Source organism: Bidens hawaiensis, unplaced genomic scaffold (genome assembly GCF_021521415.1).
Source record: "Bidens hawaiensis isolate Kalapana, Puna unplaced genomic scaffold, B.hawaiensis_p1.1 tig00004599_1, whole genome shotgun sequence".
NCBI classification, from domain to species: Eukaryota; Viridiplantae; Streptophyta; class Magnoliopsida; order Asterales; family Asteraceae; genus Bidens; species Bidens hawaiensis.
This window is the reverse complement of record NW_027491280.1, coordinates 143,276-198,903: the sequence shown is the minus strand read 5'-3', so window position 1 is coordinate 198,903 and position 55,628 is coordinate 143,276. Positions and strand designations below refer to the sequence as shown.

Here is a 55,628-nt window from a genome sequence, read left to right as displayed (position 1 = left end):
AGACCACCTCCTTTTCAACAACACTAGTTTGCAAGTTATGGTGAAGAGAAAACAAATCACGAATTAGAAAAGGCATAGATCAGGGAAATATTGCACCAAAGAGAGATCATGCCAAACCAAAAAAATCAACCTGCCAGAGTTGAGAACATATATGTTCGGCTGTTCCCGAATAACAACTCCAAACAATGGTACCCATCTGATTGATATTAAAGTAAGTTGGAGTTATACAAAAACACGCAAAATAATCCACTCACAAAAGAGCCGGGTCAGTCACTTATCACAAAACAAGCTGTTGCAAAGCAGTCGCATAATAACTTCTGATCACATAAGAACATAATGATTTACTTAAAAATGCCAAAGAATGGAAAAGAAAGTTAACACTACAACCAAATGAAGTTAGTCGGTTTACTTTTTTAATTAGAGTTTCAAGTACAACTTCTAAGGTTGAACAACCAAGAAAGAACCATTCTACTCAACCGTGTCAACAAATATTAAAACAACAAGGTGACAGATTGTGAAAGAAATTACAAGGCAAGTGAGGTGGTCAAAGATCTACCTATAAAGTGGATCACTAATAACATATATTGTATTTTAACTGTAAACAACTATCAAAAGTTTAAACAAAGCATTAGGGATATATACTATTGACAAGAATTGGTCGGTATTGAATACCAAGGCATAGGGGGAGACAACCGTTGACGTTTATTAAAGTATTAATCCATGTGGGATCGATGCAAATATTAATGTTATTATTATTATTATCATCAAAGTCTACTCTTAGTAATTCCTATCCAAAATTTAAATAAAAAATTCAAATATTTCTTCAACTCCTAAGACCAAGTGTTGTGGTCTTCACCCGCATTCCACGTAGACAAGATAGGCGTCAACTACCACAACATCATCAAACACTGACGAAGCATGGGTTTAGTCACGGGGTAACCGAAGTTTCGGACCCAAAACATTTTCGGGTCAATGATTTAATTGATTCGCGTAAGTGATTCGATTCGGGTCGGATCAAACAATATGACATCTATATATCTAATTTTTTCATATATTCAAACAAATGTTTTTACAATAAAAAAAAAACAAGATAACTTTTTAACCAGCAAAAGACCTAAAATATTCATAATAATGTGAGAGGAAATGTGAGTAGGGATGAACAAATTCGATATTGGTACCAAAGATTTGAGTTTCGTTACCGGTACGGTACCGGTATTTCCTGAATTTTACCTTCATTACCAGTACCTAACCGAATATTTCAGTACCGGTACAAAAAGTTTGCGATTTTCGGGATCGTGATTTTTGGTACCGGTACGGTACCGATCTCACCCTAAGGGTGAGTACTTAGAAGAAGAATTGCAAAGAACGAAAATATTTATAAAAACAAATATTTTGCTATTCGACTGCTATTTTGTAACATTTGTTTATAAAAACTACGAAGTTTTATAAAAAAATCAAACGATGGGGTAAGATATATAAAAAAAGAAAATCAGTGGTGACCGTTAGCTCTTTAGAAAAATACATCGCGGGTGACCGCGCTTAAAACCTATAAAAATTTTTCCGGAAAATCGTAAAATTTACCCTATTAACCGAAAAATAAAAGTGACCAGGGCCACCCTGGGTTCCTAAGAAGTTGCGCCCCTGCCACCAAGAAACCACGCGCCACACCCCTAAGGCAAAGCAATGGCGCTTGTCTCACCCCACCATCATTACATATTTTGACTAGCTTTTACTAGTCCAACCATCACCATTACCATGATTAGCTAAGCCCCCCCTCATTACACTTTGTTGGGAAAATAATGGTTTAAACTTTAATCAACTTAAATATTTTGATAATGACACAATCAGGACCGTGTGACATAAAATAGAATTAGTTCATCATTGATAGCTAAATGTCACACACATGTCCCTTAACACTTGATTGATCATCATTAGTCACAATTAAGCAACAAAACACTTAATCAAGACTACACACTCAAGATCAAGATTAGTTAATCAAAACTACGAAGTGTTGAATGAGACGTCTATATCAATAGAAAGACGAATAAATCACAAGACTAATCTATTAAAGATTAATTAACAACTTAGTCAAAATATGTTGCTAGTTTTTATAAACTTAGAATAAGTTAATAAATTTATATATAAACACACTTGTTTAAACATATATAATATTTGAAGGTTAAATATAATTTAAATGACTTATTCCACCTCGAGTATGTCTTTCATTCAAACCATGCATTAGACAATCAACCTACATCAAATGGGAAAGTCAAAACTCTTAGAATGCAAAGGTTGAAGCTTTGGATGAAGATTAAAAAGTATGTTTAATTAATCAAATTGGTGAAACACTTGTGTTGTGTTATATGGTGAAGTTGGAAGTGATAGGGATACTCTTCACAGGTGTTGGTCAATTCAAAGAAATTAAAAATGAAGACAATGACCACACATAACGCTCACATTGTCAAATCCAATATGAAGGATTGGGCATCGACGCTCGCTTGGAGAGCCCGTCGGGTGCCCAGTCCATATCCTTGCATCTCACTTGCTTCTTGGGTACAAATAGAAGACTTTTTTAAACTAATTCTTCAACCCCCTTTCTCTACAACATTTACATACACACTTTAAGGTCTCTTTCATTATTCAAGTTTAATCAAGCTTCAATTATCAAGAAAAGAGATAAAAGTTTATAGCAAATGAAAGAGCTTTTCTAAGCTATCATTCAACCGTGTCACACCCTCAAAATCCACTAACGGAGTTTTACCGTCAGAGGGTGTGAACTAACAGGATCGGAATCATTAGTTATAATCAAACATCATATTCAAAGTTTTTAAACCATAAATATTAAAGTTTAATGAATGCGGAAGCGTAAATCATAAGCCAAGTGTTGCGTCACGTAGGACGACTTAAAACCAAATTAATAAAACTTTAAAAGCAAGTTTTCAAAACGATAGTGTTCAATGAAATGCATGTCTCTATACCGCGCGCTCGCCTCGGCTACCTGAGAATAACATACTAAAAGTGTCAACACAGGGTTGGTGAGTTCACATATATAAATAAAGGAAAACGTTTACGTTTAAGTGTTTGCGTTTGCGTTGCCAGATAATGTTAAGTCAATTATATATCAATAGGTAGCTAGCCTATAAAACAAGTATTACTAAGTGTTCGACACCGAAGCTGACTGTTTATCATATGCCTTGCCACCATGTCAACCACGACCATGGTAATGTGTTAGCCAAGATTACACCCACTCGACCTCCAGTCGAGTTTAGAGTTGGGTGGAGTTTGTCAAACCCAGTAGTACTACTCAACAGTGACTCGCTATTATACAAATACTAAATGGTTCGATGTTATGAGGGACTCTAGTTGGTTTGTTTGCCGCTTAGCCTTACAAGTGATATATAACTAATAACAAAATCTAAAGCGTTTGGAGTATGTTATCTCCCCCAAATAAAAAGCGTTTAAAAGAGTAAAAAAGGAACGTGAAACTCACTGTTTGCGAAGATAACCAAAAGATCCGAGAAAAGGTGTGCGTCACAGAAAACCTCACTAGTGTTCTAAAAAAAACGAGATTTTCTAAGTATTTAAACTACGAGTGAGTCCCTAGACTCGACACATACAACTTATGCATGAGATGCGTTTCGTGTTTCGTTTGTGAAATAAGTGTGACTCGACAAACACGTTGGTGATACGTTACATGTGTGAACAAATACTTAAGTGTCAAGTATCAACATTGTACATTACTAGCAATTATTCCCCACAAGGGCAATTTAGTCAAAAACATAGCAATTATCTATCAACAAGCACGTTTCATGTATTTTCACATAGCTCAGCAGCTAGTTTTATCAAGACAGATTTCTACTTGGAAAGATTACTCTATTAAACAGATCATAACATATCAATTAATTCACCAAAAATCGTCACAAAAGAACACATGAGTTAGGTTTCCAGAACTATTTTTATTGTATTTTTATTCCACATAGTTTTCTCACAATGATCAAAACATTACAGTAAACTCACAGCAGTCAAAATCATGCGCAACAGAATGTTATTTGTTATTCCAGTTAAATGGTAATTTCAATCAATGCAAGACCAATTAGGTTAGCTTCTTAACTCAAAATGTTAACTTCCAGAAGTGGAACAAACCCATTTGGTCTTGTAGTTTATGAGATATGATAATTTCAAAACAGCCTAACAGCAGACCCCACAATTCAGACTTGCACTACAGTTTTGTAAAATAATAAAAGTTAACTTTTACACGTCCAAAAATTACAAATTTGAACTCTTTAGAAACTAGACTCAACCTAGTACACTGTAGTATTAATAATTTCAACCAATTACTACATTAACATCCAGTTACAGTCGTCTAAACATCAATTCAATGATCTGTCCAGTACCAGTTAACATCAAAACTCAACATAACAACAATCTATGAACCATAACTCATGCATATATCACTCTAGACACAAGATTTACCAACCATGCATATCAATTTCACGTTACACACATAGTTAGGGTTTTACTTGAAAGTTCAATTTCAAAGAACAAGTAATTAACAAGCAACAATAACTCAACTAGTTATCAATTCACTAGCAATTTATCATCAAACATACAATCAAACCCCAACTCATCTTAATCATCACTTTCAAGAATTAGTGTTTTGATTAACCCATTCAATATCAAAATTAAACACATAGAATGCACAGAGAAGTTGTTAATTACCTATCTAGCACCTTAATTCCTTTGATGAAGCTTGGAAAAATACTTGTATGTGTGTGTTCTTGCTTTCGGCCGTCCAAAGGGAGAGGGAGAGGGGAGCCGATCGATTAAGGGGGAGGGGAGGGAGTTTAGGGTTTTTATTAATATTATAATATTAAGTATGTTTCACAAAGGCCCCTCTACTTTTAGTTACTCAATTTCTAGTGTAAACAATAACTCTTGTCTCTTGTGTTTAGTATTACACATAACTTATCAAGTAACATATAGATTAACACATAATTATCAAGTATTTGTTGTTTTGATATTTGTCGTTTGTTCACCAATGGTTTGAGTCGAATCGTGTGCGTTTCGGTGCAATCCCGAAAGACTACATGTGTAGTGATTGTCAAGCGTCATTTAAAACCCTAGTTTAAATGTAATGAGATGTGCGTTATAGATCAAGTGATCTTAAGTTTGAATTGACTGAGTTTGGATTAACGGAGTTAACCTGAAATTGACGAGTGTCATAAACCGTCTTACTTGTAATTTGAGAGGTCAACACTAGAGGTTACTCTAGTGTTTTGGCAAGTGAGGAATCATCAAATTGTTGATAATTTGATAGGAGAACACATATATTATCTTGATATAGTGTTGTTTTGTATTGAGTCGGAAATTATATCTTAATATAAAGTTAATTAGTTGTTAGGTAAGGACTCACTATCTTGACATAATGAGATTAAAAAGAATTGTAAAGCTAAGTACTTGGTGCGCTTGGTGAAAAAGGTTATCAATTCCTTTGAAGATCAGTGAGCTATTTCTATCAGTGCTCCCTACCAATTTAAGGAGGCGACTGGTGAAGAAAACTCTCGATCGATGGATCAAGGAGTGGAGATAGATTGAAATTAGTTAATATTCACTTAAACCTCTGTAAGTCATGTTGTGTCATCTCTAACCCTTAAACTCTTTACTTATTTGTGTTTATTTTATAGATTGTGACAAGAGTTTAACAACGTCATTAGCTCACTAAAATCAGATTATAATAAAAGAAAAACTACATCCCCGACCAACCCAAAATCTAGTTTTCTACACATGTGTTTTGGGTTGGTTAGATACAACCCACTACCTATGTGACGCTTTAAAAATCAAACCACAACACATAATCTAATAACCTGACTTTAATTTTATGTAACATGTATCATTAAATATTTGTCACACAAGGAAGGATGCCAATTACAGCATCTCCAATGCATTGGTCCATTGGAGGTTTGGTCAAGACCGAGATGATGACGATGATGATGATGATGGTAAGTAATAATAATTTTTAATGTGATTTGAGAAGGTTTGAAATTAGATGTGAAGCTGATGTGACAGGTTGTGAACGTTTAAAAAGGATACGTGTTGGAGACTTTCATTAGACAAAAACAGAAGCACATGAGCTGTTCAAAAGAATAAAATATATACCAACATACTTAAAGACTCCAGTTCATTAACTAGTTTCCCATAAGCAGCAGCGCCAGATCAAGATGGCTCCATTCTTCCATTAAAATCATTAAACATTTAACGTTTGGAATCAAAATAATTTTATTAGTTAGGTCGGTGGAAACAGTCTCACTGTAACAAAACCATTTCCATTAATAAATCTAATCAACAAGTGAATGTGAATGATCTTGATTTCCATGATTAATTTTGTTCAAGTACTGGACCGAGTCTATGATCATATTGACCAAGTTTAATAATTAGTTATTTGTGTCATTTTGAAAATTTCCCATCATAAACTTGGATAAAGTTTTGTGGAGTTAAGATGATAAGATCACTAGTAGAATATCATGGCAGGATCCACCACTTCCATGATTAATCATATTAGTTGTCTGTCCTTCATGAATCATGATCAACAATTCAACATTAAGGACCATCATCTCTCGCCTTTAACTATTGATTGGGACTACAATTTATTGATACCTAGAAGGTTTAACTATTTGATACTAAATTGTCAAATTCATACATGCGATGGATGCTGTTGTCTCGTTTCCCAAGTGTCATCACGATACAAATTTGTGGTTTTAAAACTGGAATTAAAAAATTACTGAATCAATGTGAATAGTGAAAAAGGTGATAAGACTTTCTTAAGGGAGTATGCAAACAGTTCTTGTGTAAAAATAAGATTTCATGGTATAAATAGTTTGATATATATGTGTGTTCTCACTGCTATATAAATGAGTATCACCACTAGACCTTTTCGTCAGAAATTTGCAGATAAAAGTTGTCGGTGATACTCGGTGTGGGTGATTTGGTTTCTGAAAGATTGGCAAAGGATACTGCTGATGGTTAAATTAAAGATGGGTTACCCACAGGTCATCTTTGGTACGGCCGAAACTCTTCTCCAGTGAACCAACGGCAAAAATAACCATGTTCGTCTGTTAAAACTTTCGCCAATTCCCTTTCTTATCCTATACATTACGAAAACAACCCCTTTGACATCGATTTGACAACCCGTGAATTAGAGTAAAAAAAACAGCATACGAAACATGGCAAACAGGACAATGACATGGGACACAAGTATGAACCGAGGGCCTCAAATCACGGGTTGTAAACAAAAGTTTTTAATAATCACTTTCAGAAACACATTATATTAAATCCTTTTGTCTCCCTATGTTGCCCAAAAATGGAATTGCACACAACAATTGAAATAGAAATTGAGGAACAAGATTTAATGAAACAAGAATTTGATTGACAATGATATTGTAGTTGTTGATGACGTTGACCGGCCCTCATATATCCATCAAACTGAAGGGTTAGAACGACATTCAAACATTTGTATATGATCAACACATTAAAACTTCGTAGTACGTTATCAAGTTTGATCTGTTACAAACTGGATCCTAAACTTTATATAGATACCAAATACATAATAAACATTGTTTCTAATAATTACACTACCACTACGACACATAGGCTTTTTAAATCCAGCAATGAATGGGATTAACTTCACACCCTAGCTATTAGACAACACAAAACTGCTTTGGATCCATAGATTCGCAACCATAAGGTTAATCCTCTTTGAAGTATATGAATATATATGGCCAACATTCTATGGTCCATAAGTTCCGAGGATAAAAATGTCAATGAATTTATGAAGTATATCGATTCTTAATCGGACAATATTGATTTTCGATAGGTTAAAGTTAAAATGCTATTGAGTCGATGCAATTAGACATGCACCAGTACAAGCTACAAAATCCATCATAAAGTTACAAAGAAGACAATATATCATATTAGGTGCCATATTTATTTCATTAGATATTATAACTATAGTACAAGGCCAGCAAAACCTAAACAAGTCATAACCTTAGCCACAAAAACCAGTACAATAGACTAGTCCCAAAAACAATATATCCTTAAGGATACAAAAACTTATGGCACACCATAATACTTTATACTACTATATATGTATAACCTTTTTGTTGGATGAGGAACAAGCAAAACCAATAGCTAGCTGTGAAGCATGAACCATCAAGGCTTATGTGTATCTTTATGTCTCACAGAGAACCTGTTGAGCAAAGCAAGTGCATTGCTGGTGCTTTGTGAAACAGAACTCATCTTTTTATTAATAGCATCCTTTAGTTGTCCATTCATAGAACTATCAGAGAACCCCCCAAGACAAGTGTTTTGGTTAGTAAGTGCAGAACTGACCCATGTTTGGGCATTGTTCATGTGCCAAACAAAATTCTGGCCCTTATATTGAGCCATCTTCCTGAGCTCCTGAACGGACTGTGTTAGACTAGCGACACAGCTACTCATGCTATTGACACAGTCCTTCAGGGCTCGGGACTCCCTTGGCTTTATATTTGCGGTTCCAGCCAGTTTGGAAACATATGCTGCCGCTGACTTGGCAGTGTTCAGGCTGACCGTTATGGCGGCTTTGGCTAGCTGCTGATCATTTTGTTGGATCGAACCGGCATAATTCGAGAGATAGTTGACGCAGAGAGCGGGGAACCGGGTAGTTTTGCATGAGGCTTTAACAAAGTCTAGAGGGGTAGGGTTGGTAATGGCACAAGTGGTGTATTGGAAGTTGATTAGAAGAATTAGCAAGTAAAACAGAAGTTTATCCATGGTTAAGAATTATTAAGAGAGATTTTGGAATATTAATTATATGAAAAAAAATTAAAGTGGAGTTGGATTTGGATGAAGAAAGTGAGGAGTTGAGGGGTTTATATACTTGGTAAAAAGTTGTTACTTTAAACCATTAGAAGTGTGCAATTCAATTAAAGTTTGTAGACATTAAAAAAATACATGAAGTTAAAGCAGGCGGTAGCCACATGCTATATTTTTAATATCTATCTTATGATGACAAGAAGGAAATCACCAAGAAGGAATGAGGCAAGTGTTCAGTTAATACCAGTCAACAGTGTCGTAGAACTCGTTCGGCGCTAGTCAGACAGTGGAGTAAAGACGCACTAGCGATTAATCGGATTGGCTCTCAAATATATATATATATATATATATATATATATATATATATATCGATGGGGGTATTGGATCATTTCAGAAGTTTTTTACAGCGAGAAGTGCGAGAAGTGAAAGTATAACTCCATTAATCCCTAATTTCACTCCATTTCTTATGTGTAGGTGTGTTGTGTAGGTGTGTATGTAGGTGCGTATGTACGTGTGTAGGTACGTATGTTTGTATATGTGTATGTATGTTTGTATGTGTGTAGGTACATAGGTTTTAATGTGGCTCGGTACATTTGTATGTGTATAGGTAGGTTTGAATGTGTATTAAGACATAAATACAACCAACCTACATACATGTAAGTAACATCATAAGCAAGAGAGTGAAAAATTAGGGATTAATGGAGTTACACATTCACTTCTCGCACTTCTCGCAAGATCCATCCCCGATGGATGGGTATATATATATATATAAATATATATATATATATATATATATATATATATATAAAAATATATATATAGGATCAGGATCATGAGAGAACTTTTTTGAAATTGAGAACCATGAGAACCATTTTGGACCACAAAAACCCAAAATAAAAAAAAAACACAAAAATGAAAAAAGTAAAAAAAACCAAAATTCTTATTTTAACATCCCGGTTTCATAAAAAAAACTCAGTTTAGCCAAATTATATACACATATGTATAATATATACATATATGTACATTTACATGATTTTTTTATACACATGTGTATAATTTAAGATAAATGACACTGTACATATGTTTATATTACGTAACTAAAGATTAAATAAAATTATACATATGTGTATAATACGACGGTTTTTTATTTTTTTTTAATGAAACCGGAATGAAATATTAAAACTTGGTTTTTTTACTTTTTTAATATTTTTGTTTTTTTTTGTTTTATGATTTTTTAAATATTTTTTTAAAGGTGTTTTTAGTGGTCCAAAATGATTCTCAAAGTTCTCAATTTGCAAAGGGTTCTCTCAGGATCCTTACCATATATATATATATATATATATATATATATATATATATATATATATATATATGTATATATATAGGGGATGGTTATCCTAAAAATAAGTAGTTTCCTAGGAAGACTAGAAATAAATAATTGCCATTGGATCATGTCAATCAATGGTTGAGATTTAAAATTACCAACAACCATCATAATTTCCTAGAATTACTCTTTCACCATTATAACCGACATAGTTTAATAGAATTGTTCTTTCACCATATGTTGTAATTCCACATGTCAAAATTTATTGGTTCTTACCATCATAGAAAACTCCTTATTTTTACTTGAACCTTTCTCTCTCTCTCTCTCTCTCTCTCTCTCTCTCTCTATATATATATATATATATATATATATATATATATATATATATATATATATATATATATATATATATATATATATATATATGGGTAAGGATCCTAAGAGAACCTTTTGCAAATTGAGAACTTTTAGAACCATTTTGGACCACTAAAAACACCTTTAAAAAAATATTTAAAAAAATCATAAAACAAAAAATAATAAAAATTTTAAAAAATTAAAAAAACCAAAATTCTTATATTTCATTTCCGTTTCATTAAAAAAATAAAAATAATAAAAAAAGAATGTCGTATTATACACATATGTATAATTTTATATAATCTTTAGTTACGTAATATACACATATGTACATTATCATTTATTTTAAATTATACACATGTGTAAAAAAACATGTAAATATACATATATGTATATATTATACATATGTGTATATAATTTAGCTAAACCGAGTTTTTTTATGAAACCGGAATGATAAAATAAGAATTTTGGTTTTTATACTTTTTTGATTTTTGTGTTTTTTTTATTTTATGATTTTTTTTTATTTTATGATTTTTTTTATTTTTGGGTTTTTTGTGGTCTAAAATGATTTTCATAGTTCTCAATTTCAAAAAGGCTCTCTCATGATCCTGATCATATATATATATATATACACACACTTAATTTTATATATAAAATTTTTTATTTTGATTGATATTTACCAAATATCGATTAATCGGTGAGGTATCGACTATCAAATAATTAATGATCATTTAAAATCTAAGCGCGATTTTTACAACCATGTCAGTCAACGAGCCTAACAATAAATGAAATTAGTAAAAGAAATTAAATAAAGAGCGACACTTGTTTAAACAGCTGGTTCATTGACAACTGTATAAGAAGTTTAGGTTAAGCAATAGACATTTTACTATTTTAGAATTAATTAATGATCGAAAGCAAGGGTTTGCAAACTAGTATATACCCACGGTTTATTGACTTTTCTTGAAATGAACAACCTTTTCAAGTGGGAGATATAATAGTAGTCCTAGTTCGTGCTTAAAACTTACAGGTTTAAAAGAAAGAAATAATCAAAAATAGCTAATTTAACTAAGAAAAATAATCAAATAACTTTGACTTTATAAATTCACTGATCAACAGATCTCTATCTGACATGAAACATTTCTATTTGCACAACAAATTGGACTACTTTCGAGCAACATATCGAACATAACGCAAAATCCTTGGGCGTGTGCAACAGATTCAACCGGGTGCATCATATATAATATTCATCAATGACATCACAACAAGTCCATGTAAGGCGCAACAAATTCAACACGCATTTTAAAAAGAATTGAATTTAGAATTTAAAATGTTATATACGTAGTATAAAAATAATTAATATGCAAATGTTTCTATAATATAAAAATAATTAGTATACAAAAACAAATATATTACAACTCATATTCATATTGAATTTAATTGAATTTAACAAGAATAAGAAAATGACTACGGACAAATCGACACTTATGAAATACAAGCATGACTTATAAGTTATAAGGATAACAAAAAATGTAATAATTTTGAGATTTTAAATTTACAAAATTAACCAAAATGTAAACATATTATAGACTCACCCAATTTTAGATTTATTACTCAATGATCCGTTAATATTGAGCTACGCATGTATTTATTATATCAGAAAAACGGCTTTCTAGAAATGTTTGCCTAGAAGATATATATAATAGATTAGTTTCAAAAAATGAAATTACCACCATATATAGTGCAATCTTAGGATATTGTATCTTAATTATTAAATTAAGTATTTTCTAAAGACTATTGACATTTTTTTATTATATTTTCTCTTTCTTATATATATATATATGTAACCTGCCACAACCGGACGAGCTTGAAAACACATATATCTAGTGACATATAAAAACAATTGAGCACCAAAAATTAATTTCCAAACCGTAAAAAAAAATTAGTTTCGCCCAACAATATGTGTAGGCCACGCTGGCTTTGAGCTTTCAAGCTTTGGCAACCAAGTGACCAACCAACTTCGATCCTATCTAGTTCTCATCATGAGTAGAGAACGAGCTGCCTAGCCTCCAGCTCATGATCACTAACCACACTAGGTTAAGTGATTGAAATGTTTGATATGATACACAATTACACATAGAGGGAGATGGCATAAAAACATTAAAAAAAGTAAAAGGGTGTAATTAGTTGAAAGTTGGCATTCTTTAGACTTTATAGGGCCGGGTTAATAAAGGGTCAGGCTAAGCGTACGCCCCTGTTCCATAACTCATATCCCTCATTAGCTTTGAATATAGGGAGAGGAGTCGAAGAAACATTATAGTCATGCTACTTCTGTCTTCCGGCCATATGATCGACTTCACGATACCAACAAGAGCCTTCAGATTGGATCAGATAGTGTACCTCTGATACCACTTTGTTAGATCAGATCATACAAATAAGGTTTTGATAATGATTAAAGAGGCTTGTATGATGTTAATTTTACGGACCATGTTCACAAGTTAGTGAATATGGAAGGACATAAGTTGACAAGTTAGTTTAGTTTACTAATTGTAATAAGATTATTATCGTAATGTCTTGGTCACCAAATGAGGGTTAGTTTATAAATATAAGGTTTGATAATAGGCTTTAGATGTGTGATTTATAGAGAATTATTGTGAAGAGTTTTTGAGCCATGAGTATTCTCTTACAATAATAAAGTGTTTGAACTACCCTAAACCTTAACTTGTATGTTAGGGTTTAGAGAGTTTTGATAAAGAATAAGAAAGAGAGAACATATGAGAGATTGAGTTTATTCAATAGGAAACAAGGCTTTAAATAGTCAAATAACCAATGTACATAACCGTGAAAAGCTAAACAACTTTAATAGAAACTGACGAAACAAACTTAAAACGATAAGTAGTTGAAGAATCGGTCATAACCAGGACTAAGACTTCTTATTCAAAATAAAACACGTGGCCCAATTTTTGAATTAGCCCACTAACAGTAGAGGGTTGCCTCAGATAACCTTTGAGAGGGTATGGCTACTAATGCTTTCCTTTTCTTTGTCACAAATCCAAACTCATCGCATAGCTCAAACTCGTCATCTTTAGGCAAGTTCCACTCAAAAGAATGCAGAAGTGAAGCTAATATATATGTTAACATCTTGCCACCAAGAAGGATTCCAGGACATATCCTTCTTCCTAATCCAAACGGCAAAAACTTCACATTATTTCCATTGTAATCCCATTTGCCGCTTAAAAACCTCTCGGGCTTAAACTCCATAGGGTTAGTCCAGTTGTTGGGATCCCGGTGGATTGCCCATACATTAATATACACGATTGTGTTTTTCGGGATTGTGTAGACTCCCACCTTGCAAGATTCAGCCGGGCATCTCTGGAGTAGAAGAGGAAGCGGAGGGTGTAATCTGAATGTCTCCTTGATCACTGCATCCAAATATGACAATTTGTGCAAATCGGATTCTTCAACAATATTATTCATACCAATAACCTCGGTTAACTCATCTTGAGCCTTTCTCATTACACTTGGATTATTCAACATCTCTGCCATCACCCATTCCACCATTGTTGATGTTGTGTCTGTAGCAGCAACTATGACCTCCTGTTGAGAGAATTCGAAAGATCTCAAAACTCAGTTGGTGAAGAATTAAACAGAGAAAGAGATCACAATGAAAATTTAATGCTAAAGGTAACCAACTTAGTATCAAATTAACGAAATAATGATACTGATAAAACGACTTCAAAAGTTAAATAGAAAACTGATAAATCTAATAATAATAATAATAATAATAATAATAACTATAATAAACAACAAACTACGTAAGACATGTTTTGTTAAAGTTTCTATATTTAGTTAACTTGTGTTAGACAGAACAAGTATAATTGAAAAAAATACCATCAATAGAGCCTTAATTTGGGTTAAGTTCAATGATGTTGGAGCGTCTTTCTGGTCTTTAAGCTCTAATAAGATTTGAAGAAAATCCATCCTTCCATCTTCTTCAACCACCCCATCGAGTTTGCTAGAGTTATCTTTGATTCTTTTTTCTATAAGGTTGTCAAATACAGGATCAACATATTCGAGTTGCCTCCGCATATCTCGTTGCCTTTTTTGTAGATCAAACCGCGCTAACCATGGAAGAAAATCCGAGATATTTGGTGATCCTAGTAACTCAATGATCTTAAATTCAACTTCACGGAATCCATCTCCAAACCCTTCATCAGAGTTGCTACAACCCCATAACATGCTTGTCACAACATTAAGCTCCGTGTCGAAAGCTATCTTATTAATATCAACCTTTTCCCCTATTCTAGTATAAACTTCATTCACTGTCTTTCTCACTTCATGTGTTCTAAAACTCTGAGAAGCGTTTAGATTTGTGTTGTTCATCACATGGCTCACTAAAAGCTTACGCATGTTACGCCAGTTTGTTTTATTGTCAGTCCATGCGACATCAAGCCCGCCATAAGTGAGCAATGTGGCTGTTATTGGAGTGCTCCGGTTTGCAAAGATGTGGTCCAAATCACGTGCCACCACCTTTACTAGGTCCATGGAGTTCACCACAACATGAAGCTTACTTCCGAGCTGAAGACTAAAACTGGGTCCATATTTGTGAGCCATCTCGGTAAATATTTCGTGTAAGTTGGACCCGAGAAACGGGAGGTAGCCTACAATTGGTAAGCCGTAAGGACCTGGCGGCAAGGAAGTTGCAGCCTTTGTTGTATAGAACAACAACCATTTGTACCAAAAAAAATACTAGTGCCGGAACAACAATGGTGAGAATTGTGCGAGCAAGACCGTCTCGCTCGTTGTCGACTTCCCACCACCATGACCAGTAGGTGATCATTTTGTGATAAATGTTGTATACAAGTATTTCTATCATTTTTGTTGCAAATTAATGATATGTTATATGCGGTTTGCTTGTTATATATATAGTTGCTTAAGGCCTTGAACTTTCGACTTGCTTATGGCAATAAACGTTAAATTAAGTATAATTATCTTGAAATCAAAGAAGCCTTGTCCTAAATCAAAACATGCTTTTGCCAAAAGGTCAAATTTGGTATGGATGAAGGATCATCTGCTATTAAAATATGTTGGGTATGGATTATTATAATATTATTCTCTGTCTTTTTTTTCGACAATTAGATAACTTATTAATTTATTAAATAAAAAGAGTATAACAGTAAACTATTGAGTAATTTCTTTACTTAATTCATCATTTAATTTTATGTATGTCTACTGATTATCAATTATCTTTGGGGATCTAGACATATTTGTACTTGGTTTGAGTGTTTTATATTTTATCTTGTGCTATAACGTCTTATAATAGATTTTATTATCTCATATAAATGTTTTCAGATTCTTTAAGACGAACTTGTTTGTCTTTTCAGAGTAAATCATCTTACTTTAGAATTTTTTAAAGGTTCAATGTATTCACCTTTCTATTCGGTTGGTGGCTCGTTTATAAAAACCTCTGTTTATTAGATGCTTAATCAACCTATAACTAAAATAGGTTTATAAAAATATATGGATCTTAGTTGGATCTTACTGCAAACCATACTGGCCTGGTTTTATCGTTTCAACCCACGTTTATAAATTTCAGATTAGTTATTAGGTTTAACACTTAATTTTCATTAAAAAAATAATATATAGCTTTAGAGGGGCCATACGATGTTTATATGATCCGTATAATCATCAGTTTGACTATTTGATCAGAAACATGTTTATACGACGTGTCTTAAATTTTAGACGAACAATATTAATTAGACGGGAGATATTATAATTAGATGCACCACCAATTGATTAGATGAACCATCCAAATGACTTATACCCACATGAATTTTGAGTTAAACGAGCATGTGAATATTAGATGGTCTGTCTAATCATCTTCACAAAACTGATTATGTTAGAAACCATCTTTAACATAATTTTACCTAGGTTTGATCGAGAATAGCTTAAATCTTTGCTTAAACGTAAGGAAATGAACTTAAACAAGTCGTTAAATGTATTTACCTTAATCCCAAGCGTAAAAACAACCGAGGAATGACTTTTTATTACTTCTAATACTACTGGAACACTTAGGGCTGTAAACGAACCGAACGATGTCTTGTTCATGTACATTTTCTTGGCTTTAAACTTTTTCACGAGCGATTCATGAATGATAACCGAACGAAGAATCTTGTTCGTGCTCGTTCCTTAAGGTATTTAATTTGTTCAAGAGCCCAAACGAACATGAAGTATTTAGAAAAAAACAACATTTTTAATCCAAAATATTAGACATAATCACCTTAATCTACCAATTAGCAAGCTCACGATTTTCGGCCATTATTATCGTTATATGAGAAGTTAGATCTAAACAACACCGCAAGTTAAAAATATCTAGATTGGAGACGGATTTTGAGATAGAAAACCCTAGATCGGAAATGATTGGTCCTCAATTCGTCACAACAGCAGAGCAGGGTAATGTTGGAGTTTGACGAATCTGGAGGCTCGAGAAGCATCGATAAGTTGGAGACGTATTTTGAAGTGAATCAAATGTTGCATGTGGTGGTTGTGGGGGGGGGGGGTCCTTGGTTGCGGTGATTGGTGAATGGCCACAAGAGAAAGTTGATGTGGATGAAGGCGTGAGACCCACATTAATTTAATTGTATCTATATATTAATAATCTTTCTTATATTATATTTATTTATTAATTATAAAAACATATAGAAATTACATTAATGCCAATATTTAATTGAGTTTTTGAATGACAGTTAGTCAAAAGGACGAAAATCAAACAAACATGTCATATAATGACACCGCTTGCAAGTAAACTTTTTAAATGATTTGATCCATAAATCGCATATACATGTGTTTGAAGGACAAAATTTGTAATATGAAAATTAAGTGGTATAACTGAGACAAACTGAAAGCTATGCAGTTAATGTCCAAAAATAGCGGATATCGGTCAATGACCGATATCTGAGATATCGGTTATTGCGGTGGGATGGTATATATATATATATATAACACCAAAAGTTATCTAATAATAATACTAAGTCTTAATACAAAAATCATAAAAGTCAATAGTTCAAAACACAAAGTAACAATATTTTTAATTTAAGACATGATTTAGTCACTTAATCGAAAGCCATAAATATATAAGTATCAGCAGCGGCTGAAGTAACGGGTATCGGAGATGAGCATCAGCAGCGGCTGAAGAAACGGGTATCAGAGATGGGCATCAACAGCGATTGAGGTATTTTTAGGTCAATAAGCTGATCGTTCAATAATAATCATAATGAAATTGGGCTATGGGCATACAGTTTGGGGCAAAAAAAAGTAAAAAATTGGGTCAAAAATATTAAACTGATAATCTCACCGCTATTTCCGATATATCGGTGGCGAAATATCGGCGAAATAGCGGTAAATAGCGCCGCAAATATCGGAACCGCTATTTGGACCGATATTTCGACCGCTATTTTACCGCCGGACCGATAACCGCTATAGCACCGCTATTGATAGCATAGACTGAAAGTTATATAACCTAAGGGGGTGGGGGTGGTTGTTTTTTCATCACTTGCAACACCCAATGATGGTACGCCACCACATTCTATCACTTGTGATGGAATTTAGTGGGGGTGGTGGTAGTGTGATGGGTTTTGGTATACATACATACATATATATATATATATGGGATGGTTCAAAAGAGAAATTAAATTACTGCGAGAAATGAATATGGGCCACTAGTTTTATTTTATGTTTTAAAAGCTTTAAGAGTAATTAAGAAACTATAAATGCATCTCTCTCTTCAGTTAACATATATATTAAATTAATATAATTAATTAAATTACTATAATTGAAAAATATTAAGAATTCATTTATTTTCTATCCAAATTTTTATCCTACACAAGTACAATTTATCCTACACAAGTACAATTTATTCATACATTAAAATTTCTTTCTATACAAATTTCTTCCAACTCAATATATAAATATCCATCAACATGTAGTTATATTGTGATAAATAATATAAAAAACTATTTTACATGCGTTAGCATTAAATATCAACAAAAAATATAACAAAAAAATATATATAGCCTACACTTTTTCTGGGAATAAGAAAACATATAACATACACACAAAATTCATCATCAATAAAATATACACGCACACGAAAACATATAACCTACACATGAAAACTTTATCCTACACAAATACAATTTACTCATACATTAAAAAAATATTTCTATTTAAAACCAATTTCTTCCAACTCAACTTATCAATATCCATCAACACGTAGTTACATTGTGATGAATAATACAAAAACCTATCTTACATATGTTTGCATTAAATATGAAATATACAACCTACACAATAACATATAACACACACTTGTTCTAAGAATTAGAAAACATAACATACACACGAAAAACATATAACATACACACGTGTAGGATATGTGTATATTTGTGTAGTTTATATAATTGTTGATAACGAATTTAATATGTAAGTTGTATGTTTTTTTTGTATATTGTACGTTTTTATTGCTCAAAACAAGTGTAGGTTATATAATTTTGTGTAGGTTGTATATGTTTATATTTAATGGACACATTTGTATGACATTTTTTTATTATTTATGAAAACTAAATTAGGGTTTTTATCTTTTTAATTATTTTAGTTAAATTATGTAGATATATTACTTATAGAGAGATTTATTATGGTTATATTAGTTGTATTAATTAGAGAGAGAATGTGCATTTATTGTTACATTTATATCTTTTTCATTTATATTTAAAACTTTTAAAACCTAAAATAAAACTAATGGCTCATATTCATTTCTTGCATATATATATAGGTTTTTGGGTGAGTGAAATTAGTGCATTTAGGGTGTATATATATATATATATATATATATATATATATATATATATATATATATATATATATGGGAATGTTATACTAAAAATAAGTAGTTTTCTAGGAAGACTAGGAATAAATCATATCCATTGGATCATGTTAATCAATGGTTGATATTTAAATTACCAAAAGCCGAAATAGTTTCCTATAATTACTTTTTCACCACTATAACCGACATAGTTTCTTAGAATTGTTCTTTCACCATATGTTGTAATGCCACTTGTCAAAAATCTATTGGTTCTTACCATTATTAGGAAACTCTTTCTTTTTATTTGAACTCTTTTATATATATATATATATAGACAAAATGGCAAAACTCGTCCTTTATGTTTGCACGTTTTTTCAATGGTAGTCCTTTAGCAAACTTAATGTCAGAGAACATACTTAATGTTTCAAATTCCTATCAGGTTACGTCCTTTTGGCACTAACCCAGTTAAAATTTTCCGTTAAATCTGATCATGTGCAAGACACATGAGGGTAATATTGTAAATTTACATATTTATTTAATAATTAAAACTAAAACTAAAATTACATTTATACCATCTCCTCTCGCTCTCTCTCCATTATCTTTATGTACTCTCTTTCTCTAAACAAATCTCAGCCACTCTCTCTTTCTCTAACAAATCTCAGCCCCTTTTCTTAGAACACAGTCACAAATACCCATGAAATGTTTCTAGAAGATCCTCAAAACAAAAATTCTTCAATTAAAAGGATTCCGATGTTTGCATTTTAATTTCAAATTAAAAATCCCATCACAGAAAGAGAGGATTTTTAAACTTCAAATAGAAATCCGGCCAAACCCATATAAAAGTGTATATGAAATTTGGGTTAGGGTTTCATCATGCACAGGAAAAGACAGACACCAATACCACATATGAACTCTCCGTATGTGACAACCGAAGGTAGTCGACGGAGGGACTATTGGAGATGGTAGCTAGCAACTTCACACCCAAAACCCTACCACGCGAATTTCCAGTGGCAAGATCAAAATCCACAAGCAAAGATCCAACCCAGAAACCAGATCTAACTTCACCTCGATTTGAGGGAAATCGTAAATTAGGGTTTTGTTTTTTTTTTTAAAGTTTTGTTGTTTAAGGTTTGTTGAATAGAGGAGGGGAGACAACAATTGTCTTGACGATGGCGGCCGTTGTGGTGGTGGTGGTGACGACGGTCGGTGAAGAGAAATGGATACGACAGACGTTGGTCGTTTGTGGTGATAGTGAGATAGTCGATGGTGAGAGGGAAGAGAAGAAGAAAAGAGACGGGAAGTATTTTATATATATAATTACTTAAAATATATGTGTATAAAATACCATTAAATAAAATAGTGAAATGACTGATATACCCTCATCTCTCTTGTACATGATCAGATTTAACGAAACATTTTAACTGGGTTAGTGCCAAAGGACGTAACCTGATAGTGATTTGAAACATCAAGTATGTTCTCTGACATTAAGTTTGCTAAATGACTACCATTGAAAAAACGTGTAAACATAAAAAAAGAGTTTTGTCATTTTGTCATATATACATATATATATAGAGAGAGAGAGAGAGTGAAAGAATTGAGCACGTGATCACCATCACGTTAACCCACCCATCACTCGTGATGAAAGGGGTAGCGGCGGTGTTTCATTTGCGATCACTCGTGATGGGAGCCCCATCATGGACCTCCCTCACCCCCTAATTGAGACAAATTGAAAGTTGAATAACCTAATTAAAAAATTTTGAAACTTGTAATCTATTTTATAGTGTTTTGGCTAATGATAAGTGCTTTAATTATTACGACACATACTAGTTGCATCATTTGTCAGTAAATTTATATTCTCTTGTCTCTTTCTCGAATGTTGATGACATTAAGTTTATTTTGTATTTTACTTATGTGGTTTGAAAATGATGAGCTTTTATTTTCCAATGGTTGAATAATTTTTTTTACTAACTCAATTCCAAATAGCGGGTCAAGGTTAAGGTTATATGTGTAAGGTAAGATATTGTACAGCCGTACAGGGCCCACATTCTAGGGGGGCCGAAAAGAAGCACTAGGTCAACATAGACCAGTAACATAAAGATATAGTATAATAGTAGTACTAATTTGAATTTCATGTTAAGGGTGGCCAATAAGTCACTAATAAGTAACAATCTTCCGTTAGCTTGTTAATCAAGTAATCATTTAACCCAAATGACGAATACTCCTTTGACCCTTATATCGGCAAGAATCATTAAATCAAGGGCACCAACTCTAGATAACTGATTAGATGATTAGCCAATTAAATTAACCCATCGACCTTACATAGAGTCAGTTAGGAAAAAGAGGGGGGGAGGTTTCGGTTTTGGGTATCAAGTGTCTCAAACAAGTCATTATATCCGATCTAATATATTATGTACCATTAATACGAATGGTTGAAATAAGCGGAAAAAATAGTTTTTGAACTTGTAACACTTTATAACAACTGATTACTTACTTATTAGGTATCGATATGAAGTTCACACTTTTTACACCACTATAGTTCGCATTGGCTCGCTTTGACAATTATTGATGGTAGGTTTCTTGTTCTTCATAGGTGTACATAAAAACCGGTTCAAAACTTGTCAACCGGAAATCAAACCGGACCGGTTTGTTCAATAACCGATTTTTGCCAAACCGGTTCCTAAACCAAACCAAACAAGCGGTTCGTATTGTGGTTTGGGTAAAACTGAACCGAACTAGTCCTGATTGAGTAATTCTTTGCTTAAGCCGGTTTCTAAACCGAACTGGTTTGGGTCAAACTTGTTTCAAACATGTAAAAACCAAACCGGTTCGGTTTGTAAAAAAACTGGTTTTGTACACCTCTATTTCATCATTGTAAGCTTTTTCAGAACAGACCTCCTTTAATAACTTTTTCTTTTTAACGTTAACCCACGACCCACTTCTCAATTTTTATACGGTCTGACACTGGCCCATAGCCCCATATTGTTTTGCGGCGGATCATGGACCAACTTGTATGGCCCATATTTGGTTAATGTTGCTAAGTGGTTATCACCATTAAGGGGCTGTTTATTTACATCTGAATGGAACCATTCAGATGTAAACATCTTATTCATTCAGACTTCAGACTGTTTGGTTTCAAACAGAAAAATATCTGAATGGTTAAAATTAGGTCTGAATCATTCAGACTTATTGTTGTTGCTGAATGGAACAGAGGTTCATTCAGATCTAAATGAACCAAACAACCCCTAAGTGAATTTATGAATTATTAACTTGCAGATGTAAACATCTGATTCATTCAGACTTTGGACTGTTTGGTTCCAAACAGAAAAACATCTGAATGGTTAAATTAGGGGGCTGTTTGTTTACATCTGAATGGAACCATTCAGATGTAAACATCTGATTCATTCAGACTTCAGACTGTTTGGTTCCAAACAGAAAAACATCTGAATGGCTAAAATTATGTCTGAATCATTCAGACTTACTGTTGTTGCTGAATGAGACAGATGCTCATTCAGATCTGAATAAACCAAACAGCCCCTAGGTCTGAATCATTCAGACTTATTGTTGTTGCTGAATGGAACAGAGTTTCATTCATATCTAAATGAACCAAACAGCCCCTAAATGAATTTATGAATTTATTAACTTGTATGGCCCATATTCCACTATGCCCCAAAGTGAATTTAGTAACTTCAAATCAAGATTCCACTCGTCCAATATATGTTTGAGAGAATATGTTTGTTACTTGGTATATAGATGGATTTTTTTTTACTCGTTTTCTAGACCATGTCGCTTTGAGAGAGAATATCGACCCAATTTTAGTATTCAACTCAGAAGTTGTGGTGAACTCCATGGACCTAGTAAAGGTTGTGGCTCATGACATGGACCGGACCTTTGCTAACGGCCGCAAAGCTCCAATAGCAGCGTCATTGATCACTTATGGTGGTTCGAAGATCCTGTGGAGCAACAAGAAACTATGGCGTAACATGTGAGCTTTTAGTTAGCCTTGTGATGAGTAACACAAATCTAAACGCTTCTCAGAGTTGGGACTTGACTCTTCAATGAGGTTGATCTTAGCCTCATAAACACGGGAAGCAATTAGTTTATATGAGTCGTTGTTTGAGGAGCTGTTGTGAAGTGATATTAACACAACCCAAGCATTAATAGAATCAGACAATTAGATGGATAAACAGAAGGCTTACAATCTGATATAAACCAAACCGTACACAATCATGAATAATCAAGAATTACAAGAGGAGATGAGAAATTAGGCTAAAATCTAAGATGAGAGAAGAACCACTATTTACTAAACATTCATCATATTCGTTATCCCCTTCTCTGGTTCTCGCCTCTTTTATATCACACGCGTTTCACCGAGCCCCAATTCCATTCATTCTGTGTTGGGCCTTGAACCGGGCTAGTTGGCTGGGCTTGATGGTTTGGGCCTATAAGATTTATAACAGGAGCGAACTCGTGTTACATATAACTTTGTTCGTCAGCTCAAAGTGTTTGCATGCCGAACGAATCACAAAACATATATCTTATCATAAGATTCATTGCAGCTAAAGGAATTAGAGTGTATTATAAAGAAGATAGAAACCCTGAGTCATTGTACATCTCAGATGTTACAAAGTATGATGTCTAGTAATTTTAGGTTGTCAATGTTGTTTACACAAGTCCAAAATGTAAATTTATATGTTTCAAGACAATTATTGCTTTTTTTGAATTGTAATCAGACTGAAATGCATGCAAAATTTTATTTATCGACTTTACATGATTTTATCATGTATAGGTTCAATAAATTTTCATTTTGTTAGTTATATATTTAGTCACGCTACATATTATACATTTATCGTATGCATATCTTATTATTTCGTTGGTCATTTGTTTTGATGGAGCGAAGTCCACTTAAAATCGTTTGTCGTTATTTTTTAGGTGCCGAGTGGTTACAAGTACTGAGATGTTAGATTGATATGTATTCAAGAAGAAAAGTCATCGATAAATTTATGAATAATGAAAATAGTTTAATACGTAGTCTGGGGTTAGGTTGGCATTCATGAGCCTTCATGAGCCGTAGCCCACAGATTTAAACGGCTATATAATTTCTTATTTATTTTTGTTCAAAGTTTATTGGCTTTTGTAAGTTTTTTTTCATTAGATTGATTTACTCACCATGTCAGGGTAAATCAATTTAATTTCGATACTTAAGTTTATTTTTATGGTTTCATGCGAACGTTTATGTGACTATGAGACCCGAATTTATTTTTTTTAATAATTTTTAGTACTAAAAGGAATGACTGATACATATAAGTTCTTCATGTTTTGTTTTATTTATTATTAGAAAATGATATATAATATTCGGAACCTGTTTTTATATTAATAAATTGTATTGTGGTACTTGGATTATGGTACTCCTGGGTTTGGGTGGCGGCACAGCTTATTGCCCATTTACCTGCCTTTCTGTTGTAATTGGATCCATTTTTTTACCAACAATAAATATAACTGCGAAAAAAAATATATTTTCAAACTTAGATAAATTATTGTGATGGTTTTTCTTCTCGTAGTGCTTGGATTCACATCATTAATTTCGTCAAGACATCGATAGATTTGTTTTCCTGTCATCAGTTATACTCTTATGGTGCAATTGGTCTTCTGGAGTCTTGACAATGGCATGGGACGATTGTTAAGGTTCGGGATCCTCGAGGTCTTAGATTCAAAACCTATCTTAAGGGGGTTTTTTCATAGTGGTGGGGTTTCCTCCTTAATGGTGTTCCTGAGTGAGTCATTGGTATAGACGGTTGACATCTCGTTTTAGGAAAGCATACTCATGTATTGGGTGTAGTTTCAATCGTTGTAACAAAAAATTTATACTCTTATGGTCTCAAGAAAAAATCATATTTGTTTTTCTTCTATATGAGAAAGCTATTTTGAATTTGTAAATAGCCATACTTCAAAGTATAATGCCGTAAGCTAGTGGCAAGTCCATGGTCCTAACTCCTAACTTAACCATAAACATAGAACAGACAGCTAACATATCATTTATCAGTACTTGGATACAACATTCATCTAAAAATGATCACCTACTGGTCATGGTGGTGGGAAGTCGACAGCGAGCTAGACAAACTCGCTCGCATAATTCTCACCATTTCTGTTCCGGCACTTGTATTTCTATGGTACAAATGGATACTGTTCTATACAAAAAGGGGCGGAACTTCCTTACCGCCAGGTCCTTACGGCTTACCAATCGTAGGCTACCTCCCGTTTCTCGGCTCCAACTTACATGAAATATTCACCGAGATGGCTCACAAATACGGACCCATTTTTAGTATTCAGCTAGGAAGTAAGCTTCATGTTGTGGTGAACTCCACGGACCTAGTAAAGGGTGTGGCTCATGACATGGACCAGACCTTTGCTAACGGCCGCAATGCTCCAATAACATCGTCATTGATCTCTTATGGTGGTTCGGATATCGTGTGGAGCAACAACAAAAAATGGCGTAACTTGCGTAAGCTTTTAGCTAGCCATGTGATGAGCAACACAAATCTAAACGCTTCTCAGAGTTTTAGAACACATGAAGTTCGAAAGACGGTGAATGAAGTTTATACTAAAATAGGCCAAAGTGTTGATATTAATGAGATTGCTTTCAACACAGAGCTTAATGTTGTGACAAGCATGTTATGGGGTTGTAGCAAGTCTAACTATATTGGAGATGGGTTCCGTGAAGTTGAATTTAAAATAATTGAGTTACTAGGAGCACCAAATATCTCGGATTTTCTTCCATGGCTAGCGCGGTTTGATCTACAAAAAAGGCGACGAGATATGGAGAGGCAACTCGAATATGTTGATCAGATTTTCGAAAACATTATAGAAAATAGAATCAAAGATAACTCTAGCAAACTCGATGGGGCGGTTGAAGAAGATGGAAGGAAGGATTTTCTTCAGATACTACTAGAGCTTAAAGATCAGAAAGACATTGATACTTCATTTGACATAATTCCTATTAAGGCTCTTCTGATGGTCCGTTTTTCTTTATACTTATTATTGTTCTTTGTAGCACAAGATATACTAATAAATAAAACTGAAACTTTGATAAACCAGGACGTGCTAGTCGCCGCAACAGACACAACATCGACAATGGTGGAATGGGTGATGGCGGAGATTTTGAATAATCCAAGTGTAATGAAGAAGGTTCAAGATGAATTAAACGAGGTTATTGGAATGAACAACATTGTTGAAGAATCACATTTGCATAAATTAAGATATTTGGATGCAGTGATCAAGGAGACATTCAGATTACACCCTCCGCTTCCTCTTCTACTCCAGAGATGCCCGGCTGAATCTTGCAAGGTGGGAGTCTACACAATCCCGAAAAACACAATCGTGTATATTAATGTATGGGCTATCCACCACGATCCCAACAACTGGCCAAACCCATTGGAGTTCAAACCCGAGAGGTTTTTAAACGGAAAATGGGACTACAATGGAAATAATTTGAAATTTTTGCCTTTTGGATCCGGACGAAGAATATGCCCGGGAATTTCCCTAGGTGACAAGATGTTAATGTATATGTTAGCATCGCTTCTGCATTCTTTTGAGTGGAACTTGCCTAAAGATGATGATTTTGAGCTTTGTGACGAGTTTGGGCTTGTGACAAAGAAAAGGAAACCATTAGTAGCCACACCTTCTCAAAGGTTATCTGATGCAACTCTCTATTTGAGATAAATAAATATATATGTGCGTGTGTTCGTAGGAGATACTTTGTTTATGTGGCGTTCAATTTCAAGAATGCATCGTTTATAATGTGATGTTAATAAAATACTAAAGTATTGGAATTGGTTATCACGATCGTACAAATGGGTATCACAGTTTCAAAGACGGAATATTACCAACGATGACATTCCATCAGCAATTACAGATAGACTTCCGACAACAGGTTCAGTTAAAATAAAAAAAAATGTCAACAAATCAATTAACTTTTGTCAGTTTCGGTGGGAACCCTTGCACATAAATATCTTTGAGTAATTCATCGATACTTGTTTTTATAAAACTAATTTTGAAAGAAAAGAAAACACACAAAAAGAAGAAAAAAGCCAATGTATAACAAAAAGAAAATCACCATGTGACTTTGGCTCTCAAAATCTTCCATCATTAGAACCTCTGTCGGGCATTCCACCAGAAAAAAGATGGACCACTTGGTTCATTGCTCTTTAGAGTTGCCTCCATTCACATCATTAGAGTTGGAGTGTACAACTCACGTGGGCTGATTATTTAGGTCCATTATTGTGATGGTTTTTCTTCTTGTAGGGCTACTAATTTAGCCATGACATTATTGATATTTTTGTTTTCCTAACATCAGTTATACTGTTATTGTCGCACTCGCACTCGCACGGGGAGAAAATCTTTCTAAAAACCCTAGAAAGAAAATTTCAAATTTGTCTAAGGGAGTACACGAAACCTTCAAATCGGTTACGTCTTTACGTTACGTATAAAAGTTGCACGTATGCCGCTAATAAAAATATTTTTAGACAAAGAAACACAATTTATCTTAAAAAAAGAAGTTACATTTAAAATTACTAAAGATTGTTAATAAAACATGTAAGAAAAGAAATTATTCTGAGACATTTTACTTTGGAAGTAAAAATCCTTTAATTCTGTTTTAACGGTAACTCAAAAGATCTAATTCTCCGCGACTTTTACAACTTCCTATGAAGGGAAACCACTATCTACTATAATCCACAAAGTAAAATACTTCTGTGTTCAGTCAACACAAACCAAACTATTACACCAGATGAAACAATAACTACATCAACGCAATGAAGTTCAAACAGACGTGTAGAATTCTTGCTCTCAAAACGACAACAATATATTGAGAATCTTACCATCATTTTTTTATGGTAATTAAAATACTTCATAGAAACATCCAAACGATTTACAATGAAGTGGCAGGTAAGCGGGCAACAAGCTGCGCCGCAACCCCCTTTTGGATAGCAAACTCAATCCGACTAAAAACAAAGTTTCGATTCTTTTGGGCTGATACGTTACTATACACAACTTTCTGAACCCTATTCGAAAGGTCCACGGCATCCGGAGCTAAGAAACCAAAAGTGTCAAAGGCGAAGGGGATAAACACGTGTTGATTCTCCAAACAAGCTCTCTCGTGTTTAGCAACCTTGCCCGATGCCGCCTTCAATGCTGCCTGGCCTGCTACAAACCCAGTGTCCTTAATCCCAACAAGAAGGGACACTCCTGTGAGGTCGACACAAGCGTGTTTTCCCCCTACCCACCCAAAAACAAGAATATCGGCCGGTTGTAATGTGGATCTTCCTTCTTGAGGATCCGTAAGAAAGTTTACGGGGGCTTCCTTTTTAGCCGAAATTCCGGCTCGTTTAAGAACATCTCATAGAACATTGCTCACCAAATCATGCCTGTACTTAAACCCAGACAACTCTTTGCAGTAAACCGCATACTCGCCAAAAGAATCCAAACAAACCTTACGGCAAACCGGGTACGGCTCATCTACCGGAAACAAATGGATCATTAACCGATACTCCAAAGCCGACATATGTTGACCCAATCCTTCAATTGAGAATTAATTGAGTATGAACAATCAAGAGTCGAAAACCCAAAAATTAGAGGTACTGCAGCTGCGACATTCTTTAATTACTCCCAAATGCTTCCAACTGAATTAAATACGAAAGAAGTAAATTTGTTTTGCAATGGTATGTCACTATGTACTCTGTAGAATAATGACATCTTGTAAGAGATATTATATATATATATATATATTAATTGCAAAGTTTCGGTTACACACATATTGTTACTGTGCTACCCCTACATGTTTTTAAACGTCTGGTACAATTTCTTAAAGCGTTAATGTTGGCAGCTTCTCATCGTATGATTTGGGCGGTGCTTCTGATGACTCCACCAGCAATTCTTCACTCTTCATTTTATTCTTTTCATTTGTTGTCACCATAATCTTTGTTTATGGCTGTGTTTTTCTATCGATTGCCGCCATCATCGACGATTGTTACCGGGTTTGATTTACGAACCCTAGGCAGCGATCGTGTGGTGGTGGCAGCTCTCCGATGTTGGGAAATTACGATTGTTAAATCTAGGGTTTATGACCTCGGATTCCTCTGATTGTTACCGGATTCGGTGTGGGGAAGTGATGGCTATTAAATCCACGGTTTCTGACGCCGGTTGCCGCCTCTGTCGATGTCGATTGACATTTGATTTGGGTTTTTTGGATGGTTGTTTGAAATATGAAATCAGGTTTGTGGCTGTGATGATCTAATGTTGTTCGAGTTAACATCAGCTCAGGATATGTGCCTGGCGTGGCAAAAATGCAGGATGGCAGGTACCCTTGCAGCCATGGCACTTTGAACCTTTTGCACCAATGTTTCGATAGGTCTGAGCCTCTTTATAGTGATTATTAAATCATTGATGAATTTCAAGTTTTAGTTTCTTTTGATATTTATAGATGATGGTATTTGAAGATTTTTGAGTCGTATATTTCACCCGAACCATCATCGTTTATACTACTTATTTTTCTTTAATTATTAATTTTAGTAATTGAGATCGTGTATTAATGTAAGTTCTTTAACATTGATTGTATTTTAGATTGGTGGCAGTAAGATAAGGGTGTCATTTTGGTGAATTTGTGTTTGTGAGGGATATAAGGAATGAAGTTTTTTGATATGGAAGATGGATCCATACTGTTAAACAGACGTGGTAGTGAAGGAAATGTGCACGGAAAGACTGATGAGGGATTTATTTATTGATGTAAAGTGAGACTTTTGCTTTGTGACAACGATACAAAGACTCTAGAGTTGTTTTTGTAATTGCTTCAAGACGGATGTTGTAACCAACCCTGATATGAAGTTAAGGTATTATTAAGTTCACAACCTATGTATTTTTTTATTAAGATTAGTTTGATGCTTTGATTGGAACTTTTAGGTTTCTGTTAGGTTGGAACCCGCCAAACCGAACCTCGTATGTTTTAAAATTATTTGGATTTGTTTGGATTGGATTACAGTTTGGGTGGTCGGGTTTAAGTTCATGTTCAACTTTTGAGTTATGTCAATTGCACCCGCCAACCCACAAACACGAACCGCATTTGTTTTAAAATTATTCATTTTGTTTGATAACTTTCGGTAAAGTGAGGTTATAACTTGTAGTTTTTTTTTATTTGAAGTTTTAAGTTTAAAATATTATTTATAAATATGATAAAACTTTGGGCACCACTAGAACCCGAGCGTGAATTATCTGAGTACGGAAGTGACCCGAAAGGGGCATTATTGGATTTATACAAAAATAAATTAGATTACTATAAGGGTGTAATTGGTGTTAAAAGTTTCGAGTGCATATTGATAAGATAGTAAGATGTTTATATGATACTCTTTGTTAAACCTCTTATACACACATAATGTTGAACAATATGTTATATGAAGTTTATTTATATGTTTTTGTGTTACCAGTTTCTTTTTTAGAAGCTGACTTTTTCTTTACTTTCTTAGAGACATCAATCAACACTCCTATCCCATGCAAAGTGAGTTTTTTGAATGGATAATTCTATTAAAACGGTTGCAGTGGGTTCCGATCACTCATCTAGCTACTATTGAAGGAGTTGAGGTGGCAGAGGCTTACGATTGCAGCCAATGGCTTGTCTACGGATGGATGTTAGGTTGACTTTCGATGCCGACAATAAAAGATCAGATGGTATTACTATAGGATTTGATGTGTTGATTACTACTAAGACAATATTGATATCACGTTGCACACACTGCGTGTTTCCTCTGTGTAAAAACATGTGTGTAATGATTAGTGTTCTTTGTTTTCTCCTAATAGGTTGATACTAACATTAAAAAAACAAAATTAATACGCCAACGTCACGAAGTGCAGGTAAACTACACGATCCCGCCACGAAGCGCGGGTAAACCAGCTAGTTGTGTATTATAATTCAACATTTATAGGAGTATAATGATAATAATTCTAAAGTACACCTAACTAAATCATATATTCTAATTATGGTAATTACTAATTATATAACTAAAACCCTTAATAATATATTAAAAAAAATATATTTCACCCAAGTCGAAGCAAGAGAAATCGTAAGCTCATACCAAAGTGAAAAACAATGAATATAAATGTTGGTAAGTGGTAACGAATACGTTGGTAGCACAAGACGCTACAATCTTGAAAAAATATATATAAAACGAAAAGACTTGTAATAATATGGCAACAACGATCTAATTATGTTTTATCATGTACTAATTGATTTGCTTGAATTTGAAATAATAAATAGTGAATCCCCTAATATGATGATTCACTTAAGCTTTTTGTAAAAATATGATATCTAGAATGGGGTAAAGTGATGTTCACAATTATAAGGGGATCTCTCTAAATTTTACACACATATTATTCTCTAATTATGTAAGTTGCTTATTGGTAGCTAGGAAAGTGCTTCATAGCGGAGTAGATTTCTTAGCGCGAATAAATTTCTTAATATATTTTATTTTGATGGGTCGTTGGCTTTGCTTCCAGTAGATTTTTCTAATGCCTTCAACTTGATGGATAGAACCACACTCCTGCAGGAAGTTCATGCCAAATTCCCATCTATTTTCCTATGGGTTAATTTTCTTTACGGGCAACCGGCTAGACTATATGTAGGAAATGATTGTATCCAGTCAATTATTAGGGTTCAACATGGCAATCCTTTAGGACCCCTTCTCTTTGCATTAGCTTTACACCCCCTCATTCATCAAGTACGAGATGGTTGCAAGTTACTTTTCCATGCATGGTATTTAGATGATGACACGATTATAGGAGACACCACTGAAGTGGCTAAAGCCTTGGATATTATTAAATCCAAGGGGTCAAGTTTGGGGCTTGAGCTTAATATTAAAACGACCGAAGTATATTGGCCATCGTGCAATGGGGTAAAGGTAAAAGTAGGTTCATTTCCTATCGGGATTGGGAGACCGGAATTAGGGGTAAAACTCCTTGGAGGTGCGGTTAGCCGGGATGCTAGGTTTATCAGTAGTTTGGCCTTTACTATAGCTTCAAGAGCTCTGGAACTAATGAGATGTCTTACTCGCCTGTGTGACGCTCAATGTGAGCTTCTTTTGCTTCGCTCATGTATGGGGGTGGCAAAGTTGTTGTTCGGACTCCGAATATGTCAGCCTATGTTTGTTAAGGAAGCTGTCTCTGTTTTTGACAAAAGGCTTCGAGCGGCGATTGAGGATATTGTGGTATGTGGGGTCCATTTTTTGGGGATTTCAATGGAGACTAGCCTCATCTCTCCCTATCCATTTCGGTGGTTTGGGGTTATATTCAGCTTAGGATGTTTCCACCTATGCTTTCGTAGCCTCGAGAGCACAATCTTGGAAATGACCACATTTTGCGTGATTGTGGTGTTGATCAGTTAAATTTCGATTTTGGGTGTGCGATGGATTATTTGCGCAACTCTATTCCCGATTTTTATCTTGGCGGATTCGCTAATAAGGACACTCCTCCCCCCCTAAAGCCCAAAATGCTTTGACGAGTGTCCTTTATAGTAAAATTGTCCAAAGTTTGGGATAAAAGTTTGGCATGTCCTCTCGTTAAAGAGCGGTATTAGAATGTCTTCAGGCTCCTCATGCTCAAGACTTTTTGACTGTCACCCCATCGAAGGGTTAGGCCAGCAAATGTCAGCAGTGGAGTACCGAGCAATTCTTAAATATCGTTTAATGATCTCCATGTTCCCAGTTGATGAGCCATGCTCGGTCTGTCGTAAGTTTTATTTAGATAATTTTGGTGAACACGTGGTTCATTGCAAAGAACTCCTGGGGTTTAATATAGACATGATTTGGTCATGGATGTCCTTTGTGATGTGTTAAAACGGGTGGGAATCTTGGAAAGAAAATAGGCTCCTGTGAATTTCTTGTCGGATCCACGTGAAGGAAGGTCTACTCTTCGACCAGCGGACATTATTGTGTTTGGATGTGCGGGGCATGCTTGTGTGGACCTTACTGGGGCGTCCCCTCTTGTTAGGCTTAGGGATACCGGGTTGTTGCTAGGCAGGCCTTGCTAAAGGCAGAAGCAGGAAAAATTGCTAAGCACGAGAAGGCGTGTGTGGATCAACACACCTTTATTCCTTTTGCTTTTGACACATTTAGGTCTCTTACTCCTGATGCTGCTACGCTTTTAAAAAGAGTTCAGTGGGTCGTGCATAGTAACTCATCGACGCCGAAGAACGATAATTTTTTTTCAGTAGGATCGGTTTTGCCATTCAAAAGGGGATGACAGCGCAGCTTATTGCCCGCTTATCTGCCTCTTTATTATAATTGGATATTTTATTTGAAATGAAAATGAAAGTTTAAAATCTATCAACAGTATCACCCACTCCTACATGTGGCCAAGAATACACCACTACTGCTATATATATATAACAAAATCAGATTTTAAAGATCAAATTTATCTCACAATGATCAACTGCTGGTCATGGTGGTGGAAAGTAGAAAACAATAGAGATGAGCTTGCTCGCACAATTCTCACAATTTGTGTTCCAACACCAGTACTTCTTTGGTACAAATACACCGTATCATTTACCAACTATCGGTTGCCACCAGGCCCTTATTATGGCTTACCAGTTTTCGGTTACCTTCCGTTTTTGAGCTCCAACTTACACGAAAGATTTACGGAGATGGCTCACAAATATGGTCATATCTTTAGCTTGCGGCTTGGAACTAAGTTACATGATGTGGTAAACTCCATGGACCTAGCAAAGGTTGTGGTTCGTGACCGTGACCAAACGTTTGCTCCTCCTGTCACGGCACGAACCATCACCTATGGTGCCCTTGATGTTGTATGGTCCAACAAAACACATTGGCGTTACATGAGGAAACTTTTGGTTAGCCAAGTGTTGGGCAATGCAAATCTTGATGCTTGTCGCGATTTTAGAATAAAAGAAGTGAGAAATCATCATCATCATCATCGTACTCAGTATATCCCACCAATAGCAATGTTATGGTAGGGTCTGAGGAGGGTAAGATGTAGACAGCCTTACCTCTATCCCATAGGGATAGAGAGGCTGCTTCCGGTGAGACCCCCGGCTCGATAGTAGTTTTGAATCAAGCCTTGGACATAAGACACATAACACTCAATCATCGGGACACCGGCTGATTGGTGCATGTGCCCTTGTCTTTCGGCTATCAAAGCCACCACATGATGCCTGATTAACCTTCCGCCACTTTTAACGTTATTTTCACGTGATTAGTAAAATAACGTCAAAATTAGTGCAATAAAAGAAGTGAGAAAGGTTAATGTTAATGAAACTGCTTTGACACAGAACTAAACGTTGTAACGAGCATGTTAATATTTTAGATGGGTTTCGAGAACTTGAGTTCAAGATTGTTGAGTTAGTGGGAAAACCAAATATCTCTGATTTTGTACCGCTGTTATCGCGGTTCGATCTACAAGGAAGACATCAAGAGATTCTGAAGATACGGGAACATCTTGATAGGATTTTTGACAATTTAATTGAAGAAAGAATCAGTGTTAATAACTCTAGAAAAGTGGGTGGTGCAGTTGATGTACATGGAAGAAAGGATTTTCTTCAAATAATGTTAAGAGCTTAAAGGCAAGAAAGATGACTCAACGTCATTGGACATCAATCAAATAAAGGCCCTATTAATTGTAAGTTTATGATCCTAAACATTTATTTAATTCATTGTTTTTTATGAAATTGAAAACTTACAAATGTAAGTATACTATTAACCATAACTAAAGGGAAGTACATGTACCCAAAACATGGCGTGCAAAATGATTTTGCTAATTGTTTCATGTGACATGTTATCTATTGCCAATCATTTTATTATTATCTTTTAGTTATATTAGTTTTTTTATTATTATTGTTTAGTTATATTAGTTTCCTAATATACTTGTTTTCCTCTTACAACTTTTACAACGTGATGCTCTACAAAATCTTGAGTATACCGTAGCAACATGCTTTTTTAATCTACGCTTCATTGTAAGTTTCATTCAAAACGGAGTTACACGTGATGATGTACAAACAATCTAAGCGTAGATGAAATAAGTCATTAAGGTTTTGTTGGGTTTTTTTTTACATAATTTTTTTACCGCTACAAGTTTGTTATTCTTTTACACGATAGTGCTTTACGTTTCAATCCAACTTTTGTTATCTCATGTTTTAACATGCCGCGACGCACAAATTAAGCATTGTAACGCGTTTGCACATTTTGACGCCTGCCTTTCGTACAGTTTAACGTTCCCACCGCAATGTGCGGGTCTAACTTCTAAGGTCTTAATACTTAGTTACTAAACAACCAAATTTGTTACATCGGGACATTTTGACAGCAACAACAGACACGGCATCGACAATGGTAGAGTGGGTGATGGCAGAGATTTTGAATTATCCAAGTGTCAAGACAAAGATTCAAGAAGAATTAATGGATATTATTGGTATGAATATTGTTGAAGAATATCATCTGCCTAGACTAATATATTTGGATGCAGTAATCAAGGAGACGTTTAGGGTACACTCCCACCTATTCCTCTCTTAATCCAAAGATGCCCAGATGAATCATGCAATGCGGGTGGATACACTATACCAAAAGGAAGTATTGTATTTATGAACGTTTGGGCGATCCAACGGGATCCCATAAACTGGACCAATCCATTGGAGTTCAAGCCCGGGAGATTCTTGAATGGAAATTTGGATTATAGTGGAAACAATTTTAAGTTTTTACCGTTTGGATCGGGAAGAAGAATATGCCCGCGAATCCCTCTTGGGGAGAAGATGATGATGTATATATTAGCGTCCCTCTTGCATTCTTTTGAGTGGAGCATGCCAAAAGATGAAGAGTTTGAGCTTTCGGATGAGTTTGGATTTGTAACCAAGAAAAGGAAACCACTGTTTGCTATACCTTCTCAAAGATTATATGAAGCAAGGTTTTACTTATGATATAAATTATCTGCTATGCAGATATGTATTCCTGTTTCTTACATTTGGATAAATAAGTGGAGTTCGTAAAGAGATTAAAGACAGCATGTATTTATGCTAGCCTATAATAATCTAGGCTTAATGTATATATTCGCTACATGTCATTTAATACTAATTAACCCATTACACGACAACTAACTAACAAATCATAAAAATGCTACTTATATACTATGATGCTTAATATTCATTAACATATGCCCTAAAGTTAAACGTCGATTTCGACTCGATACTTAGCGTGCAACAATAGTTGTGAGAGCCTACTTCCATCAAAAGTGGGGGACTGACTTCGCAACCGTGGCTCTTATCAAGTTGTGTGGGTAAAAACCGAACACTACTTATCGGTGTTAGAGGTAATTAATAGGAGTATAGTAACTGCTGCTAAAAAGAAAATGAGCCATGTGCTTTTAATATGTTCATTTGTTTTTGAAGCTTCTTTTACTAGACTTGGCCCACAGTCAAAAGAAATTAAAATGACCCTTGAAAACCAATAAAGCTAGCTGGACGGACACCTGTTAGGGGACATTTTATCATTTAGTGATTTAGTCAAGATAACCAAACTTCAAATCAACCATATATATAACAAGCAGACAGCTAACATATAATTTTTAGTAGAAATGATATCAATACATGGATACAACATTTATCTCAAAATGATCACCTACTGGTCTTGGTGGTGGGAAGCCAACAACGAGCGAGACGATCTTGCTCGCACAATTCTCACCATTTCTGTTCCGGCACTTGTATTTCTATGGTACAAATGGATACTGTTCTATACAAAAAGGGGCGGAACTTCCTTACCGCCAGGTCCTTACGGCTTACCAATCGTAGGCTACCTCCCGTTTCTAGGCTCCAACTTACATGAAATATTCACCGAGATGGCTCACAAATATGGACCCATCTTCAGTCTGAAGCTAGGAAGTAAGCTTCATGTTGTGGTAAACTCCACGGACCTAGTAAGTGTAGTGGCTCGTGATCTGGACCATACCTTTGCAAACCGCAGCACTCCTATAACAGCATCATTGCTCACTTATGGTGGGCTTGATATCGCTTGGACCGACAACAAGACACACTGGCGTAACATGCGTAAGCTTTTAGTTCACAATTTGATGAACAACAAAAATCTAAACGCTTGTAAGAGTTTTAGAACGCATGAAGTGAGAAAGACGGTGAAAGAAGTTTATACTAAAATAGGGGAAAAGGTCGATATTAATAAAATCGCTTTCAACACGGAGCTTAATGTTGTGACAAGCATGTTATGGGGCTGTAGCAAATCTGATGAAGGGGTGGAATCTAGCTATACCGGAGATAGGTTCCGCGAAGTTGAATACAAAGTTGTTGAGTTACTTGGAGCACCAAACATCTCCAATTTTCTTCCGGTGTTATCATGGTTTGATCTACAAAAGAGGCAGCGAGATATGCAGATGCAAGTGGAGTATTTTGATCATGTTTTTGACAACATTATAGAAAAAAGAATCAAAATTAACTCCAACAAAATAGATGGAGCAGCTGAAGGAGATGGAAGGATGGATTTTCTGCAGATGTTATTAGAGCTTAAAGACCAGAAAGACACTCCAGCATCATTTAACATAATCCAAATTAAGGCCCTTTTGATGGTATGTTTTTCTTTTTCTTTTTTAATTATTGTTGGTCTGTCTTATAAAAGTTATACTGAAAATGGAAACTTTAAATATAAGAGGCGTGGCTATTATTATTAGATGTATCTATTATCTTTAGGTTTAGAATATTGTGATAGTTATTGAAATTTTATCATTATTATTTGTTGGTTAGTTTTATCATAAATTGACTACCTTTACCATCATATTTTTCAATTTGATCTCTTTATGTAAAGGGGTCTGATTTTTAACTTTCAATACACAGAAATATTATTCACCAACTGAGTTTTTAAAATCTTTTTATTTCTTTCAACAGGAGGTCATAGTTGCTGCAACGGACACAACGTCGACAATGGTAGAATGGGTGATGGCGGAGCTTTTGAATAATTCAGATGAAATGAGAAAGGTTCAAGATGAATTAGCCGAGGTTATTGGTATGAACAATATTGTTTAAGAATCACATTTGCATAAATTGTCATATTTGGATGCAGTGATCAAGGAGACATTCAGATTACACCCTCCACTTCCTCTCCTAATCCATAGATGCCCAGAAGAATCTTGCAAGGTGGGTGGCTACACGATCCCAAAAGATACAGTCGTGTATATGAATGTTTGGGCAATCCACCGGGATACCAACAACTGGACTAACCCTATGGAGTTTAAGCCCGAAAGATTTTTAAACGGCAAATGGGATTACAATGGAAATAATGTGAAGTTTTTGCCGTTTGGATCAGGAAGAAGAATATGTCCTGGAATCCTTCTTGGTAGCAAGATGTTAACATATATATTAGCTTCGCTTTTGCATTCTTTCGAGTGGAACTTGCCTAAAGACGATAAGTTTGAGCTTTGTGATGAGTTTGGATTTGTGACAAAGAAAAGGAAATCATTAGTAGCCATACCCTCTCAGGCAACCCTCTACATGGGATAATAAATCATGTGCTCTTTGAATAATTAATCAAAGGTGATACTTGTTTATGTGACTTTCCATGTATTATTTTATGATGTTAGTAAAACCTTAAATGTATGTGATGTTGTTACTAAATTTTGCTACTACTTCGATGGGTAAACGTGTTATTACATATTAGTAGAACCGTCTTATATATATCTACAATCATCATTAAAAAAATCTCTGTGTCGACAAGGAACTAACAACATCCACTACTAGAAAATAGGATGAATTGCTATGAAATTTGTGACGCAAAATTAGCGTCGCAATTTGCTATATGTTTTCAACACATTTCTGGCAAGAAGTGGAACCTTAATTTTTTATTTTCTTTGAGAGTTGCGACAAATTTCAGACTAAAACTAAAAAAACCTGATGATATTACAAATTGCGTCAGAAATGTGTTGGAATTTCTGACATTTCTGCATCGGAAAAAACAATTTATATGTGTAGGAAAACAATTTGTATATGTGTCGGAAAACGACGATTTAAACGTATACCATTATAAGGTAATTATAATTTGTAGAAGTTGTTAAGTGTCAGAAAATTGCGACAAAATGATGCGTCAAAACTGTGTCATAGTTTGTGTCGAAAATGTGTCACATAGAAACTTACGAAGAGGCTTTTTCCGACATGTTTATTTCGTCGGGATTGCTCATTTGTGACACTTTTCCGGCGCAATTATACTTCACAAACCTATGAGTTTTCTCATACTGATAAAAGGATCTGAAAGTGTACTTTTAATCAAAACACAAAATAAAACACAATGGCTTTGTAAATGTACGTCTAATTTGTCATTTGTATGATTATTTTGGTTTTCATTTTGTTGCTCCACGAGTTCATTTTAATTTACACAACTCTAAACTACATGCAACTTTGGTTTTCTTTTACTACCACCGCTTTTCGCTTAGGCATCACAATATAACAATATTCACTCTCACAAACTTTTAAATATTTGTTATTCATTTGTTAAATAAATAATCTGAATTTACTGAAGATGTTTTAAAGTAAATAATTTCAAATTAGTTTTAAAAATGTCAAGTTTATCACAAAATTTAACATTTAAAATCTCAATGACTTTTGTTTCCTTGTATCTTTAAACTTAACAAAATCTATTCTATTTACATTGTATATAATGTTTCTTTTTTGTTTTGTTTATATGTTATATTATTTTTAGAAAGCTCGTGTAGTTTCAAACAAACACAACAAATAATGTTAGTTAATTAACTACTTGATTGTTTTTAAAATTGTTGTCCATTGTAGACAAAGTTATAAATTAGTCCATTAAATATATGCCATTTACGGATCAAGTCTCTTAAAAAGTTTATTTGCGGGCAGTATTCTTTATATGACAAAATGCATTCGTCTTTTTCCTTTACACTATCTGTCATCTAAAAACTCAGTTAAAAGACTTAACAAGGTTTTTGATTAACATATTTTATTTTGTTTCTTTTTTAATAATACATTTAATTTGTTTTTAATTATAAATACTTAAATAGTATCGTAAAAAGACTTAAATGTCCTCACATGCCAAGATTTAACGAGGTTTTGGATGTCAGTTAGTCAAAAAGACGAAAATCAAACAAACATAATCATGTAATGGACACCGCCTGCAAATAAACTTTTTAAATGACCTAATCCATAAACTGTACATATTTAAAGGACAAAATTTGTAATTATGTCTCCATTGTATTATACAATGGATTTGTATTAGCAGTATATTGTTAAAGTGTATTTTGATTACTTATTAAATATACACGAGTCTAGTATATGACAGTATATTGTTAAAGTGTGTTTTGATTACTTATTAAATATGCATGAATCTAGTATATGATAGTATATTGTTAAAGTGTATTTTAATTACTTATTAAATATACACGAGTCTCAAGCTAATTATTTAATACAAGACATAATATGCAATTAGACTATGCGTAGTTAAAACTAAACACACCCGGACATTTTATGTCATGTGACGCCTAGTCAGCTTTTGGGTATTTTGCAAAAAAGTAGGTGTAGTGGGAAAAAGACCCAAAAACGCATATCTTTCCTTCCTCTCTCTCTGCCTCTCACTCACAAAGCCCTCAAAAATTGTGTCACATGTGCGTTTAGTAGGAAATGCCTAGCCAAAATGGGGGGGGGGGGGGCGTTTTATACCCAAAACGCCGCAACACATACCGAGTACGCATGGTCTTAGAGCATTCACATCACCTTCTCTATCTCTATAATTACACTAAAAATTACTACATTTTCTCTCTTATATACAATTAAATAATATTTTTACATCTTTATTATTATTTTTTCTCTCGCCTTCACTCATAACCACTTTCAAATATATTAAAAGATAAATATAGAATGAACAGTGGTCTTTTAAATTTACTCAAAATTTACCCATCTCTTTAATTTTCTCTCTACTCTATTCACAACTACTCATCATTCTCTAAAATTTTCTCTTTAAATTTTTATATGAGCAACTAAAAGACGTTCCCTTGTATATGATGACATTTATTATGCAAAAAATAAACAATGCATTTTTTAAAAAAAAACTAAATGAATTTAGATTATAGATTAACGAAGATAATTACGTTTTGTCCTTTTCTTCATATAAAAAAAATACTTAATGAGCCCACACTTAACTATTACCACACATATATATTAGTTGCATCATTTCTCACTAATTTAAACGAAATAGTTATTTAATACAAGTGTGATAAGTTATAATATCATTAATTTGCTTTTCTCTCGTCTCTTTCTCGAACTTTGATGACACGTTTAAGTTTATTTGATTGACTTAATTGGTGTCAAATAATGAAATCTCATTGTCGTTTTATAAGGGTCTTTAAAAAAAAAGATTCAATTATAACGAACCCTGGTAAACAAAGGCTCTTAAGTGGGCTTTCTTCGGAACAAGGCCTATCTTAAGAACTTTTTTTTTCTTTTACGTTATAACTCGCATTCTCACTTTTTTATACGGTCTGGCACTAGGTCCGTTCAAATCACTCGTCGCTCGAACTCGCTCGCCGCTCGCTCGAAAATTGCTCACTCGTTTTTCGCTCGATTGTAAACGAGTCGCTCTGCTCGGTTCGGTTTGAAAACGAGCCAAGCAACGAGCAACGATCTGCTTGGTACGGTTCGGCTCGAATATTTTTAATTTATTTTAGATATAATTATATATGAACAAATATATAAATATATAGACAAAACACATAAATATAAGCTTACAATTTTTTAAACCCCTTAAAATTTTTCCTATGCCGTCAATTTTATAATTTTATTTGTTCGCTTCAAGTTTTTAAAATACTAAAAGTTTGTTTACACAATCATTATATCTCACTTCAAACATATTGTTAATAAAAATTTACAATCTATTACACATTTGTCTGAAAACTATTTATAATATATATATATATATATATATTATTTACAACCTTAAAATTTGTTTTTTATTGAAAATTTTAAAATTATTGAAAACTTTAAAGCGAAAATTAATAAATAATGCTCGAAATTGCTCGATATTCAATAGAAAAATGCTCGATTCGATTTTGGCTCGTTTCGGTTTTCGCTTGGTTTAAATTTCAGTCGTTCGGTTCGGTTGAAAACGAGCCAAGCAACGAGCAAGCCTTCGCTTGGTTCGACTCGGCTCGTTAACAACCCTATCTAGCGCTCTGGAGTTTGGACCATAAATGCCTTTCACCATCAAGATTCCATATTCCACTCGTAGAGTGAGCAAATTGGGTATTTTTGAAAACCGGAACCGAAGGCATGGTCAATAAAAATCAAAAAACGGGTCTGGATATGATCAGGTATTTGACCGGATTTTGGCCAAGTCAGGTTTGGGGTTTGACCCTGTAGATATGGAACCAGTTCAAGCAGGTCCAGGTATGATTTTTCTGAGGAACTGAGACCTGGTTAGTACCCCACGAGTCATGTCTAGTCCACTTAACCATGAAGTGAATTTATTCAATTTAAAATCAAAACCACACTCATAAAAAGTTTTTTTTTTTTTTTTGGAAAATTACCTAAATAACTTTTTTGATGAGAGAGAAAGTGAGAAATAGCTCAAAATCCCTACATATTTTCAAAATAGCCCACCAAATTTGAATTGAGGCGACGAGATCTGACGAAATCTTTAAACCAATAAAATTCGACGAGTTATTTGAAAATGTTGGGGGACCGTTCCATATTTTTCACTTAATGTTCTTCTAAAAGTACAGTCTTGTCCGACGGTTTAATAGTGTTTCCTACCAAATCCCATCAAATTCCAAAAACTTGAGAGATTGTGCCTTCAAACTCAGTCTTTCAAGACGCATTTCCGGTGAATTTGTACCAAGAAGACCATAATTTTGTAAAAATTGAGGGACCCGTCCATATTTCTTCACTAAATCTTATTCTCAAAAGCTTTCTTGCTAGATGGTTTATTTAGGTTTCCTATCTAACCTCTACAAGTTTTAATCACATGAAAAAATGTGCCTTTAAATTTTATCTTTCAAGACACATATTTGGTAAATTTGTACTAAGGGGATCATAATTTTGAAAATATCAAAGGACCTGTCCATATTTCTTCGCTAAATCTTATTATTAAAAGTTGTCTTGCCAGACGGTTATTAAGGATTCTTACCTAACCCCTACAAGTTTTAAACACATGGAAAAATGTGCCTTTCAACTTTGTCTTTCAAGGCCCAAATTTGTTAAATTTGTACTAAGGAGACGATATTTTAGTTAAACTCTTACGGATCCGTCCATATTTTACATTATATGTATAATCGCATCTTCCTCAATAATTCACACCTCTTCCACAATCAACTCTAACACTTGTTCTTGAATCAAAACCATGAAGTTTAAGAGGGGAGATCAAGTGGAGGTTATTGATATGGGTCCCTGGTTCAATAGTTCCTATTACGACGGCTGCATAATCTCAACATAATCATAGCTTCCAATACCGGTTTGCCAATTACCACCATAACAAGCAACAACATTATCAAATTCCATGGAAGTTGAAGGTTTAGGGAGGTATGAGCCGGATTATTCATTGAAGGTTTAGGGTGGTATGAAGGAGGAAGATGAAGATGAACCACATATATATAAAAAATAATGTAAGTAATATTCATTGGACGATCATGTCGGCGTAGACGTAATCACATAAAATCTTATCTGTGTAGACGGATTAAAAATTAATATCGTAGTTGTGAACTAGATTTCAACACATAAGAAATAAACTACTAGCTCGTCTTCTTGGTACAGAGTCACCCGAAATGCGTCTTGAAAGACTGAGTTTGAAGGCTCAATTTCTCAAGTTTTTGGAATTTGAAGGGATCCGGTAGGAAACATTATTATACCGTCGGACAAGACTGTTTTTTATAAGAACATTTAGTAGAAAATATGGATCGGTCCCCCCAACATTTTCAAATAACTTGTCGGATTTTCAATAAAAAAAATTACACTTGTCAGATTTCTATTGGTTTAAAGATTCCGTCAGATTTCATCGCCTCAATCCAAATTTAGTGGGCTATTTTGGGAATATGTAGGGAATTTGGGTTATTTCTTACTTTCTCTCTCCTCAAAAGGGTTATTTAGATAATTTCCCTGTTTTTTAGGTAAATTAATGGCAGAACAGACCGATCAATATAAAATGAAGTTTTTTTTTTCGAACGGTGACTTTCACAGTTAAGCTATCTCACTGCGCGAACACGTCGCGCCCCGCCATCCCACTCAGGCCAACTATGTTGACATGATTGGGATCTCCACTCTGGCATCCGAGTTTGGCTTGGCGTTCCCGGTAAAACCCAGTTGGCTTCACTGGGCTCACCTCGCCCGAAGGCACGACAAGTATAAAATGAAGTTGAAGCTCTTTTGCTTTTAAAATCACATTTAAAAAAAACAACACCCCCCTCCCTTCCAACAAAGCTATAGTTAAAAAAAATTCGAATTTGTCACTTTGGACGTCACTAACAATTATTGGGAAACCTGAAATGTCTAACTGCAACAAACAGATGGACGAAATTTACTAAATTGACCAGACATAAAGAACAATTTTAACGGTTTACTTTGAATACATATTTTATAGTAACTAGTAGATACCCGCGCGATGCGGCGGGATCCGAATATAGCTTGAAATACAATAGTTTAATTATTACAAGACGAAGAAAGCAAATTTAATTGTAGCATGTTAATGTTGTTGTAGGAAAATACATGATAAATATCACAAGAATACAGTGTCTTATATCCATCTCTAACATTCCCAAATTCACCACTAATATGCTCTAACATGCAAATTGCTAATCAATTATTAGAAAAAAAAAGTTATTTACAAACATATTTATACAACCAAATTTTCATCTTTGCAAATTGTCAATAATATATCCATGTACACGAAATTTCCCTTGAAGTCAAAAATGTCCTTTTAGCCGGTACAACGGAGGAGAAGGTGATGGAGTGTATCCGGAGCCAACGATCTTTAGTCCATAATCCTTCAGTGAGCCCCCAATTCTGTTATGCATTCTATTTTTGTTGCCCTTGGATTACTTATGTGACCATCATGCCACGCTGAATTTGATGAAGAGTATGAATACTGGGAAGAAGAAAAAAGTCAACATGTTAGCCTAAGTTTACTATTCTAATATGTTGCTTTTAATACTATACATTCAGGTATTTTAGTCAGTCACAGATTGCTGTTTCAGGTCATTTTCTGTTGTTGCGGAACAACTTGAGGTATTTTAGGTAAATCGCAGCTAATTGGTTAAAGTTTAAATACTAAAAAGATTCAGGGGCATTTCTGGAATTGTGTAATCTACTTGAAATCAAGTAATTAAAAATGTTTATGAAAAATGCTTAAATTTGAATTAAAAAAAAAACATAATTCGAGAAACTCACCGTTAAATTCAATCATTGCCTTATTTAACAAGTATCCTCACGTCGTGCTTTAATGAAGTCACCATAGTTCCAACAAACGTCCATTTTACAAGCAATCCATCTTTAATGATCTAGTGAATATCAACCGACAATGTTTCATCCACGTGCCTCAACCACTATAGTGTTTAATCCATGAATTTTTGTGCAATGCTGATTTCTACACCTGCACAATACGAACGTAACACAAAATTTGTGAGTTTGGGTTTAGTATTGATAGTTTGGGGTTCAACCAACAAGCCTGTTTATATTGAGCCTTGTTCACATCAACTTAACAGGTTCTGTTTATGTTAGCCCGCAAGTTTGTGTCGTGTTCAAGTACATATTTTTTACACAATTTTCAGGTCCGTGACGTGTTCAAGTTCGTATATAAGATTTAGGTTCTGGTCAAGTTGGACACTTCAGCCTACGAACACGACCCGAGTTTGATACTGATTAAATTACCTGGAAAAAGAATGCCTGCTTCTTCTTCGCTTCAAATTCCATTGTATAGAACCTAATATTTCATTTGTTAATTTTGTCAATCTAATATAGCGAACTTATTAAAGTTAACTCCACTAAAATATTAATACCTCTGCTTTGGGTTCAACCAACAACACAAAAACCGATCAACATCAACGTCACTAACCAAATTTAAATATTTAAATGCATGGTTTTAAAATCCCTATTGAAAAATTTAATAAAAACTTGCATTTAACTCTGAACCTTATGTATTTTAGGAAGTGTTGTGTCACACCCCCATCTTAGGCCTAGGCGTGTGACCCAATAGTTGGTACCATAATTGTAAATAAACCAAAGTTTGCGTTAGTTTGCGGAAGACTTATAAATCTTTAAGGATCAAACATAACTTATATATACATTCAAAAGTCGGGATTATAAAACACCCGTTAGAGTTGTTAACAAAACATTACTTGTTTATATTTACAAACCATTATATATTAAGGTTTTAGAATAAATCCGAGTCATCGGATATTCAAAGCACTTCGACATTTCCAAGTGCTAATCTTGTTCACCTGCAAAATGTAAGAAAATACGTCAGCAACGAATGCTGGTGAACACGCTGACGCAAAAATATTTTCTTTTACTTCATTAACGCTCGAGACTACGCCTGCCTTGGCCCAACGTGACTTAGGAATAACAAAGTCAAATAACACATCATAAATACGATCCTCTACTCTAGGTCACCTCAGCAAACACCGCAGCGTTCGACTTAGTTAAGTACCCGTAAATATACACAACGGTCGTACTCCCTGCAGGAGAGCATCCTACGACCAAGGGTGGTGCGATCATGCCCATTCATCGCATAGTACCACCTATGTAAGGATTCAGACATACGTATACCACAGCCTGAGGGCTAGGTTTATACCCTTTATTTATAACGGTTTTAGGAAAAGATAGTTCCTTGTAAACAATTTCATATAACAAGTTTGGCTCATTTTAAAATAAGTAAAAATTTGGGGGCGTATTCACCTTTTCTCTTTAGGATAGGCTTCACTCACCGTCCAAGGGTCTTTCCCTTCTTTATCTCGCACCTATAGTACGAGTATAAATATTTGTTAGTCGGATACACAATCCGGCTTAAGACCTTTAGTCTTATTTTATATCTCAACCTCGATGAACCTTTAGTTCATTTTCTTTTACTTGAAAACTTTTAGTTTAAAAGTAATTATAAACCTTTAGTTTATATTAAAAACTCGACGTTTCTTCTTCTCCAAGAAACGTATTCTTTTTATTTTATTATTTAAGAATACTCATTATTCATTAAATAATATTTTCATTAACAAAGAGCATACATATATACCTATACACATATATACGTATCAATATTCAACATCTTTTCTTTCATTCATTTCTTTGTTATGTTTATTTCCCTTCTATCAAGGTATCGAGCATAACCTCGACTTAAGGCTTAAGCTTTCAATATAATATTATATTATATTCAATTAACATTACTCCTAACCTTAATGGCGTATTGGAAACTCTAGGAACTCGAGCAGTACTTCCAATGCCGCTTTACTTCTGGATCAATTCTTTTCTCGACACGCAAATCTATGAACACCAATCTTCAACATACGTTGGCACGTACTTCGAGAACAAACGCCATTCTTGGTATGTGGGTGGATGGTGGCACGTACTTCGAGGAAACGTCGACACGGAAATCGAGGATCGGGACACGTTTTACGAGGAAATATGGCACACTTATCGAGGTGAATCGTTAATATGATTGTCGGGATTCTAGAGAGAGGTTAGAGAGAAGTAAGAGAGCTGTTTGGGATGTGAAAATATGAAATCCCGGACCTGCTATTTATAGACATTTTCTGGGGTCCCATCGCGTACCGCGCCCGGTCCCTGGGCACCCGTCGCGTACCGCGACGTAGCCTAGGTGAGTCACCCAGTAGGTATGCCACGTGTTGACATGTGGCAGACGGTGTGCCACGTGTGGACACGTGGCATACCACGTGTCTCGCTGTCAGACACCCCATCGCATACTGCGATGGGTGTTTCTTTTGATCCAGTGCGTACCGCTATGGGTCAAGAAAACAGAATTTTCATTTTTAACCCCCAACTTTGAAAGTTGGTCATTTCAGTCCCTAGACTTTGGAAAGCTGACATTTTGAACTCGAAATTTTCACGATGTTACATGTTGATAACTCTAACAAAGGCATCTCTCATAACTCATGATAGTCCCATGATATGTCTCATTAACTGAAACAAATAAATCAGGTCACACATCATCATTAAAGTTATTATCAACAGTGCATAAAAACAAAAGGTTTTATGAAATAAAATATTTACCTCGAGTGAATCATCACAGCCATGTGTCGGTAAAGTTTTAGTTTGGTAATCTCATATAATCTTGACTAAACTGTTCCTTGGCCTGAAATTAACGGATGAAATTAATCCAATAATTAACAATACAAATTTATTAAGACGGTAGAATAGATGTTGTGTCTATTTTTAAACCTTGAGAACTTCTTTTTTGTTACAGAGCCATCTTCAATCGAGAAACAAATTTTATTGAAGATCAAGCATGGACTGCAATATATCTAGATAAATCTGTTGAGTCGCTTTTTAGTTATTGGCACTCCTGCCCTCCATGTTTTCTCTAATGTTTACCATTTTCCATTGCAACACTCCAATTAAATGTACTCGGTCATCACGAAGTCTTCCCCCTCCAAACTTGATTGCAGGGGCAAATCTGGTACGACACAAAATACGCAAAAAAAAAACTTTGAGATGACCTAAATACGACACAAAATACGCAAGTATAATCTTAAAATCAGCATGCTAACTTTAAAATCCATTAACCAGCAATTAGCTGGGAAATTAAGAAAAAAATGTCAATTACATAAAACAAATCTTAAAAAGAACATAAAAAGTAAAAAAAAAAAAAAAAATAGGTTTTAAAAGTGTCAATTACATGGGTAATGGAACAGTAAAAACAAAACCTTATTAGCAATATGAAGTATAATATACTCACCTGTGAAACTTATTCATTATCTTTCGAATCGTGATGCAATGATGTATATCAGAATCTGGGTCTAAAGCTGGCTATGATAATTCTGGTCCGTCTGCTTTAGCATTATTCGGACACCTGTAAATATGGACACCAAATCCACTCTAATACTTGCAAGTATTTAGCAAATTAGACAAATAGAATATCAAACTATGTTCTAGTTTTGACAGATATGAAAGAATAAACAAACTTACCTGCAACACTAAAAGAAACTTACCTATCATAGGTAACAGAAACACTTTTCCCATCCAAAATTGCATTGGATACAACACGGACACCTCCTGAAATTGGGGAATTGTTCATATGCTAACACATAACTTTAATTGTAAATGAAAATGTGCGCTCCTCAAGAAATTGGAAGTGGGATTGGATAGTTAGTAGCAGCCTCTGATTTTAAGAATCATTACTGCGTTATTGTTCTCCATTTGCAAGCATGACATTAAATGTTGTTGTAGTCAGCTACTGCAGAAAGAAATATCGTGACTGGGCATATAATTGAAAAAAAAAAATCGTCAAATCTTACGTGGCGGTCGGAACTGACCTGTCCATGAACACCATCATCTGATTCTAACAGTTATCGTTCGGCTACGGTAGGTTGTCTCCGTTGACAGCAGTTACCGGTGCTGCTTGAGTTCTCCAAGAACGTCTGGATACACCAAAACCATAGATCGGAATGAAAAACGAATATTCAACTAATTATAGAAGGAAATTGTACTTACCAAGAATTATTGGTAGCCAAAGTCCTCATAGCCTGATTGAAGTCACCTGAATGGTTGCTACTGCGTCGGAGGTGCGTTAAACTGATATCAAACCATTTGGAAGAGAGAGGAAAACTAAAGACGAGGAGAATGAGAGGTTTTTTTTTTTGTTTTGAAGAGTAGGGGAGTTGAGTAAATGACGGAACAAGATTTTGAATTTTTAACTCATTGGCAATTGGCGGGGATAGTCTTAATGGGAAAGTATGCTTTAATGGTTGTACACAATACATAGAAATTAGTACACTCTTAATTTTAAGATTTTTTTTATGAAATTACTATCTTCCCCTCTCTATATGTATTATAAGAGCATTCTCATCCAACCCCTCATATTATGTAAGGGGTGTTTTTATAATTTAGAAAGTGATTTAGGGTGTTGTGAGTGAAGAGTTTTTATATTTTAGAAAAAGTAATGATTTTTCTGTATATTTGAAAAGTTACTGTTCATCCCCTATAATTTTTTAATATATTTTGAAAGTGGTTGTGAGTGAAGGAAAGAGAAAAAGTAATGATAAAAGGTATAAAAAGTACTATTTAATTGAAATAGAGAGAGAAAATAAAGTGAGTTTTAGTGTAATTTTTTGTTTGAAGATAGGGGATGGGATGAGAATGTTCTAAGAGCATTCTCATTCCTTTCATCATAACACTCCTTAACTTTAAAATTTAAAAAAATCTTGTAAAAATAGACTCAATCCAATCCCCTATTTCTATACCCTAACTCTATATATTAAAGACCTGGTACAGTAACTTTTTATATTTGAAAAGCCACTGTAGCGCCCCTATCTTAACAACATCGCCATTCACCCGCCCAATTCACCATCTCCCGCCCATCTCATATCACCTCATCTTTTCTCCCGCTCATCTTCCTGCCTCTTTTATAAAACTCTCAAGTAGGGTTTATCGGCCTTCTCCATTACCTCTAAAGCAAATCAAAGGCAAAATCAAAATCAAAATCAAAGACAAAAGTTGCAACAGGTACTTCTCGTATATATCTCTCAGTTTCAGTATGTTTATTGTATGATTTGGAGGTGTTCTTACAAATACGTTGGCAGGATAAATAGAAGTTAATTAGGGTTTGTAGATGTTCTATTGCCATGTTTTTGGAACCTAATTTAGGGCTTAGGGTTTAGTAGTTTTACAAATTATATTGCAGAATTAAGATAAAAGGGAGATGCAAAACCTTTAACTTACAGGGTTAAAACACTCAAATAATATTGGCTAACTAAACATGAAAAATTAATACATTTTAACTTAACTTGTGTGTTGTAGTTGCGTCTTGTTTAACACTTTACATGGCATGTTTATTTGAAAGGCTTTGATGCTGGGTTTAAAAATTCTTTGATAGGGTATTGAAATTTATTGTTAATCTGAGTCATGTTGGTATCATATATGTTGATGGTATTATTTTGGTTTTAATTAAGTGTTGTTAAAATGTTGCTTTAGTCGAAGCCGTCTCTAGCCCTGCAAGGTATATGTGTTGAGTCATGTTTCGGCAACGTATATGTGTTGCTTTAAATTATGTAATCTGCTTAGACCTGCAAGGCTTCATAATTCGATTATGTTTTGCCCTGATTTGGTTTATGCTTGGTCATAATCAGACTTTGTTTTGCTCATGTTTGTGTATGTTGTCGATAATACTATTATAGACGTAATTATAAACTAGGTTTCGGTTCAGTCTTTAACCGAAACTGAATTTGTTAAAGATCAAACCGAGTTTATTCTAAGACTGAACCGAAAACTGAATTCATTATGTGATTTATAGTTTGGTTGCGGTTCATAATATGTGAATCTAGTTGAAAGCTAATAACAAATATGATGGGATATTCTTTTTGGGGTGTGATGGGACCCTTCCTCACATCTAGTGATAGTGACAATGGGGTTCCGTGTATATTTAGAGTTTGACTATGGGTGGGGGTGCACATAAGAGACAATGGAGTAAACCCAAGACCGACCCGAAACTGAATTCATTATCCACATAGGATGAAGTTTTGTAGAACATGAAATAATTAGGGTAATTAAATTGTGTTCATTTATGTAATCAGTATGTGTTATAATCGTTGGCCAGCTAATGAAACTATTGTGACTATTAATAGATAAGAGAACACATTCAATAAACTGTTATATTTCTTTACCAATCCTAATATAATAATCTTTGTACTCTATTGTAGTTTTGAGTATGGATGCACAAGATCAAGGTGTATCCTACACCGATCTTCTTTGTGGGAATTCTATTGTGAGCCTTGACGACTCTCCACCTTTCCCCGCAAATGCAAACAGTGTTAAGAAATCAAAAGGGGGTGTGAACTTCACCGCTAAAGAAGACGAGCTAGTCGTTGCTGCATGGCTTAATCATAGCCTTGATTCCATTCAAGGAACAGATCATAAATACTCTCAATTGTGGGAAAATATCTATTTGTACTTCGAGCAACATAAAGAAACCACAAACGAAAGGTCAATCAAGTCTTTATCAAATCGATGGTCTAGCATTCAAAAGGCCACTTATACTTTTTGTTCGTGCCTAGATCAAGTTGAACGATTATTTGTTTAAATGCAAGTTTGATAAGGCGAAGTTTTTGTACCATAAACAAGAAGAATGCAACTTCGCGTTTGAGCATTGTTGGAACCTATTAAAGGACCAACCTAAGTGGATTTTACGAGACGCGAAGGGCGAGTCAAAGAAAAAGAGGATGACGGTCCCATCCCAGACCCCAACCACAACCCCATCCGAGGCTGGAAATGCAATTGAAAATGAAGTTATCGAATTGGATCGACCACTGGGTAGGAAAGCTGCAAAACGATCACGAAAAGTTGAAGGTGAGCAAACCGAGGAAATCAAACAACTCAGAAAGATGAAGTATACACTTTTAGAGGAGTCACATGCTCAAGAGAAAGAGTTTTATTGCCTTCAGGCCGAGAAGATGGCGTATGATAGACTTGCTGAAAAAGAAAGGATGAGATTGAAGGCAGAAAAATTGAGAATTGAAGCTGAGAAAGCGAAGCTTGCAAAGAATGAATCCGATCAACGGATTATGATGTTGGACGTGAGTGTTATGACAGAACTCCAACGACTATATTTTGAGGAACTTCAAAGAGAAATCATAATGAGACGCAATCGTGATTGAGATAATCAACTTTAAAGGCCGAACAATAGTGCATATATATTAGTGCTACAAGAAATCGTATTCCCCTTTTTGGTGTTACATGGAAGTCTTATTGCATAAGAACAGATTTTTTTTGGCATTGTCTAACCTTATACTTTTATATTTTTTGGGTTTCATGAATTCAAAGCCTTCTGGCCTTGTGGATGCTGGACTTATTTTGTTTTTAATTAAAGGTTGTTGAAATGTTGTTTTGTTTGAAATCAATGTGCTTTAGGTTGCAATTTAATGTGTGTGTTTGTGCTATAAGCTGCAATTTTGTTAAACTGTGTGACAAGTTAAGGGGACATCAATATCATTCTGCAGCTCTTGTTGTTCTATATGTTCATGTAATTGTTTCTTTTGTATTGCATTACCTGCTAGTGCATTGGTCTTTGGATTACAGCTGTGATTTGTTTGTATTGTGTACAAGCATGTGGACAAGAATTTATTGGACAAAAGCCATGTGAATATATTTTGAAGTTATGTTTTAAAATTGGATGGAGATTGTTATGGTTTGCTTATTGTTGTTTCAGATAAGTTGGTATGCTAGTTCCAATTTTTCTTTTTGATGGCATGATGATGACACAAGTATCTGATATACAAAAGATAACATCATTCTTGGTATTTTGTAATTTTGATTTTTAAGCCAACATAGTAACCCTAAGGGTAATTTTGATATTTTATTTACCTTCAGTATTGGCAGCAGGTTATAGATTTTTAGAAGGCTAATACGAGTAGTTCATAATTACAAGTGCAGTTTAGTGAAGCTTCTTTTCGCATTACAGTGCAATATTTTCGCATCAGTTGGCTACAAATGGTGTATGGCATGTTTGGATCGGTCAAGTAGACTTTAATCTATTTTGGATGAAGTTAATTGGGAATTTGCTGCGAACTGTTTGGTTTATTGGAGGTCAAGTTTGCTGCGAATTTGCAAACGGGTCAAAGTCAACATAATAAATGGAACTAAGGATGAGCAAATTCGGTACTATTACTGAATCAGTACTAAAGTTTCGACTTTCGGGATCGTTACGGTACCGGAACCGGTATTTCACGAATTTTTACCTTCGGTACCGGTATTATCCCGGTACCGTACCAGTACCGAACCGAATATTTCGATACCGGTACCAAGAATTCGCGATTTTCGGAATCGATATTTTTGGTACCGGTACAGTACCAAGCTCATCCCTAAATGGAACTCAGTTGAAGCGTTGTTCAATGAAGTGCTATTTTGGATGAAGTTAATTGGGACCTACGAAGAAATTTAAACGCATATCGATTATAATGTTTGGTTTAATATACTATATGAGTTCGAGCCGACTTTAGGCTTGCATAACGTTTAACGCAATTTTTCTGAAGGTTATTAGAATTATTTTAGACGAAAAGTATAATAAGACAAAATAGTCTTTAGTTAAAATTGTAAATGAATAGAAAGAGAAAAAATAATAAAAAAAGAATGTAGAGATAAATATAGTGATTAGGATGTGTGGTGTTTTTTAATAGGCATATTTTAAAAAGTAGTGAATTTTTGTTAAATCATGAGGTTAAAGATGGTGGATGGGATAAGAATGCTCTAAGATCAACGTTTTGAAACCCGGCCCGGCTCGGCCGGGACCCGGTACTAGTACCGGTCCGGGTCACGGTGTTTGACCCGTTTTCTAATAGCCCGGCCGGGTTTTGACGGCGCCGTGACTCACGTAAGTTCGAATCATTGTTTGATTTCAGATCTGGATGGCTCAATCGAGCTCACCTCTTCTGCGAGTCGGCGTTGGGAGGTGAAATTGACCCTAAACAGTCGGCATCAAAGAATGCAGCAGTGGTGTCGATTTTGAGAAGCCGGAAAAGTAACCGGAAATTCCAAATTGCAGATGTCGTTGGCGAGCGCTCAAGGGTAGTTGACGGCATACCCAATTCGATTATATATACATATTAGTATTATCATTATTATATGATGTAACTGTGATTTATATATTTCTTGATCACCGGCCAAGGAAGCAGTGCTTCGGATGGTGCTGCGGCGGTTGAGTGTACGTAGTAAATGTTGAAAAGGTCTCTCTCTCTTTTGATTTGTTTGCCACCACAAGTTAATAATTAATTTTATTATATGTTGAATTTTTACAAGGTACTAACTTTTTTTTTTACTTTTCACTTTAATAACTCATTTTATTTTAAGTTAAAATATTAACATTTTATTACTTGTTTTAATTTACAGTTAATTTATATATTATTTTATTTGTTTTAAGGTTTTATCATTGTTAAAAAAAATTTTCACGTTTCCTTTTACGGTTAAGACAACGCAAATGATTTATGATCATTATCCATGTTTTTTAAAGTTACATGCAAAGTAGTAATTTATTTTATATATAAATAAATATATATTTA

General features: G+C 34.5%; 1 protein-coding gene and 4 pseudogenes across 2 annotated transcripts; 3 read left to right on the top strand and 2 right to left on the bottom strand.

Annotated features, from left to right (window-relative positions):
- Window positions 1-7,465: 7,465 nt before the first annotated feature.
- On the bottom strand, window positions 7,466-9,114 carry LOC143627112 (pectinesterase inhibitor 11 pseudogene; annotated as a pseudogene).
- A 4,183-nt stretch (window positions 9,115-13,297) lies between these two features.
- LOC143627110 (geraniol 8-hydroxylase-like) lies at window positions 13,298-15,398 on the bottom strand (annotated as a pseudogene).
- Window positions 15,399-25,421: 10,023 nt separating this feature from the next.
- Window positions 25,422-27,261, top strand: LOC143627109 (cytochrome P450 76C1-like). Its single transcript, XM_077097003.1, has 2 exons — window positions 25,422-26,393; window positions 26,475-27,261. The coding sequence occupies exons 1-2, from the start codon at window positions 25,449-25,451 to the stop codon at window positions 27,096-27,098; spliced, it is 1,569 nt and encodes a 522-aa protein (XP_076953118.1). The 5' UTR covers window positions 25,422-25,448; the 3' UTR covers window positions 27,099-27,261.
- Window positions 27,262-33,733: 6,472 nt separating this feature from the next.
- LOC143627108 (cytochrome P450 76C1-like) lies at window positions 33,734-36,390 on the top strand (annotated as a pseudogene).
- Window positions 36,391-36,912: 522 nt separating this feature from the next.
- LOC143627107 (cytochrome P450 76C1-like) lies at window positions 36,913-39,068 on the top strand (annotated as a pseudogene). The gene is made up of 2 exons (XR_013152535.1): window positions 36,913-37,991; window positions 38,308-39,068. The product of XR_013152535.1 is annotated as a cytochrome P450 76C1-like (transcript).
- Window positions 39,069-55,628: the final 16,560 nt, after the last annotated feature.

Coding starts and splice junctions, on each gene's coding strand:
- LOC143627109 (XM_077097003.1), top strand. CDS start 25,449: ATGATCACCTACTGGTCATGGTGGTGGGAAGTCGACAGCGAGCTAGAC. Junction 26,394..26,474: donor CTATTAAGGCTCTTCTGATG/GTCCGTTTTTCT, acceptor TTGATAAACCAG/GACGTGCTAGTCGCCGCAAC.